The sequence below is a fragment of the Oncorhynchus mykiss genome, chromosome 15 (assembly GCF_013265735.2).
Source record: "Oncorhynchus mykiss isolate Arlee chromosome 15, USDA_OmykA_1.1, whole genome shotgun sequence".
Taxonomy (NCBI): domain Eukaryota; kingdom Metazoa; phylum Chordata; class Actinopteri; order Salmoniformes; family Salmonidae; genus Oncorhynchus; species Oncorhynchus mykiss.
The window spans coordinates 51,145,185-51,206,891 of NC_048579.1; the positions used below are offsets into that span (position 1 = coordinate 51,145,185).

Consider the following 61,707-nt stretch of genomic DNA (forward strand, 5'->3'; position numbering starts at 1 on the left):
TAATCGCTGCCAAAGGTGCTTCAACAAAGTACTGAATACAGGGTCTGAATACTTATGTAAATGTGATATTTCAGTTATGTTTTATTACTTTTTTGCAAACATTTCTAAAAACCTGTTTTTCCTTTTTCATTATGGGTTATTGTGTGTAGATTGATGAGAAGAAGATTTTTTTTTATCAACTTCAGAATAAGGCTGTAATGCAAGAAACAGGTAAAAGTGAAGGGTCTGAATACTTTCCGAATGCACTGTATGTCATTTTCTATCCCTTAAACATTGAGGGGGGGGGATCCTTCACACCTTATTCACACTGGTAATATCAGGATGTATGATGATAAACCTATCAACCTAAATGACTAATTTCTCTGAACAGGGGAAAACAACCATCAACAAATTCACTGAGAATACAATACATAGTATGAAGAAATATTACACTGAGCCGCAGCTCCATACTACTTGCCAGACATAAAGAACTGATACTATTTACTGGTTGTTTGAGAAGAATTGGTGTGGGGGGTCAGTGGGTGGTTTTAGATTTTGGGGGGAGGGGATTCATCATGTCTTACTCATTGTTAGGTAGAAGTTTGGTCCAAATCGGATGTTTGGTACTATATTTATTGAATATTATATGAATCCTTAAAATGAAAATGACCAATTTGGGTGCCAACCAATAGCTTAGCCCTTTACACTCATTCCCGTATACTGTATGGGTTGAAAATGGCAGATTTGGGCACTAATAAGCGTCTAAATTGGAACGTATACATGACGTCAGAGTTCTGGCTCTGAGCTTCACAGTGCTGTATGGGTTTTGACTGACAGACGTTCTGAACTTGAGCACCACGCGTGACAAGAAGTTGCCCCTATCCCTCCCTGCAAATGTTTCGTTGTCTGAGTGAGGGAAATGCAGTGAATTAGGAGGACGCAATGTATTTTGAAAGATGAGACGTTGAGGATTATAATAAATACCGCTTTGATGTAATACAAGCAAGCCAAATGTGGACTTCACATTTCCAAATGTCATATACAATGGCAACATTTATGATCACTATGTTGGAGGACATGTCATATCCTGGGTCGTTTATTTGCTTCTTGTGAAGAAAATTTGCCGCAGTACACATCTGAATGCACTTATGACTCCTTCCTATGCTCAACAAAATAACAATATTTTTCCCATTATCTCCAAACTGTTCCCTTCCAACAATTTAGCCCTATTCATATAGGCCAATTCCCACGAGTGTACAGGGTTAATTTCTCAGAAATGAAATTATATTTCAACAAAATAAAGCAGGAATGCTAATCTTATCTATACCTAACTACATAAGTGATTTCAAAACAATTTGAGATGCTGGGTGTAAATAGCTTTCTGAAATGACATGGAGCGACAACCCTACAGTAAAATACATTCATTCATTTAATTAATTCCAATTATGGTTGCATTTACTTTTGTTTTTACAGTATAATACAGTAAATTGTATGATATTCTACTGTCTCATTACCAAGTATATTACAGTAGGTGTACTGTTATATGAAATTCATGACAACCCCTTTACGGTGTTTACCTGTTATACCCTGATTCAGAGAGAGAGAGAAAAAAATCAGTTGTGTGTTTACCTTCCGTGGAGGGGGAGATGGGCCAGTGCTGGCGAGGAGAGGGGACGGAAGGAACGCGAGGTTCTCCTCTGAGCAGACCATTTTTCTTCCCAGATGTCTTTGCAGTGGCGTAGACCACACGAATGTGCTGCGAGCGCTCCCGGTCCCGGCCACTGAGGAACTCTGGTAGATCATTGACCTGGAAAGCAGGACCAGAACTGCTGTCTTATTTGGAGCAGAATCATTGACATAAGTGATCAGAGAAGTGATCACTCATTAACACTTTGTTTAAGCATCTTTGTTTCTGGGAGGTCCTTGGGAGCTGTGATGACATTCGAGGACAGTAGGTTACATCTGAATCTGAATCATTATGTGAATGTGAACGGTCTCTCGGGACAATATTTGAGGACACCACTTGGGAACAATATCTGGAGACAGTAGAAGGACAGTCTCCCAGCCGCACTGGCTTGCTGAAGCTTTGCTCCTCCTGGTTCTGCCACAGGAAACAGCTTGCTCTGGTTACTGACTGACTGTCACACACACACACACACACACACACACACAGACACAAAGAAACACCCACACACAAAAACACATGGGATTGCACTCGCGCACACACAAACACACATACTGTACACACTCTTTCTGGACTGGCAGACTATACTGTGAGAAAGGGGCAGGGTGAGCTAATTCAAACAGCATTAACTGTAGATGGGAAACCCTGGTAAACTGGAAACCAGTGACATAAGGTAATAATGCCCAGGTAGTAACACTAATTTACCATGCTTAAATAATTTCCAGCTTATTTTGTGCCTGCAGTCACTTATTTTGGGCCAACAGTCACTAAAAGTACAGCACCCAGAGTATTTTTCTCTGATGAATTGCTGTGGTGAGGAAAAACTCCTTGCCCTAACCCTTGACCTATAACCTAGAGGCTGTCTGTTATTGTATTCTATTCCAATTTCCATGTGCTTCTGCCCACATGTTTACACGTTAGTCACACATTTTTGTAGTAAAAAAACACCTCTCCTTGATAAAAAAAAAGAGGAACACACACACCACACATATTTTCAAGCTAAGGCCCCATGTTCCCTAGCCAGTCTGTTTGTGCTATAATGCAAATATTTGTCATGACAATGGACATGTTAATTTTGCGTCGTCCGGTGCCCCAGCTGGGTGGAGTTTGATCATTTTAAACCATTCCATTGGTCCTGAAGTGTAATCTCCACCCTCTGAGCACAGGGCAATGCAAAATGATCTCACCCAATGAGTGTCAAGGAGTTTGAATAATAACACAAAGCAGACATTGCTGTCTAATATGATCTCATCCTCACACTGTGTGGTAGTGAGGTCTCTTCGGGTCTCCTCAGCCTGTGTTCATGGTTATCATGCTTGCCTCTGTCCAGGCTATCAATAGGTCAGGCTATCAAAGCCACTGTGTCTGCCATAAGCAGTTAAATAGGGCTTAACATGACAGGATCAGCAGCACAGCGTCCTGTCACTATACTTAGCCCAGGCCCAGGGCGGTAGGGAGGGCAGACAGTACCGGACACTAATTATACAAAGGTCAAACAGAGAGATAACAAAGAATTAGAGAACGGGTCAAATGACATACAGTATGTTCAGTATATAATCAGGAATCAGGAATAACTCCTGTGTGTGTGTGTGTGTGTGTGTGTGTGTGTGTGTGTGTGTGTGTGTGTGTGTGTGTGTGTGTGTGTGTGTGTGTGTGTGTGTGTGTGTGTGTGTGTGTGTGTGTGACCAAACAAGTCAAGCCAAACAAGAATGGTTTTGTTGTTTGGCCAATAAAAATAGATATTATGCATAAAGGCAAGTCATAGAAGTCACTAAAGTTTTTGATGTTTGCATTACACAATATTCCAACATTGTATTCATGTCCCAACACATATCATAACTCTCTAGGCAGTCCTTACCAGCTCGATATCTCGGATGTGTCTGAAATCGACCGCGGTTGTGAGGGTGCGCGGCGGGTACTCAGCCAGATACACACACTCATCACTGAGAACGACATGCATGAACACCTTATTCACCCTCTCCGAGACCACCACGCACGGTTCATAGGCGCGGATCCGCTCATACACCCCGCGCTCGGTGTTCCTCTTGAGAAATGAGTCTAGTTTACTGTTGCGCCTGCACTGCAAGCCTCCCGCGCCCGTCATAGCCATGGGCATATTGGGCACAGCCGGGGCACCAACGGAGCTCACCTGCCACTTGCATCAGAGAAACACGAACGGAGAGAAGAGACTCGCATTCCTTGGTCTTTGTTCACTAGAGTTTTAGAGCTACTTCCACTCTCTGTGAGTTGCGATAGCAATGCTACACACCACGGGATAAAGTAACCTAGGTGATATTACATCCATGGCTTGATCGTTAAGAAAGTGTACGCTCTGGTCGCTTGCGGTACGCCCGTGCGCTCTTCATCCCAGCGCTCCCCAACCTGAGTTGTTCTAAACTTCATTGGTTATATATAAAGCTCTTCGCTGATTGGTTGACACCCTGCCACCTCTGCTCCTCCTGTACCTACGTTACTGTCTTTAGAGGTCAGTTTAGACGCAGCGGCCCTCGGGTGTAACGTTACCTCACAGGGAGGAGGGACATGAGGGGACTTTTCTCCTATTGACATCAGTCCATTTACAGGTACCTGAGAGCGAAAGTTAGGATTCCTTCCTTCAGTTAATTGATTATTGTGGTCATATAGCGCCACCTAATGGATGAGATGATGGTTTTCATCTAGAAGAGAAATATGGTGGGTGAGTGACAGTGTGAACAAACAGGAGGCAGAAAGAGAATTCACTAGGTATGTCATTTGAGAAAGGGTCGTTTTGAATTTATTTGCATAGTAGCGAATAGTAGTTGAAAAAACAAGCATACAACATTTACATAATGCATTTCATTCACCATCTGCTCAAACTGTGCCACACTAAGGGACCACTTACCAGTCACTTCGTCCTCTCTGCGCTCTCTGGCTTCTCTGCTCTCTCCGTCCTCTCTGCTATCTCTGTCTTCTCTGCTGACTCCGTCTGCTCACTCTGCCTTCTCTGCTCTCTCCGTCTCCTCTGCCTTCCTCCTCCCTCTTCTCCAGAAAAAAACCCACCTGCTGCTGCATTTCTCTGGCTAGGTAGAACATGAGACCAATGTAGCCGCCAGAGCTAGGGAAGCAGAGGTGAGGAGGAAGGACCAAAGACACCAACCTATGCCTGGCACGAGCAGATCACATAGGAGTCCCTCCATTGACCTACGGGTCGCAGACTTCCAGGTGTGTCCTTCCTTCCTCTGACGGACCGGAGCAGACTCAAAAACTACCACCACCACCTACCTGAACAAGAGGACAGGGATGAACCCAGGAGTGATGTGCCGCTACGACTCGGTGAGGCTGACGCTAAGGCAGAGAAGCCATTCATTGAACACAATGAATGTCTACTCTGCTCTCTCCGTCTTCTCTGCCTTCCTCTCCACTCTTCTCCAGAAACACCCCACCTGCAGCTGCCTGGCTCTGGCTAGGTAGAACATGAGACCAATGTAGCGACCAAAGCTGGGGAAGCATATCATCATCTTCATAACATTGCACAACTTTGTATCCAGCTTTGTAGACTCCATGAGGAAAACGAGCGTCTAGAGCACTAGAACACCACCGCGGTGGGCTCTAGGACAGCTAGCATATTCTTCAGGGCCCTCCTCTTCAGAGACAAAGTTGTCTTCCCCTGGCTCTGACTCTGGGCAGGGCTCGGTTTCCATAGCGTCCAGACCATGCTCCCGAGACAGCCCAGCATTAGCAGGAAGAGGACGGAGATGACAGCGGCGAGCTGAGGAGGTCATCGAGTTCCATGAAGCCCGTGAGGATGATCAGACTCGGGGTGATGGCTCACACCAGGTCGTAGACGGCCAGCTGGTACTCCCACTTACCCAGATGCAGGTAGAGGACGGGTTGGGCTGCAGCATGGTAACGCTCCACACACATGCAGGCCAAGAGGATGGGGCAGTCCACCAGGTTGAGGATGGTGATGGCCTCGCCTGGAGAAAAGAGGGGCCCTGGGTGGCTGATGAAGTTGGTGTAGATGGGTATGGGCTTCAGGAGCAGATAGAGCAGGTCCAGAAGAGCCAGGTTCAGACCCCGAATCAACTAGCACCACACAATCACAGTAGTCATCTAGAACCTGAGACTCACAGTACACCATTTAGTAATCTATAGCCTACTACAGAGCCATGAACAACAGGCATATCAATCTGGCAAAGGTAAAAGCATAGAAATATAATCTATTTAGAATCTATTTAGAATATATTTCTATGGATAAAACAAGCACATAGCATGATCGTCATAAGTAAAACCTTCAAAACCTTCAGTGCTAGAAAAAAGTTAGTACCAAACTAAGTGCCAGGTGACGCAGAGCGACTGGGACGGTAGACAGACAGACCTTAGATGCAGACAGAACCTTCCCTCCCTTCAGCTGCAGCCACAGCAGAGCAGCGTTTGGCTAGAAGACCAGTCAACATGTTGACAACCTCAACCTCCATCCTCAACCGCCATCCTCAACCCTCCATCCTCAACCATCCTCAACCATCCTCAACCTACATCCTCAACCTCCATCCTCAACCGCCATCCTCAACCCTCCATCCTCAAACCTCCATCCTCAATCTCCATCCTCAATCCTCCATCCTCAACCTCCATCCTCAATCCTCAACCATCGTCAACCCTCCATCCTCAACCGCCATCCTCAAACCTCCATCCTCAACCCTCCATCCTCAACCGCCATCCTCAAACCTTCATCCTCAACCCTCCATCCTCAACCGCCATCCTCAAGCCTCCATCCTTATGTTCTGTGAGGTCCTTCCGGATACTTTCCAGTCCACGTGGACATTCCTCTTCGGTTGTAGTTGAGACAGCTGGAGTAGCAGAAGAGCTGAGGATAGTTTGACAGGACGAGAACGCCCCTTCCCCCCCACCTATTGATGGATATAACTACTGTTCACATTTCACCCATCATTATACAGGAGGGGTCCACATTTGGTCTAACACTACACAGCTGATTCATGGAATCAATTCCTCATCAAGCTTTGATGATTTGAATCAGCTGTGCGTAGTGCTAGGGCAAAAAACTAAAGGTGCACACTTTGGGGTCCGCAGGACAGAGTGAAACGCTGGTTCAGAGCATGTCAGTGTTTTCTATGGGACTGATCTGCTGCTGAAGAGTGCAGAAATGACAGTTGATGGATAAGGCACATTGCTATGGAAATAAAGGTCACGTGGAGACACAAAATACTCCCAGACCACTACATTCAACTAAACAAAAATATCTTTAATCAGTTTTTAGGTAGAAACCATTTTTCATACAAACATATTGCGGGAATAGTCAGCGCAAAGTTCTTGCAATTGCTATTGCCAGCCCGTCAGTAAAATCCATAAAGTGCAGGTTAGTTGGTGTGACTGTTCCAAGTCTCCTACCACCGTAGAAAAACACACGACAAAGACTTCAACAACAGGTAAGGAGCTCTCCAAAGTTTCAGTCCAAAGCTTTAGAACAAATAGGGGGAAATAATGGGTGAACTTTGCTGAAAGGCCTTCTCATATCATGAAATGTCCTGAACAGTCATTCTGATTCCCATGTAAAATAGCCTTTTGAGTGACAGAAATATCCCCCATTATGTTATTTTGGGATATAAATGCTAAAAATGTTGGAAAATTACTTTTTATTTCATGGCTAACTACCAGGAAGTGATACACAAAGCAACTCAAACAACATTGAAATTGCATCAATGACATACATATTTGATTTATACATCTCCCGTTTGACATGTTTCTGGTGCTGCGGTTCACAGTAGCACTGACGGATGTGTTGACCTGACAACTGAGAGTTTTGAACGACCTGTCCCCCCTTTAGTTCCACGCTGGCTGAAGACCTAGCTAGCCAGTGACTAGCTAACACCAGTAGAGTAGCTATCTAGCTATATAAACCACGCCCCTCTGCAAACACGCTTTCTCCGATGCTGGTTACAAGGCAGTACTTATTTAAATTAGGTAAGAGAATATCATGTTACCATTGGTGTATTAAAATGAGAGAGTTAGGGTGATGTCACCTGAATCCAAGAATCCAAACTTTATCAATGTAGACGAAACAGTCATTTTTCATACTTTGGCCATCATACTTTTATCCAAATATCATCCAATTTCATGAAAAACATGAATTTGCATATTCATAACCTTTAAGAATAATATATTATACACCCATACATGGTATTGGGGATGATTTCTGTATCCACCTTCCTCAGCTAAGTCCATTTCTTCTTTGGTCGGTGGCGACTTGGGGACCACCACCAAACAACATCTCACAGTCTTCAGTCAGTGACATCAACAAGTGGATACACTAGAAACAGCAGAAAGGGCTTCCTCAGTGAGAGAAGAGGCTGGAAAAGATCCTCTGGTCTCTCTGTCAGTCCATACCATACAGTATATACAGTAACACGTGTCCCATCCAGCCATCCTTGCAGTAGTAGAAGCATCTCGCTGACAGGGGTCTGAGGGCTGTTCTCAAATGGCAAATAACACCTTATTCCTTTTCCTTATTACTTTTGACCAAAACTTGTATAAGGTTAGCTGCATGGGGCTCTGCTCAAACGTAGCGCACTTATTAGGGAATAGTGTGTTATTTGATCCTTCCTCATTGACCCTTGACCTCCATAGAGGGAGAGAGCGAGTGGACAGTGACAGTTCAATGGGGCTGCATTTGCCATGGAACTCGCTGGGGGGTGGAGTTGTGGATAGGATACTGCGGGGTAGGATATGGGGGCATGTGGTGTGGCTGTGAGGGAGCACATCCGGAGTTGGAGGGAATGTTGTGGGGGTAGACAGGGGCAGTTGGGGCAGTTGGGGCAGTGGGGGTGGGGACTCTCTGGAGCACCACGTGGGGGTAGATGATCTGACTCTCCGCCCGGAACAGACCAGGAAGCGGGGCCTTCAGTAGGCTCTCCTGACTCCTAGAGAGAGAGAAGGAGAGAGAGACCTTAGAATGAGTGGAAACAAACCAATATATTTGGTGTCTATAAAAGGTACATACTGTAGCAGGTTTCAATTGATATTTACAACACGTTTAGGTTCATACAGTAGATCTCAGGTTCTCACCGCTGGTATCCACAGTTGTCGAAGCCGGCCATGCCCCCCAGGTAGACAGGGCTTTCTGCAGCCAGCCGGAGGTCCGGCCGCTGTGACAGGTGGAAGATCTTAGGAGGGGGGAACGTGCCCCAGTCCCCCTCCTCTCTCTCCAGCCAGCACTCACTACGCCGAGAAGACCGGGTGTCTCTACGCCTGGAGAGAGGTGGTTATCATCATCTCCATCAATATCACCCTTGTCTCCTCTTTCCGGTAAAGGTTCGGAGCGTGTGTGTGTGTGTGTGTATGTGTGTGTGTGTGTGTGTGTGTGTGTGTGATATTAATGTGTTTTCTAATATACGAAATATGCCACATATTGTTGTTGTGGGGGGAAGTCAGAGGGAGGTGCTCATGGACGCCTACATGGAGCAGACATTTGCTGCCAAGTTGCTGAAATACCAGACCCTCGTGTCACGCCTGAACAGCCTTGGTTATCAGTGCAAACTTATAGTGCTGATATTTGGGAGTCTCGGCCAGGTTGATGGTACGTGCTTTCCGGTTGCAGGCCTGCATCGCACAAAGGCAAAGCGTCCTACGAGGTACTGCTCTGTGTCAGTGGTCATGGGCAGCCTTATTGTTTGGATAAGAAGGTGCTTTCTGTATCCACAAGTGTCGATATATCCATGACCTATGAAATGTTTGAATTCTTCTTGACTGTAATGTGAAATGTGATTTGTGGATTCAAATAAAGCATTTCAAATGTGTGCGTGTGTGTGCTTGCTTGCTTGCGCCTATGAATGAGTGTGGGTGTGTTTGTGTGTACCTGCTCCTGCCGTCCCTCCTGGTGGCCCTGTCCTTCCCAGTGCGTTCCTGCAGGCAGCAGATGATGAAGGAGAGAGACATTGCCAGGATGACGATGCCACTGACCACTGAGGCCAACACGGCCACGCGCAGACCCCGGTCCTCTGGCCTCGATATGGCTGAGGGGATGGCAGGTCAAAGGCAAGTCAATTCAGTCCAGTACTGAGTCTCTGACAAATTACTTTCACCTATCATGTCGCTTCGGATATATTTTTTAAGATCTGTGATCACTGCAGGGGTACATAGGAGCAAGGAGTAGGGAGCTAGGAAAAGAGGGTAAGAGAAATGTGTAGCAGCTAGGAGAAGGGAGCTAGTGAAGGAGTGTATGAGCTAGGTGAAATGGGCACAGAATAGGAGAAGAGGCTGGGAGCTAAAGGGCTAGCGAGGGATTGGACCAACTGTGTTGTCTCACCCTCACAGACTGGCAGGAAGTTACTCCACTGGGGTTTGCCTGCCCAGACGCTGCAGGAGATCTTATCACTGCCCACCAGCTGGTAGCCCTCCCTGCACCAGAAGGCCAGCACTGTACCCACCGACACCCCTGTCCCATGCTCCACATAGAATGACCCGCGCCTCGGGGGAAGCACGGACACACACAACAGACCTGGCGAGAGAGTGAGATAGAGAGTGAATATGAGAATTACAAAAGCAGAACAAGAGGAAGGGTTTAGAATATTTTGATTTTCATTTATTACTGATGTTTATATCTGGCATAAGGTATACACTCTCAAAAGTGTTCAATCTAAAACTTTAAATCAAAAAAAAATGTACACAGTTTAATTTGCTGTTTATAGAAAGAGGGCAGAGAGAGAGAAAGAGATTGAGGAAAATATATGTTTCAAGGAGAGGGGGGTTGAGGTAATTCTCTGTAAATACACAATAGAACTCAGAGAGTTTTCTTTAATGGAAGCTCCTCTAACATCAGATATGTACAGTGCGGTGTCCCTCAGGGCAGTTGCCTTGGGCCATTACTCTTCTCTATTTTTACAAATGATTTGACACTGGTCTTACACGAAGCTAGAATGACTATGTATGCGGATGATTCCACATTCTACATGTCAGCACCCAAAGCCAGTGATCTCACTGAAAATTTAAATAAGGTGTTACAGTCTGTGTCAGAATGGGTAATTAATAATAAACTGGTCTTAAATACATCTAAAACTAAAAATGTTGTATTTGGTTCAATGCATTCTCTAAGACCTAAACCTCAACAAGTTGAGGAAGCTAAACTCCTAGGTATAACTTTGGGTGGTCAATTACAGTATCATGGTCAAATCATATTGACAAAGTTGTTGTGAAGATGGGGAGAGGTATGTCTATTATTAAAAGATGCTCTGCGTTTTTGACACAAATCAACTGTAGTAGTTGTTCAGGCTCTGGTCTTGTCCCATCTTGATTACTGTCCGGTAATATGGTCAAGTGCAGCAAAGAAAGACCTAGCAAAGCTGCAGCTGGCTCAAAACAGAGCAACAAAAAACAACAGCTCATTATGGACTGTGAAATGACACACACACAAACGAACACACACACACACAGGCACACTATCACACTCCAACACAAACAATCTACACACACATTATTCTTTAGTTGTATTGTTTGTATATCAATGTATTTGACACTTGTGAGACTGTTCTTGTATATCAGTAACCAGGTTTCCATCCAGACTTTTTATGTAAGCAAAGTACGTAGGATAAGAAATGTCACGACAGGCCTGATGGAAACAGCAAACTTGTCGGTAAACTTTCCAAATGTCGACAAAAGAAAATACGCTAGACAAGGTGGGATCTTTTTGTGTCGGAACAATTAATTATGCAAGAAATGGCGGTGGAAACGCCTTTATGCACAAATACGGATATAATAACCATCATATCGAAGTAAACCTGGAGTCACGCGATGATATGTTGTGTGGTCCTCCCACTATGACTCGGGGAAGCATGCAGTTTATTAGGCTACAGATGAAATAAGTTATGATGAACTTCACAGGGTGGTGAAAGTGCACGGTGATTAGCATGATGCTCTCTTCCAATACATATTGGGGGTCTTATTCTGGAGACACGATCATAGATGTGTTGGCTGCCGTTTGACAAATACAAATAATCTCGCTCTTCCGTCCATAATAATCTCATCATGTAGCAGGCTATACCTCCACTGTATCTGCAAGCTGTTGGCTTGCCAGTCCCCTTTCCTTTTGTCTATCAAGCTGTCATATCAGCTTAGCCCACTAGGGACTTTTATATCATTGTTAGTAACCAATATCTACTGTTTGTTATGTATTTCTGTGATTATTTAGTCAGTTAGTAAATACAGTGCCTTTCGAAAGTATTCGGCCCCCTTGAACTTTGCGACCTTTTGCCACATTTCAGGCTTCAAACATAAAGATATAAAACTGTAATTTTTTTGTGAAGAATCAACAACAAGTGGGACACAATCATGAAGTGGAACGACATTTATTGGATATTTCAAACTTTTTTAACAAATCAAAAACTGAAAAATTGGGCGTGCAAAATTATTCAGCCCCCTTAAGTTAATACTTTGTAGCGCCACCTTTTGCTGCGAATACAGCTGTAAGTCGCTTGGGGTATGTCTCTATCAGTTTTGCACATCGAGAGACTGAAATTTTTTCCCATTCCTCCTTGCAAAACAGCTCGAGCTCAGTGAGGTTGGATGGAGAGCATTTGTGAACAGCAGTTTTCAGTTCTTTCCACAGATTCTCGATTGGATTCAGGTCTGGACTTTGACTTGGCCATTCTAACACCTGGATATGTTTATTATTGAACCATTCCATTGTAGATTTTGCTTTATGTTTTGGATCATTGTCTTGTTGGAAGACAAATCTCTGTCCCACTCTCAGGTCTTTTGCAGACTCCATCAGGGTTTCTTCCAGAATGGTCCTGTATTTGGCTCCATCCATCTTCCCATCAATTTTAACCATCTTCCCTGTCCCTGCTGAAGAAAAGCAGGCCCAAACCATGATGCTGCCACCACCATGTTTGACAGTGGGGATGGTGTGTTCAGCTGTGTTGCTTTTACGCCAAACATAACGTTTTGCATTGTTGCCAAAAAGTTCAATTTTGGTTTCATCTGACCAGAGCACCTTCTTCCACATGTTTGGTGTGTCTCCCAGGTGGCTTGTGGCAAACTTTAAACGACACTTTTTATGGATATCTTTAAGAAATGGCTTTCTTCTTGCCACTCTTCCATAAAGGCCAGATTTGTGCAATATACGACTGATTGTTGTCCTATGGACAGAGTCTCCCACCTCAGCTGTAGATCTCTGCAGTTCATCCAGAGTGATCATGGGCCTCTTGGCTGCATCTCTGATCAGTCTTCTCCTTGTATGAGCTGAAAGTTTAGAGGGACGGCCAGGTCTTGGTAGATTTGCAGTAGTCTGATACTCCTTCCATTTCAATATTATCGCTTGCACAGTGCTCCTTGGGATGTTTAAAGCTTGGGAAATCTTTTTGTATCCAAATCCGACTTTAAAATTCTTCACAACAGTATCTCGGACCTGCCTGGTGTGTTCCTTGTTCTTCATGATGCTCTCTGCGCTTTTAACGGACCTCTGAGACTATCACAGTGCAGGTGCATTTATACGGAGACTTGATTACACACAGGTGGATTGTATTTATCATCATTAGTCATTTAGGTCAACATTGGATCATTCAGAGATCCTCACTGAACTTCTGGAGAGAGTTTGCTGCACTGAAAGTAAAGGGGCTGAATAATTTTGCACGCCCAATTTTTCAGTTTTTGATTTGTTAAAAAAGTTTGAAATATCCAATAAATGTCGTTCCACTTCATGATTGTGTCCCACTTGTTGTTGATTCTTCACAAAAAAATACAGTTTTATATCTTTATGTTGGAAGCCTGAAATGTGGCAAAAGGTCGCAAAGTTCAAGGGGGCCGAATACTTTCGCAAGGCACTGTAAATCATTAAGCCAATGTGTATATTGCTGATTCATCATTTATGCTAGGGTTCGTGCAGATGACCAAGAATTGATTGACTGCTATTGATATAAAAGATCTTCAGATCTTTAAGAGTGGATTCGGAGGTAGCCGCTCTATATAAACTAATGCTTCCGCGGTGCCTCAGACTCCTAATGAGTTAGTTATTGCCTGATTAATTGAATCAAATAATGAAACGTTAGGTAATCGATTGGAAAATAGCAGGTCATCTCATAACCATACTAGAGACACAACATCATGTTTTATGTTTTTTTTGTGGACCCCAGGAAAAATAGTTGCTGTTTCGACAAAAGCGAATGGGGATCCGAATGAACCAATAAACCAATAAACAATCGATCCAGCAGAGAGCAGTACTGATGCTGAGTTGTAATGTTATTTCTGTGTCGTGAGGTTATTAGTGGTCTAAGACCCTGAAAGCATGCAGGCTGCTGTCTGTTGATTAGACATGACAGATGGGGGGATTTTTTGTTCTGCAGCGGTGCAGAGAGAGAGGGGGGCTAAGAGAGAGAGAGAGAGAGAGAGAGAGAGAGAGAGAGAGAGAGCTAGCTAGCCACGAGGGGATGAAGGATGTTGATACTACTGCACTAGGGCTTTACTCTCTCTCTTCTCCCAAACACACACACACACACACACACACAGACACACACACACACACACACACACACACACACACACACACACACACACACACACACACACACACACACACACACACACACTGGATAAAAGCCAAGACAGGCACACATACAAACATGTGGATAACAATATGACAGACACGCGTGCAGAGGGTGCACGGCAGTTCATTTTCCCTACTGAGTCCAGCATAGGATTGAATCTGCATCACCATGCAGCATCTGCTTTCATATATTCATGCCCTGATACACACAAATACACACACGCACGCACACACACACGCACGCACGCACGCAAGCACGCGCACACACACACACACACACATACACACACACACACACACACGCACATGCATACACACACACACACACACACACACACACACACACGCACATACACACCAGCCAAGCTAAGACCTGAGTCATCATAGAGTTTAATCAGGAATGCAGCCCCTAAGCCATATGCCTCCCCTCCCAACACACACACACACACACTCACACGTGACAGACCAGTATTGAACCCGAGTTGTCTGCACAACTCAAGATTGTGTTAGCCAACTGAGCTAAAGTCTATATTAGTGGACCTACAGATCAATGTGTATTGGGATGTTCCCTGCACAGCTCAGAAAATACCCCTTCCACTCTAATATCTTGTGGAGTGGACTTTGAACTGCCATTAGAGTACTATTTATATTGTTGTGTTCGACTGCTGGGTTTGGCTGCTGGGTGAATGTTGGGTCTGTCTCATTCTGATCAGCTTATCTCCAGTGGGCCGCCATTCACAGGGCTTAGCTGGCATGGCAAAACCGTGGGCTGCCAGCAGCCAACCTGGCAACCTGACTCTCACAACATAACAACCGCCCCTTTCTTCTCTATTCTTGATGTTCCCTATCTCCCTCTCCGCCTCAGGGTCCTGACAGATAGGCGCTCAGAATAGTGCCTGATTAAATAAAGATTAGGGCCACCATTAAAGATTCATCCACACACAAAAACACTCATGTACACACGCACGCACGCGCGCACACACACACACACACACACACACACTCACTCTTCGCTTAGAGCTGCTTCACTACTGACCATACACTCCCTGTGTTGCCCTGCAGCAAGGCAGAGAAGGCTGCTGGACCACCTGGCATATTACACATCCCAGAGGCCACAACAACCTCTGTAATCTAGATATTACCACTTCTCTAACATAGCATCATCCCTCCATCTAAATTAGGGTTGAAATCTTGAGGTAACTTTCCCCAAATTCCCAGGTTTTCCAGAAAGCCCCGTCGGAAGATTCCCTAAACAGAGGGGAATAAGCAGTAAATCCGGAATCCTTCAAACAGGATTTCTGGATTTTGGGGAAAGTTAACGGGATTTCCAGCATAAAAAAATAACTATACTATACTATGGTATAAATACTATAGTATTTATTTTAGTGTTTTTTTGCAGACTGTAGTATACTGTCGTTTTTACTGTAGTGTTTTTGCAGACATTACTGTAGTATTTTTCCATGCTGCTTCGGCAAAAGCGAATGGGGATCCCAATGAACCAATGAACCAATAAACTAGTGAACCAGCAGAGAGCAGTACTGATACTGAGTTGTAATGTTATTTCTGTGTTGTGATGTTTGTTTTTTTGATAATACTGCAGCATGTACTGTAGTATCCTACAGAATACTACAACATAGTAAGTATTGCACATGATCGAGGGATACTACAGTGTAAGTACTGTACTATTCCATAGTAAACTGTCATGTTTTTTCATGTGGGTTAGCAACCCTGAAGCTGAGTAACCCCTATTGACCTAATACATGAAGCGGTAGAGGCTAAACCACCTGATTAGCCTGGTGTTCTACTGTCTTCTGTTTCAGACAGTCAACATTTTGCTAAACAAACTGCCCTCTTATGTTTGTATTCTCTCTTTTGTATTCTCTCCTTTTCTCACCCCCTCTATCTATCCTATTTCTCTCTCTGTCTGTCAGGGATACCTCTCTGTAGTAAACCTTCCAACTCCCACACTGACCGACGTCATAGGCTGACTGTGCTCTCTCTCTCTCTCTCTCTCTCTCTCTCTCTCTCTCGCTCTCTCATCCATCTCATCCCTCTCTCCATCAGAGGGTGAGGTTGCAGCAGTCTATCCCTGCGGTCTCTCTCCGTTACTCTCTGACACGGCCAATGACCGAATCCCCTTAAACACTCCACGTAGCGTGAGAGGGGTGAGGTAGGGATAGAGGAATGACAGGGATGAGTGGAAACAAGGTGCTGCCCTCCCTCACTGTAGAACTCTCTATTTCTCTGAATCCTCGCTGAGTTCTAGATGAGCGTCCTGGATATGTGTTTCACACTGGTTCTCAATCCTGGTCCTGGGGACCCAAAGGCGTGCACATTTTTGTTTTTTTTGCATTACTAGCACTAGAAAGCTGATTCAAATGATCAACTCATCAAAAGGCTTTGATGATTTGAATCAGGTGTGTAGTGCTAGGGCAAAAAAACAACCCTTTGGGTCCCATGGGCCAGGATTGAGAGTGAATGGTGTGTCTCATTCTCACTCTCTCTCTGTTTTTAAGAACGAATGGCTGATGAGAAGAGAGTTGGTGTTCCCTCTAACCTTTCCCTCTAATAATAACCGACGATAACTTTATCTCGAGAACTATGTTTGTCTTCTCGCTCCCTTCCTCACTCCACCTATCCCCTCTCTCTCTCTCTGTTAAGGGCTGGACCTGTGCCTTGTGAGGCTGGACCTATTGGTTAAACATAGCTCGGGTCTTCTGACCATGCGGTGACTGGTAATAAGAGGACTGGTTGTGTGCCAGCAGAGGCTGCTAGACTGACTGACAGCAGCTAGACCTCCCCAATTAGAATGTCTGCATTGTTTCAGCTGTGGAACATGGATCTGAGAGTCAGTTCCATTAACTCTCGGTCCATTATCCCTCTGAGCTGAATTACACTCTAATGTACAGTATTTTTGAAACAAGATCGTTTCGAGAGCTGTAATTTGTATTTTCAAAATACTTTTCTATAAGAAACATTTAAGTGGTTTACAATTTTGTAGCCCCTTTTCACCCTATCAGTGGTGGGGAAAGTACACAATTGTCATAAAAAGTAAAGATACCTTCATAGAAATTGACTCAGGTAAAAGTGAAACGTGAAAGTGTTCTCTTGATAAGTGAGTGACCATTTTCCTGTCCTGCTAAGCATTAAAAAAATGTAACAAGTACTTTTGGGTGTCAGGGAAAATGTATGGAGTAAAAAGTACATTCTTTTTTTTAGGAATGTAGTGAAGTGAAAGTAAAAGTAATCAAAAATATAAATAGTAAAGTACAGATACCCCCAAAATCTACTTAAGTAGTACTTTAAAGTATTTGTACTTAAGTACTTTACACCACTGCACCCTGCATTGGTATCAGAAGTCTGATGGCACTATGGTGTGATAAGAGTGTCTGCAAAATAAACTAAATATAAATGTCATGTAAAAAATGAATAATTGCATAGCATGCTGAGTATTATTCTAATGAGCTCCGTCCCAAAACAAGGCCAATACTGCTTTGCAGTTCATTTTGGTATGTTCATATACTGTACATTTACATTTTGGTCATTTAGCAGATATGACTTACAGTCAGTGTATTCAACTAAGGAAGATAAACAAGAACATATCACAGTCATAGCAAGTCAAACGTTTCTGTAACTATTACTGAGAATGTTCCTGCTGTTCGGCCTGGCATTTTTGTATTTTATAATAAAATACTTTACAAAATACAAGTATTTTGTAGTTTATTTTGATACATTGATCTTTATGGTATTTCGTAATTGTATTTTGTTATTTTTGCCCATTCCTGTGCCACAACTGCACTATACACACTCTCCCCTGCTAGCAAAACAACTAATGGAATGGAAAAGGGAGATAAAGTAGGGAGATAAAACTACAAATCCATCACTACCATTGACCCCCTAATGGCTATACAAATATGCTATTTACAGAGTGTACTGGTAGGGACCAGGGCAGTCTAGTCACAGGGGAGCTGCTCACGATTCTGCCCAGAAAGAGAATTCTGAGGCATAGAGAAGAGAGGGCTGATGGGAAGTGTGCTGTTGACCAGCGTTATCTAATATTAAATATGTATTCCCACGGGGAGAGTGAAAGAGAGAGAGAGAGAGAGAGAGAGAGAGAGAAAGCTGCTGTTATGAAACCAACTGTGTGTTTTTTAAACCTTTAAGGAGATTTACATCGTTGTGGTTAGTGTGTGTCCATTTCTGTCTGTGTGTATGCACGTGTTTATGCCATGCACGTGTGGGTGGTGGGACTGTGTATTAGTGTGTGAGCACTAGTGTGTGTGTGTGTGTGTGTGTGTGTGTGTGTGTGAGAGAGAGAGAGAGAGAGAGAGAGAGAGAGAGAGAGAGAGAGAGAGGGAGAGACAGAGAGAGACATAGAGAGAGAAAGAGAGCGAGAGAGAGAGAAAGGGAGATAGAGAGAGAGAGAGAGAGAGAGAGAGAGAGAGAGAGAGAGAGAGAGAGAGAGAGAGAGAGAGAGAGAGGGAGAGACAGAGAGAGACATAGAGAGAGAAAGAGAGCGAGAGAGAGAGAAAGGCAGATAGAGAGAGAGAGAGAGAGAGAGAGAGAGAGAGAGAGAGAGAGAGAGAGAGAGAGAGAGAGAGAGAGAGAGAGAGAGAGAGGGGGCATGGGATGCCCCACTAACTGCTAACTTATGCACACAGCAGCACCATAGTGGCATCTTGCTGATTTCTCTTTAGGCAGTGCAACTGAACAGTGGACATAACGAGACATCACAACCACAGCACCTGAAGCCACGAACCCCCCCAGGCTCTGATTAGGAAGTTCTGAGTCGGAACTGCTTCACTTTGGATTCTAATAACATTTAGACAAGTCAATAACACCTGCACACTACTTAAGCTCTCATATGACGGCTGATACTGCCATTCTGTGTACAGATAGGGAAACCGTGAGACATGAACCTGCGGACAAACAAGCAACAACATAGGCCCACTTGCACCTGCAAGCATAAAGTAGTACACACCAGAAACACAACACAAGTTTGTCTGTAGTATTAGTTTGTAGCAGTATTAGACATCAGTCCAGGAGAACTCGGACTCACCTGTGTGGTTGATGGTAGCTGCCTGTGACTCTAACTCTGTTGGGGACTCAGTCTGTAGCTTAGGCTGTGTCTGTGGTTCTGTCTGTGTCTGTGCCACAGTCTGTGCCTTTGTCTGAAGCTCTGGCTGTGTCCATACTCCAGTCTGTGTCTCTGTAGCAATGGGAGGATCAGAGGTGGTCTCTTGGAGGAGGGGGCTGACCGACGAGCATGCAGCCAGGGTCAGTGCACACGCCAGGGGCCACATTGGGGCCCACCCACCCGGGGGCCTACCTCCTCTAGACATGGGGACAGGCAGGAGAGGAAGATACCAAGACGTCCTCAGTAGCAGTAGATGTCCTTTCTCCGTCACTCTCTCATGGCCAGATGACACTCACAGCTGGTCCCTTACCGCCCCGCCACTCAAGGTGCCCCAGCAAAAGCTGCAGAAACACAGTTGTTCTTCAAATCACTTCCTCTCACAGTGTCCTGTCCTCTTCCCAGTCCTAGTCTCGTCTCTTCACTCCCTGAGTGGAGACAAAGAGGTCTGTGTGTGGCCCATGTCGCTGGTGCGCTGTGGATCGTAGCCACTCTGTAATCTGCCTGTCCCTGCAATCTCTGCACAATGCCTTTTTCTCTCTACTCTCTCTCTCTTTACTCCCTGCCTCTGTCCCTTCTCTCTCTCTCTGCCTTCCTCTCTGCTTTCCTTCTCTCTCTGCTCCCTGTGATCCCCTGTTCTGACGGCAGCTCTTACGTAACCCGCTGTAGAGCGGTAATTCATGCACTCTTAAATCCTGATATTCCTGGTCGCTGCTCCCCCTCCCTCTCTCTCTCTTTCCCCCTATCCTCCCACCCTCCCTCTTCCCCCCTATCCTCCCACCCTCCCTCTCTTCATCCCAGGGCTGAGTGTGTGAGAGTGAGAGAGAGAGAGAGAGAGAGAGAGAGAGAGAGAGAGAGAGAGAGAGAGAGAGAGAGAGAGAGGGAGAGAGAGAGAGAGAGAGAGAAAGAGAGATGTTGAAAACCATGTTTCACAGGTAAGTGGATCTGTGCGGGAAAAAAATAACAGTTTGCATTATTGAGAAAACTGCATAAGCAGCCAACAGCATCGGCCAGCATCACCTCTGGGACAAAGCATAGCACAGGAGCGCAGCAGTATGCTCAGTACATCGATAATGACATAAAAATTATACTGCGCTGTTTGAAGTAAGATCACACTGTAAAGATGCAAAGCCACAATTCCCATCTCGGGACGGCAGGGTAGCCTAGTGGTTAGAGGCAGGTAGCCTAGTGGCTAGAGTGTTGGACTAGTAACCGAAAGGTTGCAAGTTAAAATCCCCGAGCTGACAAGGTACAAATCTGTCGTTCTGCCCCTGAACAGGCAGTTAACCCACTGTTCTTAGGCCGTCATTAAAAATAAGAATTTGTTCTTAACTGACTTGCCTAGTTAAATAAAGTTTCAATAAAAATCTCTAACGGAAACTAGAAGCTGTGAATGGCTCGTTTCTCCTGCAGTACTCTCTGATCACTAACGGGCTGGACTGGCACAAAAAGTATATTTTAGATCACAGCCTCTATTATTCAACAGTCATCAGCATGGCTTCCTGTCTTGTCCAGGCTGCAATCTCTGACCTGATTCACCTGGCACTTTAACAACCACAGTGAAAAACATTCACAAATATCACCGGTCAAGTGTGTATGTTAAATTCAATGGTGTTGTTGGGCTCAGTGAAACGATCATGTCTTTAGATAAACGTGCAGGGGTCTTGTCGGGGTCACAGATCGTGACTTTAAAAAAAGGTGCAGGGGTCTTGTTGGGGTCACTGATCGTGACTTTAAAAAAAGGTGCAGGGGTCTTGTTGGGGTCACTGATTGTGACTTTAAAAAAAGGTGCAGGGGTCTTGTTGGGGTCACTGATCGTGACTTTAAAAAAAGGTGCAGGGGTCTTGTTGGGGTCACTGATCGTGACTTTAAGTAAAGGTGCAGGGGTCTTGTCGGGGTCACAGATCATGACTTTAAATAAAGGTGCAGGGGTCTTGTTGGGGTCACTGAACCTATCATGACTAGATAAACATAGACTGAAGCCATCTGAAATGGCCGACAAACTCCTAGCTCGAATCGTAATGTTCTGCTTCACGTAGGATTCAAATGAAGTTGACAACATAACACAACAACAAAAACAACAACAACAAACACGAAGCAGCGTCTTCGTCACAATCCCCAGATGAATCGTCTTCATGGAGACAGAGATGATAAGATACACGGTTCAGTAACACAACAACACAGAGGCAACGCATCGTTCTTCACAGCCCCTCTGTGTCTCTGGTGGATATGTGTCACACTTCAGTGCAGGGGTACAGAGTGCATAAGAGCACAGATGAGTACAGAACTGAGGAGCACAGCAGCACGCAGCTAAAGCCACTAACAGGATGTGCTCTGCAGGAGATAACTGAGGAGCAGGTCACTCAGGGCAGATGAGCTTTGCACCTACAGGTCAAGGGCAATCACAGCCACACCGTAAATGCATTGTGAACGGCGGGAGAGAGATACACAGAGAGAGATAGAGAGAGTGATGCACACGTAGACTGTTCATATACTACCACCACATCACATTTGACCAGATCTTATCAACATGGTCGGCTGTTACAGTCGTTTCTCTGAGAGCGATAATAACCGTAGAGATGTTTTACTGCTGTACAGTTACAGTAACCTAACTAAGCTAGCAGGGCCATGTGAAAGGCTGTAAAGGTCTGTAACAGGGAGGCAGCAGGCAGCAGCTTTAGAGAGGGGGATTTAAGGCCTCCTGGGGCTGAAAGGCTACAGTAGATACAACAGTGGATCTGATTCTCAGGCTCATGCCTGCTGTGCTGTGGTTCTGCCAACCTTGGCCCTGTCCCATCCCCTCATGTGAACTTGTGGGTGTAGCAAGCGCTCCAGCAGGTATATTTCACTAGTCACCCCCAAAGTCTACTCCTCTTTAGCCACCTTTCCTTCCAGTTCTCTGCTGCCAATGACTGGAACGAATTGCAAAAATCACTGACGCTGGAGTCTTATATCTCCCTCACTAACTTTAAGCATCAGCTGTCAGAGCAGTTTACCGATCATCGCACCTATACACAGCCCATCTATAAATAGCCCACCCAACTACCTCATCCCCATATTGTTTTTTTTTTTTTGCTCCTTTGCACCCCATTATCTCTACAAATACATTCATCTTCTGCACATCTATCACTCCAGTGTTTAATTGCTAAATTGTAATTATTTTGCCACTATGGCCTATTTATCGCCATACCTCCCTAATCATACTACATTTGCACAGACTGTACATAGATTTTTCTATTGTGTTATTGACTGTACTTTTGTTTATTCCATGTGTAACTCTGTGTTGTTTGTGTCACACTGCTTTGCTTTATCTTGGTCAGGTCGCAGTTGTAAAAGAGAACTTGTTCTCAACTGGCCTACATGGTTAAATAAAGGTGAAATAAAAACCAAATAAAAAATGCTTTACCATGATGGGATACTCCCTCTATAGTACTAGCTTATGGTGTCTTTGCACTGAGAGGCTATATGGAACAATGTACTCCAGAGTACTCTGCTTGACTGGATACTGGAGAATACTGTGATATAGGCCTACTGGGCAGTGTAGCACTAGAGAGTATTTTGATGAATTGGGTGCACCATCTATAGAATTAGAAGTAATTCTATCTGGTTACTAATTCTACAGTCTTCAGTCACTGAGTCTTCACGTGTGCTAGGCGACTATAGCCTCTCACGCACATAGCTGATGAACCAGAATACCAGACACAGTGCAATTTACATATGTCGGATCTTAAATGGATCACTCTTTCGTTGATGAGAATTTTCCTGCACCGCAGGAAATGCAGATGAGCTTTGTGTTTTACATAAATTTGCTGAAAACCAAAACTAACACACGGTTATTTTAACAGTATTGCACTTTTCATGAAGCCTACTTTTGGCCAGCTAATAGCCCAACCACCGATCAAGCAACAATGTGGGCTAAACGTAAAAATCCTGTTTCTGCAGGATTATTTTGTTGAGACAATATAGGTCAAATTAAGATCCTACATCTGTACCTCACTACAGGACCATACGTATGGCTCTGTACCAGACTAACCACACACCCACCTTTGACACAGTCTCAGTGAGCTGGGAGCTCTATGGTACTAATGAGTCTGTTAACCTGACTCTTACCCCTGGGTTTTACCCCGACACAGAACCAACCAGTCCCAGGCCTAATGTGATGATCGGCCCCAAGCCAGTCAATCCAACCCACCTGTTCTTAGTGTTACTTGTCCATACTAGAAGGCAATGATCTCCTGATCCGCACCACAACAACAAGAAAAGAAAACACACACATATAAACACACACACATGTACACACAAACATTGTTCAGCAACATTGACTAAGTTGATCCCTGTTACGATGTAAAGAGGGTTAGGAGGAATTAGGCAACATTGATTGGGTTATACAACACCTGGCCTTGTGTCCTCTCTGCAGACACACACGCACGCACACACAAGCACATATACATACACACACATGCATGAAGGAACACACATTGACACACACACACACACATTAGACACACACACATTATATCAGTCAAGACAGATCAAGGGCCAGTGGATCTATACAGGCTAACGTCCATGTAATGTAATGTTGTGGTAGTCTATGAACAGTCTATGTTTGCATCTCTCTCTCTCTCTCTCTCACTCTCTCTCCCTCTCTCTCTCTCTCTCTCTCTCCCTCTCTCTCTCTCTCCCTCTCTCTCTCTCTCAATTCAAGGGGCTTTATTGGCATGGGAAACATGTGTTAACATTGCCAAAGCAAGTGAGGTAGATAATATACAAAAGTGAAATAAACAATACAAATTAACAGTAAACATTACACATACAGAAGTTTCAAATATACAGTGTTGTAACAATGTACAAATGGTTAAAGTACACAGGGGAAAATAAATAAGCATAAATATGGGTTGTATTTACAATGGTGTTTGTTCTTCACTGGTTGCCCTTTTCTTGTGGCAACAGGTCACAAATCTTGCTGCTGTGATGGCACACTGTGGAATTTCAACCAGTAGATATGGGAGTTTATCAAAATTGGATTTGTTTTCAAATTCTTTGTGGATCTGTGTAATCTGAGGGAAATATGTCTCTCTAATATGGTCATACATTGGGCAGGAGGTTAGGAAGTGCAGCTCAGTTTCCACCTAATTTTGTGGGCAGTGAGCACATAGCCTGTCTTCTCTTGAGAGCCATGTCTGCCTACGGCGGCCTTTCTCAATAGCAAGGCTATGCTCACTAAGTCTGTACATAGTCAAAGCTTTCCTTAAGTTTGGGTCAGTCACAGTGGTCAGGTATTCTGCCATTGTGTACTCTCTGTTTAGGGCCAAATAGCATTCTAGTTTGCTCTGTTTTTTTGTTAATTCTTTCCAATGTGTCAAGTAATTACCTTTTTGTTTTCTCATGATTTGGTTGGGTCTAATTGTGCTGCTGTCCTTTGGCTCTGTAGGGTGTGTTTGTGTTTGTGAACAGAGCCCCAAGACCAGCTTGCTTAGGGGACTCTTCTCCAGGTTCATCTCTCTGTAGGTGATGGCTTTGTTATGGAAGGTTTGGGAATCGCTTCCTTTTAGGAGGTGATTTAAATTTAAATTTGATTTAAATTTAACAGCTCTTTTCTGGATTTTGATAATTAGTGGGTATCGGCCTAATTCTGCTCTGCATGTATTATTTGGTGTTCTACGTTATACACAGAGGATATTTTAGCAGAATTCTGCATGCAGAGTCTCAATTTGGTGTTTGTCCCATTTTGTGAAGTCTTGGTTGGTGAGCGGACCCCAGACCTCACAACCGTAAAGGGCAACGGGCTCTATGACTGATTCAAGTATTTTTAGCCAGATCCTAATTGGTATGTTGAAATTTATGTTCCTTTTGATGGCATAGAATGCCCTTCTTGCCTTGTCTCTCAGATTGTTTACAGCTTTGTGGTAGTTACAGTGCCTTGCGAAAGTATTCGGCCCCCTTGAACTTTGCGACCTTTTGCCACATTTCAGGCTTCAAACATAAAGATATAAAACTGTATTTTTTGTGAAGAATCAACAACAAGTGGGACACAATCATGAAGTGGAACGACATTTATTGGATATTTCAAACTTTTTTAACAAATCCAAAACTGAAAAATTGAGCGTGCAAAATTATTCAGCCCCTTTACTTTCAGTGCAGCAAACTCTCTCCAGAAGTTCAGTGAGGATCTCTGAATGATCCAATGTTGACCTAAATGACTAATGATGATAAATACAATCCACCTGTGTGTAATCAAGTCTCCGTATAAATGCACCTGCACTGTGATAGTCTCAGAGGTCCGTTAAAAGCGCAGAGAGCATCATGAAGAACAAGGAACACACCAGGCAGGTCCGAGATACTGTTGTGAAGAAGTTTAAAGCCGGATTTGGATACAAAAAGATTTCCCAAGCTTTAAACATCCCAAGGAGCACTGTGCAAGCGATAATATTGAAATGGAAGGAGTATCAGACCACTGTAAATCTACCAAGACCTGGCCGTCCCTCTAAACTTTCAGCTCATACAAGGAGAAGACTGATCAGAGATGCAGCCAAGAGGCCCATGATCACTCTGGATGAACTGCAGAGATCTACAGCTGAGGTGGGAGACTCTGTCCATAGGACAACAATCAGTCGTATATTGCACAAATCTGGCCTTTATGGAAGAGTGGCAAGAAGAAAGCCATTTCTTAAAGATATCCATAAAAAGTGTTGTTTAAAGTTTGCCACAAGCCACCTGGGAGACACACCAAACATGTGGAAGAAGGTGCTCTGGTCAGATGAAACCAAAATTGAACTTTTTGGCAACAATGCAAAACGTTATGTTTGGCGTAAAAGCAACACAGCTCATCACCCTGAACACACCATACCCACTGTCAAACATGGTGGTGGCAGCATCATGGTTTGGGCCTGCTTTTCTTCAGCAGGGACAGGGAAGATGGTTAAAATTGATGGGAAGATGGATGGAGCCAAATACAGGACCATTCTGGAAGAAAACCTGATGGAGTCTGCAAGAGACTGGGACGGAGATTTGTCTTCCAACAAGACAATGATCCAAAACATAAAGCAAAATCTACAATGGAATGGTTCAAAAATAAACATATCCAGGTGTTAGAATGGCCAAGTCAAAGTCCAGACCTGAATCCAATCGAGAATCTGTGGAAAGAACTGAAAACTGCTGTTCACAAATGCTCTCCATCCAACCTCACTGAGCTCGAGCTGTTTTGCAAGGAGGAATGGGAAAAAATTTCAGTCTCTCGATGTGCAAAACTGATAGAGACATACCCCAAGCGACTTACAGCTGTAATCGCAGCAAAAGGTGGCGCTACAAAGTATTAACTTAAGGGGGCTGAATAATTTTGCACGCCCAATTTTTCCGTTTTTGATTTGTTAAAAAAGTTTTAAATATCCAATAAATGTCGTTCCACTTCATGATTGCGTCCCACTTGTTGTTGATTCTTCACAAAAAAATACAGTTGTTTGAAGCCTGAAATGTGGCAAAAGGTCGCAAAGTTCAAGGGGGCCGAATACTTTCGCAAGGCACTGTACCTGTGGCGCTGATGTTTAGGCCAAGGTATGTATAGTTTTTTGTGTGCTCTAGGGCAACAGTGTCTAGATGGAATTTGTATTTGTGGTCCTGGTGACTGGACCTTTTTTGGAACACCATTATTTTGGTCTTACTGAGATTTACTGTCAGGGCCCAGGTCTGACAGAATCTGTGCATAAGGTCTAGGTGCTGTTGTAGGCCCTCCTTGGTTGGTGACAGAAGCACCAGATCATCAGCAAACAGCAGACATTTGACTTCGGATGCTAGTAGGGTGAGGCCGGGTGCTGCAGACTTTTCTAGTGCCCGCGCCAATTCGTTGATATATATGTTGAAGAGGGTGGGGCTTAAGCTGCATCCCTGTCTCACCCCACGACCCTGTGTGAAGAAATGTGTGTTTTTTTGCCAATTTTAACCGCACACTTGTTGTTTGTGTACATGGATTTTATAATGTTGTATGTTTTACCCCCAACACCACTTTCCATCAGTTTGTATAGCAGACCCTCATGCCAAAATGAGTCGAAGGCTTTTTTGAAATCAACAAAGCATGAAAAGACTTTGCCTTTGTTTTGGTTTGTTTGGTTGTCAATTCGGGTGTGCAGGGTGAATACATGGTCTGTTGTACGGTAATTTGGTAAAAAGCCAATTTGACATTTGCTCAGTACATTGTTTTCATTGAGGAAATGTACGAGTCTGCTGTTAATGATAATGCAGAGGATTTTCCCAAGGTTACTGTTGACGCATATTCCACGGTAGTTATTGGGGTCAAATTTGTCTCCACTTTTGTGGATTGGGGTGATCAGTCCTTGGTTCCAAATATTGGGGAAGATGCCAGAGCTAAGGATGATGTTAAAGAGTTTTAGTATAGCCAATTGGAATTTGTTGTCTGTATATTTTATCATTTCATTGAGGATACCATCAACACCACAGGCCTTTTTGGGTTGGAGGGTTTTTATTTTGTCCTGTAACTCATTCAATGTAATTGGAGAATCCAGTGGGTTCTGGTAGTCTTTAATAGTTGATTCTAAGATCTGTATTTGATCATGTATATGTTTTTGCTCTTTATTCTTTGTTATAGAGCCAAAAAGATTGGAGAAGTGGTTTACCCATACATCTCAATTTTGGATAGATAATTCTTTGTGTTGTTGTTTGTTTAGTGTTTTCCAATTTTCCCAGAAGTGGTTTGAGTCTATGGATTCTTCAATTACATTGAGCTGATTTCTGACATGCTGTTCCTTCTTTTTCCGTAGTGTATTTCTGTATTGTTTTAGTGATTCACCATAGTGAAGGCGTAGACCCAGGTTTTCCGGATCTCTATGTTTTTGGTTGGACAGGTTTCTCAATTTCTTTCTTAGATTTTTGCATTCTTCATCAAACCATTTGTCATTATTGTTCATTTTCTTCGGTTTTCTATTTGAGATTTTTAGATTTGATAGGGAAGCTGAGAGGTCAAATATATTGTTAAGATTTTCTACTGCCAAGTTTACACCTTCACTATTACAGTGGAACGTTTTACCCTGGAAATTGTCTAAAAGGGATTGAATTTGTTGTTGCCTAATTGTTTTTTGGTAGGTTTCCAAACTGCATTCCTTCCATGTATAGCATTTCTTAATGTTACTCAGTTCCTTTGGCTTTGATGCCTCATGATTGAGTATTGCACTGTTTAAGTAGACTGTGATTTTGCTGTGGTCTGATAGGGGTGTCAGTGGGCTGGCTGTGAACGCTCTGAGAGACTCTGGGTTGAGGTCAGTGATAAAGTAGTCTACAGTACTACTGCCAAGAGATGAGCTATAGGTGTACCTATCATAGGAGTCCCCTCGAAGCCTACCATTGACCATGTACATACCCAGTGTGCGACAGAGCTGCAGGAGTTGTGACCCGTTTTTGTTGGTTATGTTGTCATAGTTGTGCCTAGGGGGGAATATGTGGGAGGGAATGCTGTCACCTCCAGGCAGGTGTTTGTCCCCCTGTGTGCTGAGGGTGTCAGGTTCTTGTCCGGTTCTGGCATTTAGGTCGCCACAGACTAGTACATGTCCCTGGGCCTGGAAATGATTGATTTCCCCCTCCAGGATGGAGAAGCTGTCTTCATTCAAATATGGGGAGATATAGGTAGCACACAGGAGGACATTTTTCTCTGTTAGGATAATTTCCTTTTGAATTTCTAGCCAAATGTAGAATGCTCCTGTTTTGATTAATTTAATGGAGTGAGTTAGGTCTGCTCTATACCAAATTAGCATACCCCCTGAGTCCCTTCCCTGTTTCACACCTGGTAGTTTGGTGGATGGGACTACCAGCTCTCTGTAACCTAGAGGTCAACCAGTGGGTCCGTCTCCTCTCTCTCTCTCTCTCTCTCTCACTCTCTCTCTCTCACTCACTCCTTCAATCTCTCTCTTTCAATCTCCCACTCTCAACATGCAATGTACAGGTATATACAGCCAAAGCAAAATACTTTCAGATTCAAGTCATCAGGAATCCTCTCTCTGTCACACAAAGGTGTTTCTGTTTGCTGTTTGGTCGGATTATGCTGATTATGAGTTAGAAGTGTGTCATGTGACTAGTTAGCCGGTCAGTAAAGTTTAAAATATACTTATTTATGTAGCTTTCATGTTAAACCCTTAAATGACCATGACATTATTTAGCCTATAATTAGCTATTTTATAGCTTTTTAAACAGCCAGGCCACGCCCTGACCGTGGTTCCTTTTTATGCCTCTATTTTGGTTCGGTCGGGGCGTGAGTTGTGGTGGGCATTCTATGTTGTTTTTCTATGTTTTCTTTGTGTTTGGCCTGGTATGGTTCCCAATCAGAGGCAGCTGTCTTTCGTTGTCTCTGATTGAGAACCACACTTAGGTAGCCTGTTCCCACCTGGTGTTTGTGGGTAGTTGTTTCCTGTTTTGTGTTGTGTCACCTTTCAGGACTGTTTCGATTTTCGTTGTTTCACTTTGTTATTTTGTATTTCGTGTTCAGTTATATTAAATTAACACGGACACTTACCACGCTGCGTTTTGGTCCGATCTTTCCTGTTCCTCAGATGAAGAAGATCGTGACACAGGCTATATTCAGTTGTATAATGACGAAACATGTGACAACTAACATTGACATATTCACACATTCACAGAACCGAGGAAAGCTTTGTCTGAATAAATAAGGCAAGATAGATGTGTAAAGAGAGTGGATCTCTTCAATTCCACAGCCCTCCACTCAAATAGGGGATTTAGCACTTACTGTACAGACAAATACCACCTGAGGGCAGGCTCGGGCTGCACTTCACTCTGACTGGTGAGGTATCCGTCCTTGGTACCAAGGACGCGCTGTGTATGGCTCAAAACTGGCATGGAACAAAACCGGTGCACATGGAACAACAAGCTATTACATTCAATAATCTGTTAATACCAGCACTTTCATTTATAAAGCACTCAAAACGATTATTTTTTCTTTACAAATCAAATCAAATCGAATTGAATACAGACTGTACATGTGGGTAGGGGTAAAAGTGACTAGGCAATCAGGACAGATAATAAACAGAGTATCAGCAGTGTATGGGAACGTGTTTATGTGTTAGCATTGGTGGCGTCAATATGCATGTGTGTGTGTGTGTGTGTGTGTTTTGTGTGTATGAGCGTGTGTAGTGTGTGTGCGTGTGCGTGCGTTGGAGTGTCAATGTAGTATGTGTGAGTATGTGGGTAGAGTCTAGTGAGTGTGCATAGAGCCAGGGCAAGAGAGTCCGTGCAAAACAACCAAGATAAATGAATAATAAAGGGAGTCAGTGTAAATTGTCCGTGTAGCAAATGTTAGGGTTACCAATGGTACATGACTGTAATATTATTACACATTGGACGCACTAAAACATCATCATCATCATCTTCTGCACACCATGCTGCAAACTCATGACAAGTCATTACTAAAAACTGATTGGCTTAGAGACCAGTGAGGCGGGGTGAAGGATGAGGTTGAGGAAATTAGCATACTGGAGGGTCATAAATGTGACATGTTATGAAAAGTCTTGGTGCTGAGAACCTCTTTATATAGACATTTGTTTTGCACTCACGGTAGCCGCCTGGTCTATCTCAAACATCAGCATTTTACAACATTTTATTTAGCCTTTATTTGAGCAGGGAGTCCCACTGAGATCAAGGTCTCTTTTGCAAGGGGGCTCTGCCTTATCTGGTATTCAGATAAGAATAGGTAGACAGTATTGAAAAAGAAGTCAGGAACCTATTTGTTGCACTTTTGGATCTCCTAGCTGAACTCAGAGGTGGGGGTTGCCTGCAGGTCAAGTACTGAGGTGAGGTTGTACAAAGAGCAGTTATTTCAGACGGAGGACTGTGCCCTGCAGACTGCAGTACATCGCCACCAGAACCAAACAAGCAGAGCCTGCCAGTTTTCACTCCAGAAGGAGACATTTAAAGGGATTTTTCTTTAACTTTCATTAAGACTTCATGTCACGCCAAAAAAAACGTTAAAAGGGACAAACAAGCCAGCTTCTCTGCGCTAAGACCGAACCCAGGCGAGCAGTCCCCGATGAGGCTGGAGGCCGCGGCAAGGATGGACCTTATCAAGAAGCTATGGAGAGCACGCAAGCTGATCCTGGTGGTGCTGATCCCGCTGTCGCTGCTGCCGTTGCCCCTCATCCACCCCACCAGCGTGAGTACCCGACTTCATCATATCATATCACTAGCATGACTAATATTGCGCATGGGTAGGCTATCGGCATTGTTCTTCCGAGTTAGCGTACAGTACATGAAGCAGAATCAAATTGGGGGTGAGAACAGCTGTAAGTGTCTTTATGATTATATTTAACCATAATACATACCCACAGTGCAAATATTTCGATGTACCTCATATTCTATTAATGCTTTGCTGATGGAGACTTGTTTTACGCATTATTTAAGCTATCGGCGTCTGTGCGTAAAGTGCACCATTTCGCGTGTTTACACTTCACAGTAGGGTGCATTGTTGTACAGCGGTTGGCACCACAGGCGGCTGGGAGAAGGGGAATCTGTGCCAAGCTATTAGGTTATATAACTCAGCTCAGCTATGTGGGGACGGGTCTGGTCGTTCTGTTTGCCTAGAACCACCTGCGGTTCCAGAATGCCCTCTCACCAATTACAGAATTTGTCAAGTTCAGAGAGGGACAGAACAATGGAGCATGTGGCCAGCTGCAGCTACAGAACCCCTCATGCTCTGTTTTCCTGTGTCAGCCTGAGAGAATTGTACTAATGTGCCTCTCTGGGTTCAAACCCAGGTTTTTTTTACACCGGGACTGTGTTAGCCCACTGAACTAAATCCTAGTCTTCAGGGTCCTTATTCATTATGATCTAAATCGCTAAACTGATCCTGAATCAGCACTCCTAGTCTGAGACGCTTTATGAGTACTGGCCCCTGGTCTCAGGGGCCAGTAGGGATCGTCCTTATCTCTGACAGCAGGATGAACTCAGCTCCTTGGGGTTTGAGTCAGGAGAAAATAATGTCTGTCTAATGAGCAGATTAACTGACTGAACTGTGTTCAGAGATTATCAGTAGAGATCATCATATGAAGGAATGCAAAACAGTGTTTCTTTTTAATCATCGTTGTTTCTCCAGAGGAAGATAAGGGTTGAATTGGCCTAATGAGTGAATCCATTCTTTCTGTAGTCATCTGGAAAAAAAATCTCACAGTCAACACTGATGAACGGTTATCCAGATTAATCATCTTTATAAAAGCATTTGGCCTTGAAGAAGAGATAACATGAATGCCTGAAAAGCCATCTTCTTTCGTTGATCTCGTCACTCACTTAAGGGTCATGTTGAGGCATGGTCTGAAAGGTGAAGTGACAATGCAACCTCCAGATGTGGACAGAAACTGTCTGCTGAGTCACCTTTGACCTCTTGAGAAGTGCTTGCTCATTGCAGTGAAATATCACACAGTCCATCCATACACATGCCAGATTGGAGAAACAAATTGAGCAATTGACCATTTAGAAACATATTTCCCTACTATCTAACCAAACGAAACCTGTCGGTAAATACGAGATACCCCATGATCGCCTCAATAACCCAGTTCTCTGATGAAACTGGAAAAAGGATGAGATTTTGAGTGAGTTTATTGATTCATTGAAAGTCCATTCATTGCATGGCAGTTCTCTACTGTGTGACAACCTCTGATCAATGATCTCTTGGGATCACTGATTGTCTCTGTCCCCAGTCTCCTGAATGACCGAGATCAGACATCACATCCCGTATCTGACAAACACTAACTACTGGGAGATAGTCAGGATCACCTCAGTTTCCTGGGGCAAAAGCTGGGGGCGCTTTCCCTGTGGCCAAAGTACATTATTACTGGACATGCCCAGTAGATCACAGAAAGGGGGTGTTGTGTTCCCACCTGGGGCAGTGTGGTCAGGACTGGGCATGTCCAGTAGGGCACATGTGGAGAACATGCCCAGGCAGGTGCTAGTGGCCAGGGTTGGTGGCTGCTGCCTCAAAGGCACCATAGAGGGGCCAAATAGTCTCTGTGTGATACACAGCAATATTCAACATTGTTTTCAATGAGCGGTTACACTACCAGTGTGTGTATGTGTGTGTGTGCATAGCTGGACAGTCCGATGGCGTGTGTGTGTATGTATAGCTGATATATTGCCAGACCCCTTCACCTCGCTGGCTAGACATCCTCTACTCGACCGGGAGTTACACGTTTACACTAGTCAGACAAGAGCCTGACACATCACCTGTATGCCACATATTATGGAAAGGGGAGATTTCTAAGGCTTCCTCACTTACGCATGATAAGTTACCGCTGGTTTACTGTACAATGTGACCACCACTGGTCCTACGGGACGTAGGAGTACTGTACGCTACCCCGTCTATGGTAACCAAGGATCATTCAGTGTGAGGATCATTCAATGTGGTCAAAGATATTCATCTATTTTAGATGAAAAGCTGCCTCAAGTTTCCAGAAAGCAAAAATGTTAAACAGGTACGTTTGAATGAAGGACATAACAAATCCCATTTTGATTAGACTGTTAGATTGGAATTCGGATGGGCTCTTTCACAAACTGAGCACATTCTCCATTGTTTCCATGGCAAATAAATGGTGCTGAAAGGTGAATAAGGAACACAGAGGTTCGGTCTCACGGTAACTTAGGAACTTGATAGATGCACACACACACGCGCTACTATTTGAATGTTTTTAAATGTGTGTAAATTGTAAAGTCTTTTGTCTGTGATGTATTTTGCGTTATGTGTCGGACCCCAGTAGGACTAGCTGTCTCCATTGGTGTCAGGTCATGGGGATCCTAATCAATCAAATCCAATCAAACCCTAACCCTAACCCTAATCACTTTCTTTCAGGCAGCAGTGTTATTGCACTCCGATAAACTCAGACATATGAACCCTGACAATATGTGGGACCTAGAAATGAGTTTGTTTGACCAGCATTTCACATCAAGTTTAACATTGACATATATGAAATAATTGACCGTGCTTTTATGATGAGAAACGTTAGGATACAATACAGGCATAAATGTATGAGGTATGGCCCTTGGCAAACTGCATTGTTGCATAAAAGCCCAATCCCTTGTCTCTTCCCTATGTCTCACCCCCTGTGTCTCTGTCCCCGGTGTCTCTGTCCCATGTAGGAGGCCTGCTGTGCGTACGTGTTGATAGTGACAGCGGTGTACTGGGTGTCAGAGGCTGTACCCCTGGGAGCTGCTGCCCTCGTACCAGCCTTCCTATACCCGCTGTTCGGAGTGCTCAAGTCCAGCGAGGTCAGTAAACTATCACTCACTCTAATCTCTCTTTTTCTCGCTCTCTGCTAAGGGCACTGAGGAACAGGGGCGCACACACACATATACACTGAAAAAAAACATAAACAGAACATGCAACCATTTAAAATATTTTACTGAGTTACAGTTCATATAAGGAAGTCAGGCATTCAAAATATATTCATTAGGCCCTAATCGATGGATTTCACATGACTTGGTCACAGATACCTTTAAAAAAAAAAAGTAGGGGCGTGGATCAGAAAACCAGTCAGTATCTGGTGTTACCACCATTTGCCTCACGCTGCGCGACACATCTCCTTTGCATAGTTGATCAGGCTGTTGATTGTGGCCTGTGGAATGTTGTCCCACTCCTCTTCAATGGCTGTGTGAAGTTGCTGGATATTGGCGGGAACTAGATCCCTGTCATACACGTCGATCCAGTGCATCGCAAACATGTTCAATGGGTGACATCTCTGGTGAGTTTGCAGGCCATGGAAGAACTGGGACATTTTTAGCTTCCAGGAATTATGCACAGATCCTTGCGACATGGGGCGGCGGATGAATGGCATGACAATGGGCCTCGGGATCCCATCAGAATATCCCTCTGCATTCAAATTGCCATCGATAAAATGCAGTTGTGTTCACTGCCCTAGCATATGCCTGCCCATAGCATATCCTCACCGCCACGATGGTGCACTTTGTTGACAACATTGACATCAGCAATCCGCTCGCCCACACAACATCATACACATGGTCTGTGTTTGTGAGGCCGCTTGCACGTACTGACAAATTCTCTCGGTTTATGGTAGAGACATTTACATTAAATTATCTGGCAACAGCTCTGGTGGACATTCCTGCAGTGAGCACGACAATTGCACGCTCCCTCAAAACTTGAGACATCTGTGGCATTGTTCTGTGTGACAAAACTGCACAGCCTTTTATTGTCCCCAGCACAAAGTGCACCTGTGTAATGATCATGCTGTTTAATCAGCTTCTTAATATGCAACACCTGTCAAGTAGATTGATTATCTTGGCAAAGGAGAAATGTTCACTAACAGGGATGTAAACAAATTTGTGCACAAAATATTAGAGAAATAAGCATTTTGTGCATATGGAACATTTCTGGGATCTTTTATTTCAGCTCATGAAACATGGGACCAATACTTTACATCTTGCATTTGTCTTATTTTTGTTCAGTGTACAAACACACAAATGTACATTCAAACCAAAAATATGTATTTTCTAATAATTCTTGTTCAACTGTAGATACGGTAATCTGAGCACCTGACTCCCACCAAGGCCGAATGAACTTGTATGTATTTAACTAGGCAATTCAGTTAAGAACTAATTCTTATTTACAATGACGGCCTACCAAAGGCAAAAGGCCTCCTACAGGGATGGGATTAGAAATGAAAATGTATTAAATGAAAATCTAGGACAAACACACACAGCTACATGTGTGGACCAGATGGATGTGAAGCGTATGGATGGATGCTTTATAGGAAGAACCTGAGAAGTCCTGTCCCATTGCTTTGTAATGCCTCTGTGATGACTGAAAGGGAAGTAGGTTGACACCTGGTTTACACCCGCTAACTCGCTAGATGTAGCCTCACGCGTGAACTAACAACCACAGACGATGTACTTGTACAGCACCGTCTAAGGTGTTTCTAAAGGCTTCATGAAGTCTTAAACGTTATCCTTCATTCATTATCCTTATCCTTATCCTTCATTCATTCATTATCCTTTCACCTATACTCTAAATTCTCCATCCTCCTCTCTTGTTATGTGAAGAGATGGTCATGATGTCACAGACCCATGTAAACATGTGAGTAACGTCATCAGATCATCAGTTATCACGAGGTGTCTGTATGCTAACGTCTAATATAATACAGGAAGCATGGTCGTCAGAACCTCTCTGTCCGTCTCCAGTGAAACACTTATCACTGAGATGATGGCCTAATGTACTGATCAAAGTAACCTATTAACCCCTGCTGGACAGGAAATGGTCTGTCATTAAACCAACCCAAAGTGGTCCCAATGACCACCATTAATGGTTCCCTCTCCTCACTATGTCAGTGTTACATAAAAAAAATAACCACTGAGTTGCTCATGTGATCTGATCGCATGGACAAAACCTGCCAAAGAAGGCTATTAGTGTTATTATAAGCTCTTGTAATCGTGTTTGGTAAATATCCACGTTTTTCTGCAACTCTTTGCTCTGATGACTAGACTTGTGTACTGTACTTAGTGCAGCTCTCTCACACCTCACCTTGCCTCGCCAATGGGATTGCTTTACCTCAGTTTTAACCTGGCACAAACAAGAAGGTGTTACGTGGAAAACCTTCCCCCTGCTCACTCTCGTGCCGTGCTTTGAGTTTTGGGTCACATTTTTGGTTCGTATGCCTCCAATTGCAAATGTTTGGAAAGGAGCAAAGCTCAGACGTGTTGATCCAACTGATCCATCTGAGCCCATCCTGGAGTACAGTATGTTCTTCTCAGAACTCAACCGGTTCTGATTAAAAATGAGAACTAGACAGAGACTGGAGAGAAGTCATGGTGGTTAGGAATATCTAGTCTAGTTCCAATAATCACAAAAGGTCAGTTCTCTGTAGTTAGAGGTCATGACCTGTGGTGGTATACAACAATATACTGACTAGTGACCATGTCAATACAGGATTTTTTGGGGACAAACATGAACATAGAAGAGGTCAAAGTAAACATTTTTTTAAATGAATCCAGGTGTGTGTTCGTGCGAGCCACATGTAAGGGTTGAGTGTATATGTACGTATAGAGTGCTATAAATACTGTGTGGTTGTCTTTGGTACAGGTAGCTGCAGAGTACTGTAAGGACACCACTCTGCTGCTGATGGGGGTGATCTGTCTGGCGGCCTCCATAGAGAAATGGAACCTCCACAAACGCATCGCTTTACGCATGGTCATGATTGCCGGAGCCAAGCCTGGCATGTAAGTACGCAGCTACCATGACACACACGTGCGTGCACACACGCAAGCATATATAAATCAATTACACACACCCTCAACTTCTCCTCTCTCCTGTGTGTATCCTCAGGTTGGTGCTGGGTTTCATGTGCTGTACGGTCTTCCTGTCCATGTGGCTCAGTAACACCTCCACTACTGCCATGGTGATGCCCATCGCTGAGGCCGTCCTGCAGCAGCTCATCAGCACCGGCGTGGCCGACACCCAGGAAGACTCCGAAACCGTCGAGGCCACCGAGGACGACTGCCTCGGCGGTATGGCTGCCCTTTCACAGCCTGCAGTAAACATCTCAGAGACATGATAAATTGTGCATCACTATAATCGTTAAACGGTTTTATTTTGCTCCTTTGCAGACAAGGAAGAGAATCTAGAAAAGAACCAACTAGAGCGTCTGTATCGCAGAGACAGGTAAGACCTGGGGAGCTTTTGAGACAGTCACTGAAGAATCACATACGATACGGTCTTGCAGTCCACATCATGAAAACAACTCCAGTGTTATGGTTTTGAACGTGTTGTGTTTTATCCACAGCTGCGTGAAGCAGGAGCTCTGCACTCTGACTGAGGTGAGAACATAAACCTTTGAAAATCTGTGTAAAAATATCTGTTGTTCCATTTTCTTACTTCAACGTTAATTCTCCATTGTGTGTTTTGTTCTCTCAGTTGCCGACTGTGGAGACTAACGGGGCTGGTAGGAAGGCCAGTAAGACCAGTCTGGGCCAATTGTCCCTAAAGCAGACCAACGGACAACTGCCATCGGTCAGTAGACAAACTCACTACACTCAGAGGCATAACCAGGGTTTGAGTTTTGGTGAAGCTCGGAAAGGCAGACCTTAGCGGTTAGAGCGTTGGGCCAGTAACTGAACGGTTGCTAGATCGAATCCCCAAGCTGACAAGGTAAAACTCTGTCGTTCTGCCCCTGAACAAGGCAGTTAACCCACTGTTCCTAGGCCATCATTGTAAATAAGAATTTGTTCTTAACTGACTTGCCTAGTTAAATAAAGGTCAAATAAAATACATTAAAATCAATACCCAATATATATTTTTTTAAAGTTGAAGCTAATTTATTGCTATTTGGAAAACAGCAAAAACGAGCAAAAATGACCCCAGACATTATCACCTTGGCTGCTGTAGGTTAATTCACCTCAATCAATCTACAAACACATCTGTAATGTTATACCCCTGAAAGGAAAGAAATTATCAACAGCCACATCACTGGCTGTTTTAGTAGCCTACTCTCTGTAAAGCAACATTTTTATGAGAACTTAGTATCCTTGGGACGTCCCTACCCCATTGAGTTGACATTTAAAATGGTTAAGGTTAGGGTTAGGTAGGGGTTTTGGCACCTTAATTGGGGAGGACGGGCTCGTGGTAATGGCTGGAGCGGAATTAGTGTAATGCTATCAAATAAAACAACTCCACTATCACATGGTTTCCATGTGTTTGATTCCATTCCATTTGCTCTGTTCCAGCCATCATTATGAGCCGTCCTCCCCTCAGCAGCCTCCACTGATCTACATACACTGCTCAAAAAAAATAAAAAATAACACATCCTAGATCTGAATGAATGAAAGATTCTTAAATACTTTTTTCTTTACATAGTTGAATTTGCTGACAACAAAATCACACAAAAAATATCAATGGAAATCAAATTTACCAACCCATGGAGGTCTGGATTTGGAGTCACACTCAAAATTAAAGTGGAAAGCCACACTACAGGCTGATCCAACTTTGATGTAATGTCCTTAAAACAAGTCAAAATGAGGCTCAGTAGTGTGTGTGGCCTCCACGTGCCTGTATGACCTCCCTACAACACCTGGGCATGCTCCTGATGAGGTGGCGGATGGTCTCCTGAGGGAAGTCCTTCCAGACCTGGACTAAAGCATCCGCCAACTCATGGACAGTCTGTGGTGCAACGTGGCCTTGGTGGATGGAGCGAGACATGATGTCCCAGATGTGCACATTTGGATTCAGGTCTGGGGAACGGGCGGGCCCGTCCATAGCATCAATGCCTTCTTCTTGCAGGAACTGCTGACACACTCCAGCCACATGAGGTCTAGCATTGTCTTGCATTAGGAGGAACCCAGGGCCAACCGCACCAGCATATGGTCTCACAAGGGGTCTGAGGATCTCATCTCGGTACCTCTGGCGAGCACATGGAGGGCTGTGCGGCCCCCCAAAGAAATGCCACCCCACCCCACACCATGGCTGACCTACCGCCAAACCGGTCATGCTGGAGGATGTTGCAGGCAGCAGAACGTTCCCACTGGAGTCTCCAGACTCTGTCACGTCTGTCACGTGTTCAGTGTGAACCTGCTTTCATCTGTGAAGAGCACAGGGCGCCAGTGGCGAATTTGCCAATCTTGGTGTTCTCTGGCAAATGCCAAACGTCCTGCACGGTGTTGGGCTGTAAGCACAACCCCCACCTGTGGACGTCGGGCCCTCATACCACCCTCATGGAGTCTGTTTCTGACCGTTTGAGCAGACTTGCACATTTGTGGCCTGCTGGAGGTCATTTTGCAGGGCTCTGGCAGTGCTCCTCCTGCTCCTCCTTGCACAAAGGCGGAGATAGCGGTCCTGCTGCTGGGTTGTTGCCCTCCTCCACGTCTCCTGATGTACTGGCCTGTCGCCTGGTAGCGCCTCCATGCTCTGGACACTACGCTGACAGACACAGCAAACCTTCTTGCCACAGCTCGCATTGATGTGCCATCCTGGATGAGCTGCACTACCTGAGCCACTTGTGTGGGTTGTACACTCCGTCTCATGCTACCACTAGAGTGAAAGCACCGCCAGCATTCAAAAGTGACCAAAACATCAGCCAGGAAGCATAGGAACTGAGAAGTGGTCTGTGGTCACCACCTGCAGAACCACTCTTTATTGGGGGTGTCTTGCTAATTGCCTATAATTTCCACCTGTTGTCTATTCCATTTGCACAACAGCATGTGACATTAATTGTCAATCAGTGTTGCTTACTAAGTGAACAATTTGATTTCACACAAGTGTGATTGACTTGGAGTTACATTGTGTTGTTTAAGTGTTCCCTTTATTTTTGTGAGCAGTGTATACATATCTATACGTGACTACCAGTTGTGCACTCATTCTCAGAAAGTAGTTTTTTGTTTCTTAGGGGATGCCTGTAGACACGGCAGGAGTCGCAGGACAATTTTAAAATTGCCTTTTGACCAGCATCTCGCAAACACACTATCAGCAGCGTCTACAGCTTTGCCAACGTCTCTAGTAAGCCAACTTCGAGCTGGGGTAGTGCGTTTCACGTCTCAGGCCCTCAGTCTGTGCCGCGAGAGGGAAGAGTTAGCCGTTTGAGAGAGTGGTCAATGTACTGCTAAAAAAATGCTAATCCAGGAAGCAAATCCAGAGGACGCATGCGACCATAACTAACAAACCACTGTTCATGATTCCACTCATTCGCAAAGAAGCAGGCTCAATAAAAACTTGGTCAGATCAAGAATATAAGCGTTCTGAGCTTTGACCAATGCTGGGAGAAATATTTAGATTTTGACCCATCATTTATTTTCTTTATTGTGTACGAAATACAAATGTATATACATGTACATACAGTGGGGAGAACAAGTATTTGATTCATTGCCGATTTTGCAGGTTTTCCTACTTACAAAGCATGTAGAGGTCTGTAATTTTGATCATAGGTGCACTTCAACTGTGAGAGACAGAATTTAAAACAAAAATCCAGAAAATCACATTGTATGATTTTAAGTAATTCATTTGCATGACATAAGTATTTGATCACATACCAACCAGTAAGAATTCCGGATCTCACAGGATCTCACAGACCTGTTAGTTTTTCTTTAAGAAGCCCTCCTGTTCTACACTCATTACCTGTATTAACATTACCTGTATTTTTCCAGAAAATCACATTGTATGATTTTTAAGTAATTCATTTGCCTTTTATTGCATGACATAAGTATTTGATACATCAGAAAAGCAGAACTTAATATTTGGTACAGAAACCTTTGTTTGCAATTACAGATTTCATACGTTTCCTGTAGTTCTTGACCAGGTTTGCACACACTGCAGCAAGGATTTTGGCCCACTCCTCCATACAGACCTTCTCCAGATCCTTCAGGTTTCGGGGCTGTTGCTGGGCAATACAGACTTTCAGCTCCCTCCAAAGATGTTCTATTGGGTTCAGGTCTGGAGACTGGCTAGGCCACTCCAGGACCTTGAGATGCTTCTTATGGAGGCACTCCTTAGTTGCCCTGGCTGTGTGTTTCGGGTCTTTGTCATGCTGGAAGACCCAGCCACGACCCATCTTCAATGCTCTTACTGAGGGAAGGAGGTTGTTGGCCAAGATCTCGCGACACATGGCCCCATCCATCATCCCCTCAATACGGTACAGTCGTCCTGTCCCCTTTGCAGAAAAGCATCCCCAAAGAATAATGTTTCCACCTCCATGCTTCACGGTTGGGATGGTGTTCTTGGGGTTGTACTTATCCTTCTTCTTCCTCCAAACACGGCGAGTGGAGTTTAGACCAAAAAGCTCTATTTTTGTCTCATCAGACCACATGACCTTCTCCCATTCTTCCTCTGGATCATCCAGATGGTCATTGGCAAACTTCAGACGGGCCTGGACATGCAGGATTTTAATCCATGACGGCGTAGTGTGTTACTAATTTTCTTTGAGACTGTGGTCCCAGCTCTCTTCAGGTCATTGACCAGGTCCTGCCATGTAGTTCTGGGCTGATCCCTCACCTTCCTCATGATCATTGGTGCCCCACAAGGTGAGATCTTGCATGGAGCTCCAGACCGAGGGTGATTGACCGTCATCTTGAACTTCTTCCATTTTCTAATAATTGCGTCAACAGTTGTTGCCTTCTCACCAAGCTGCTTGCCTATTGTTCTGTAGCCCATCCCAGCCTTGTGCAGGTCTACAATTTTATCCCTGATGTCCTTACACAGCTCTCTGGTCTTGGCCATTGTGGAGCGGTTGGAGTTTGTTTGATTGAGCGCGTGGACAGGTGTCTTTTATACAGGTAACGAGTTCAAACAGGTGCAGTTAATACAGGTAATGAGTGTAGAACAGGAGGGCTTCTTAAAGAAAAACTAACAGGTCTGTGAGATCCGGAATTCTTACTGGTTGGTATGTGATCAAATACTTATGTCATGCAATAAAATGCAAATGAATTACTTAAAATCATACAATGTGATTTTCTGGATTTTTGTTTTAGATTCCGTCTCTCACAGTTGAAGTGTACCTATGATAAAAATTACAGACCTCTACATGCTTTGTAAGTAGGAAAGCCGGCAAAATCTGCAGTGTATCAAATACTTGTTCTCTCCACTGCACATGTTTTTTCCTCCCCCACAAACAGTGACTCACTATACTTGCTCCTCTCTCCGTTCCAGACAGCAATCAGCATCCCAGAGCCTAAGAAGGAGAAGGAGAGCAAGAACTCTCGCTATCCCACCAAGAGAGATCATATGATCTGTAAATGTCTCTCTCTCAGCATCACATACGCAGCCACCATTGGAGGCCTCATCACCATCACGGGCACCTCCACCAACCTTATCTTCGCTGAACAGTTCAACAAGTAAGCTACATTACCATACACTGCATTGAATGCAGTTCAATAAGTACAATACCTGGTAAATACCCCATGGCCTATCAATACACTATCAGACAAATATCCCATGTGTAACAGTATTTCCAACCTGGGCTCGAACCAGAGACCCTCTGAACATATCGAAAACAGGCACCCACGAAGCATCGTCACCTATCGCGCCACAAAAGCCACGGCCCTCACAGAGCAAGGGGGAAAAAACGTTCAAAGTCTCCGAGCATATGACGTCACCAATTGAAACGCTACCAGTGTGCACCGCTAAATAGCTAGCTAGCTCACACTGGTCACACATAGTCTATTAATATCAAATCAAATTGATTTATTTTGCCCTTCTTACATCAGCTGATATATCAAAGTGCTGTACAGAAACCCAGCCTAAAACCTCAAACAGCAAGCAATGCAGGTGTAGAAGCACGGTGGCTAGGAAAAACTCCCTAGAAAGGCCAAAACCTAGGAAGAAACCTAGAGGAACCAGGCTATGAGGGGTGGCCAGTCCTCTTCTGGCTGTGCCGGGTGGAGATTATAACAGAACATGGCCAAGATGTTCAAATGTTCATAGATGACCAGCATGGTCAAATAGTAAGGACTGTGAACAGGTCAGGGTTCCATAGCCGCAGGCAGAACAGTTGAAACTGTAGCAGCAGCACGGCCAGGTGGACTGGGGACACCAAGGAGTCATCATGCTAGGTAGTCCTGTTGCATGGTCCTAGGGCTCAGGTCCTCCGAGAGAGAGAGAGAGAGAGAGAGAGAGAGAGAGAGAAAGAAAGCAATGTTACGTAACTGAAAAAAAGCTGGAAAGAAACAATCTTGATATGTTCGTCAAAAGAGAGATCAGGGTCCAGAGTAACACCGAGGTCCTTCACAGTTTTATTTGAGACGACTGTACAAAAACAATAGTGGTCCTAAAACAGAACCTTGAGGAACACCGACATTTACAGTTGATTTGTCAGAGGACAAACCATTCACAGAGACAAACTGATATCTTTCCGACAGATTAGATCTAAACCAGGCCAGAACTTGTCCGTGTAGACCAATTTGGGTTCCCAATCTCTCCAAAAGAATGTGGTGATCTATGGTATCAAAAGCAGCACTAAGGTCTAGGAGCATGAGGACAGATGGAGAGCCTGGGTCTGACGCCATTAAAAAGTAATTTACCACCTTCACATGTGCAGTCTCAGTGCTATGATGGGGTCTAAAACCAGACTGAAGCATTTCGTATACATTGTTTGTCTTCAGGAAGGCAGTGAGTTGCAGTGCAACAGCTTTTTCAAAAAACATTTAGAGGAATGGGAGATTCGATATAGGCAGATGGTTTTTTATATTTTCTGGGTCAAGGTTTGGCTTTTTCAAGAGAGGCTTTATTACTGCCACTTTTAGTGAGTTTGGTACACACTCAGTGGATGAAGAGCCGTTTATTTTGTTCAACATAGGAGGGCCAAGCTCTTTCAGTCGTTTAGTTGGAATAGGGTCCAGTATGCAGCTTGAAGGTTTATAGAGGCCATGATTATTTTCATCATTGTGTCAAGAGATATAGTACTAAAACACTTGAGTGTCTCCCTTGATCCTAGGTCCTGGCAGAGTTGTGCAGACTCAGGACAACTGAGCTTTGGAGGAATACGCAGATTTAAAGAGGAGTCCGTAATTTGCTTTCTAATGATCATGATCTTTTCTTCAAAGATGTTCATGAATTTATTACTGCTGAAGTGAAAGCCATCCTCTCTTGGGGAATGCTGCTTTTTAGTTAGCTTTGCGACAGTATCAAAAATACATTTAGGATTGTTCTTATTTTCCTCAATTAAGTTGGAAAAATAGGATGATCGAGCAGCAGTTCGGTGTGGCGCCATTTCCGTTCCAATTTTCTGGAAGCTTGCTTCAGAGCTCGGGTATTTTCTGTATACCATGGAGCTAGTTTTTTATAAGAAATGTTTTTAGTTTTTAGGGGTGCAACTGCATCTAGGGTATTGCGTAAGGTTAAATTGAGTTCCTCAGTTAGGTGGTTAACTGATTTTTGTTCTCTGACATCCTTGGGTAGGCAAAGGGAGTCTGGAAGGGCATCAAGGAATCTTTGGGTTGTCTGAGAATGTATGTAGCATGACATTTGATGCTCCTTGGTTGGGGTCTGAGTAGATTATTTGTTGCGTTTGCAAACATAATAAAATGGTGGTCCGATAGTCCAGGATTATGAGGAAAAACATTAAGATCCACAACATTTATTCCATGGGACAAAACTACATCCAGAGTATGACTGTGGCAGTGAGTAGGTCCGGAGACATGTTGGACAAAACCCACTGAGTCGATGATGGCTCCGAAAGCCTTTTGGAGTGGATCTGTGGACTTTTCCATGTGAATATTAAAGTCACCAAAAATGTGAATATTATCTGCTATGACTACAAGGTCCGATAGGAATTCAGGGAACTCAGTGAGGAACGCTGTATATGGCCCAGGAGGCCTGTAAACAGTAGCTATAAAAAGTGATTGAGTAGGCTGCATAGATTTCATGACTAGAAGCTCAAAAGACGGAAACGTCGGGTTTTTTTTTGTAAATTGAAATTTACTATTGGAAATGTTAGCAACACCTCCGCCTTTGCGGGATGCACGGAGGATATAGTCACTAGTGTAACCTGGAGGTGAGGCCTCATTTAACACAGTAAATTCATCAGGCTTAAGCCATGTTTCAGTCAGGCCAATCACATCAAGATTATGATCAGTGATTAGTTCATTGACTATAACTGCCTTGGAAGTGAGGGATCTAACATTAAGTAGCCCTATTTTGAGATGTGAGGTATCACGATCTCTTTCAATAATTTCAGGAATGGAGGAGGTCTTTATTCTAGTGAAATTGCTAAGGCGAACACCGCCATGTTTAGTTTTGCCCAACCTAGGTCGAAGCACATACACGGTATCAATGTGGATAGCTGAGCTGACTACACTGACTGTGCTAGTGGCAGACTCCACTAAGCTGGCAGGCTGGCTAACAGCCTACTGCCTGGCCTGCACCCTATTTCATTATGGAGCTAGGGGAGTTAGAGCCCTGTCTATGTTGGTAGATAAGATGTGAGCACCCCTCCAGCTAGGATGGAGTCCGTCACTCCTCAACAGGCCAGGTTGGTCCTGTTGGTCCAACAGGCCAGGTTGGTCTTGTTGGTCCAACAGGCCAGGTTGGTCTTGTTGGTCCAACAGGCCAGGTTGGTCTATCTTATGGGAGGGGCAGAAAACAGTTTACAACCAGCGATTGAGTTGTGAGACTGCTGTAGAGCTCATCACTCCCCCTAACTGGGAGGGGGCCAGAGACAATTACTCGATGCCGACACATCTTTCTAGCTGATTTACACGCTGAAGCTACAGTGCCTTGCGAAAGTATTCGGCCCCCTTGAACTTTGCGACCTTTTGCCACATTTCAGGCTTCAAACATAAAGATATAAAACTGTATTTTTTTGTGAAGAATCAACAACAAGTGGGACACAATCATGAAGTGGAACGACATTTATTGGATATTTCAAACTTTTTTAACAAATCAAAAACTGAAAAATTGGGCGTGCAAAATTATTCAGCCCCTTTACTTTCAGTGCAGCAAACTCTCTCCAGAAGTTCAGTGAGGATCTCTGAATGATCCAATGTTGACCTAAATGACTAATGATGATAAATACAGTCCACCTGTGTGTAATCACCAGATAATTAGACAATGTCGGCTACCCATCTGCCTATTGGCTTATTTACATATTCAAGCCTTTCTCAAAATGAAACACTGCCCCTTTAATTTTGACAAAAGCTTTTCACGGCAATGGCTTTTTAAAAACCGCTTGAAATGTAGCTTACACATTTTGTGTTGTTGTAGGAAGCAGTAACTCCCCATTGCTGACCTATACTTATCTATAACTGGCATAATAACTCGCTAACTAGCAAAGAATATCAACAAATGTGCACACCAGCCAATAGAATTCTACTCCGTTTCGCTCTGGCTCTGCCTACAACAAAATCACACACTCAATCTTGCAAAGTGAGATTTGTTTTGGTTTGTTGCATTGAAACGGGCCTAATTATAATGTTGATTCGGTCATAGAAAAAAACGATCTATATAGCTCAAACTAATCATGCAAATTCAGCGAATTTCAAGTGTCCCTACTCCGCATGGCATTTCTTCTGGGCTGCAGGCCTGGAGGAAGTGCGCGGCACCAGCGCAGTTTAGAGGGAACATAGAATTATACATGTCATGTTTAACTCAGTGACAGAGGGTGTCAGGGTCCATAGGAAACAAAAGGACAAAGAAGCCTGGGATTGATGGATTGAAGGATTGGTGTAAACCCTCTCAACAATCCAACAAAGCCGATTTCCTGGGCACTTTAATAAACCAGCTAGGCTAAGCCAGGGAAAACGGACTCTTTTCATGTAAAAGTAACTCGGACTGTAAATATCAGACTTCCTTCTCTCCCAGTCTATCCCCCTCCTTTCCTCCCTTCCCAGTGCAAGTAAAATATGTGAGACCCTGCTTAGCAACTCCTTCACGTCTAGCCCGGTCAAACTGGGGCCCAGATTGGTAAAGGACAGCTCTGTGAGCCAGGGGGTTTGCTGGTGATCCCCCAAAAGATGATTTATTGTCTTGAGTAGCTATAACAGGTCCACACTGGTGAAACCTAACCCTGTAGGCATTTGTATCCTGCTATTGCGGGAACAGAGACTTCCAACAGAGCAATGTTCACAACAACACCAGACCAGACCCATCCTCTTCAACACCAGTATGCAGATTTTGTCAAAGCAGTCAATCATCTGCAAAATTATTTAGAATTATTAGTATTAAATTATATTGATAGTCAAATGTGGTAATAGAAATAACTAATGATACTCAATATATTCTGCCTTGCACCTAATATGCAATGAGACCAGACTCCAAAAGATTCCCTCAACATCAATAGTCATTACTTCAGGATTTTGGGATACTTCAGGATTTTGGCAATTAAGCCCTTTATCGACCTCCCCAGAGTCCGATGTACTCATGAATAGCATTTTTATATCTGCACACAGAGGCATAAAATTGATATCTGTACAAGTCCATCTGACTGTGTGTGTGTAAACAGGACCTTGGCCGGTACTTCCACATGGAAAAAGGAATGAAACCCCTCAATAACCCTTGACCGCAGACAGTGTGTGTGTGTGTGGGGGGGGGGGGGGGGGGGCAAGATATCGAACAGCAGAGCAAGTATACGAAGAAGAAGCAGCGAGTCAGCTTGTCTTTCAGCAAACAGAGATATTACCATATCTCTTCCCAGTATTGACAACTACTAGATATCCTTCCACATAGGCCAGAGGCAGAAAATAGACCTGAACGTATTCTTTGTGTGGTCAATTTTTGTATTTTTTATTTCACCTTTATTTAACCAGATGGGCTAGTTGAGAACAAGTTCTCATTTACAACTGCGACCTGGCCAAGATAAAGCATAGCAGTGTGAACAGACAACAACAAAGTTACACATGGAGTAAACAATAAACAAGTCAATAACACAGTAGAAAAAATAAAAAAAGAGTCTATATACATTGTGTGCAAAAGGCATGAGGATGTAGGCGAATAATTACAATTTAGCAGATTAACACTGGAGTGATAAATGATCAGATGGTCATGTACAGGTAGAGATACTTGTGTGCAAAAGAGCAGAAAAGTAAATAAATATAAACAGTATGGGGATGAGGTAGGTAAATTGGGTGGGCTATTTACCGATAGACTATGTACAGCTGCAGCGATCGGTTAGCTGCTCAGATAGCAGATGTTTAAAGTTGGTGAGGGAGATAAAAGTCTCCAACTTCAGCGATTTTTGGGTCTTCAAACCCAGAACTACAATCTCCCGTAATTCCATCAGATGCTCCATTGGGTTCTGGGGGAGATGTATGAGATAAGATACTAACGAGACTAGTGAAGTCTCCACCCCTCTTAAAGGAAACTCTAAACCAAAGCCCCTCCACTTCCCAAAAATATTCTGCTTCAAATCTGTGCTTCAAATCCAAGCCCACATTTGAAGCACAACCTTCACCCAACCCTGAAACATCTAAATAACCAGTGCCAGAAAACATCGGAGCAACTGTTTCTCTTTTGTTGTCGCATCCATTTGGTCTGTCCACGAGAGATTACCCTGCAACTAGCAGTCCCTCACCATAGACATGACACCAAAAAGGTCAGATTCTGAACCTCTTGGCTAGATTGCTGGTGTTATACTATGAGGACAATACCCTTACCGATTGTGAGGTGCATTGGTTTAACGTTAACCGTGCTCTCTGTATCTCCTCCCATCACTAACTATTCTCTCTCTCTCTCTCCCCCCTTGCAGTCGCTACCCGGATGCGAAGGTGATCAACTTTGGGACCTGGTTCATCTTCAGTTTCCCCATCGCGATCATCATGCTGCTGCTGACCTGGGTCTGGCTGCACTTCCTCTTCCTCGGCTGCAAGTAAGCACCTCGCATGCATGCATGCGAAATGGAGGAAGACACGCACACAGGAACACGCACGCACACACACACACACACACACGTTGTGCAGGTATCTCAGTGATATTAACCTTATCTTGTTGTTGTGTGTCCAGTTTCAGGGAGACATGCTCGTTGAGTAAAAAGCGTAAGACGAGGAGAGAGATGCTGTCAGAGAGGAAGATCCACGACGAGTACATAAAGCTCGGGCCCATCAGGTGATTTTTAGACTCTTTTTCCAGTTATAGCTGGGACAAGAGACTAGCTGTACAGCCATATTTGAGGACTAATTGACTAAAAGCTGAATGAAAACAATAACACTGACCTGTGCATTGCCTCTCCTGTGCTGTAGCTATCCAGAGGTGGTGACAGGAGTGTTCTTCATCCTGATGACTCTGCTGTGGTTCACCAGAGAACCGGGCTTCGTACCCGGGTGGACGTCGCTGTTCGAGAAGTGCGTAGCCACCCTTTTGTAGTGTACTATCAAAGGGGGGGAAAATGGCGCACTATTAACGGAATAGGGTACCATTCCAAATGCAGTCTCTCTCATTGAGACTAACCTCGAATAAGGAACGTTCATTTTTTTTTTTAAAACAGCCTTGTTAAATGTCGTGTTCTGTTTCCGCAGGAAAGGCTACAGGACCGACGCCACTGTCTCTGTGCTGCTGGGCTTCCTGCTCTTCCTCATCCCGGCCCGCCGGCCCTTCTCTCGGGCCCCCAGAACCACAGCAGGGGGCGGCTCCACAGAAAAAGACCCAGACCCCCTGGCCCCCATGATCACCTGGAAGGACTTCCAGAATCTCATGCCCTGGGAGATCGTCATCCTTGTGGGAGGGGGCTACGCCTTGGCTGCTGGCTGCAAGGTACCAGGTTATATAGTATACTGTACAAACATGTAGCTACTCACCACAGGGCGGATAGCTTAGGATGACAACCATCTCAAACGGCCTAGTTCATGCTGCAAGGTAACATACAGGAGCTTTAATATGGATACTAGGCTATATACACTATACCAGGGCTTCTTCAACTAGAGTTCGGAACCCAAAGTGGGCCCTGGGCATGCGAGAGGTGGGTCGCAAGTTATGAGAGTACATCTATAATCACACACTATTTCATCCTAATTTGGGTCAATAGAGGACAATTTGGGTCACGGGAGGACGGTCAATGTCTCATTTGGGTCCCGATTTGAAAAGGTTTTACAACCAAATCTCTATGTAAATAGATGTTATAGAAGGTGCCAGACACTTTTTTTGGTTATTTCACTTTTGAGAAACTTACCCCAAACAGCAAATCACTTCCTAATTATTGTTGTGTAGTATGGGGGCCTTGAAAAAACATAAACAAAGGCTCCAGAAACACCCAAATACATCCTTTTAGAAATGACAAAGTTCTCAGTATAGTGACGCAGGTCTTTAGATGTTGTACACATGAAACGTTAGTTTCAGTTAATAAGAACAAATTCTTATTTAGAGTGGCGGCCTAGGAACAGTGGGTTAACTGCCTTGTTCAGGGGCAGAACCGATTTTTACCTTCTCAGCTCGGGGATTCGATCTAGCAACCTTTCGTTTACTGACCCAACGCTCTAACCACTAGGCTACCTGCCGCCCCATTGCGGGTTACAGTATATACTGTATACACGTTACTGTGTGAGCTATGAAGTTGCGTCACAATCTATAGTACAGACATTCGGCATGGTGTGTGTCTGATCATGTGGTGTGTGTGTGTGTCTGGTCATTGTGTGTGTGTTCAGGTGTCAGGGCTTAGTGTGTGGATTGGCAGACAGCTGGAGCCGATGAGTGGTCTCCCCCCGTGGATGGTCACGCTGCTGGCCTGCCTGCTCGTCTCTGCGGTTACAGAGTTCGCCAGCAACCCTGCTACTCTCACCGTGTTCCTACCTATCCTCTCTGCTCTGGTAAGAATAACAGTCATTCTCTGTCAGTCTTCTCTACCTTTCCTCTCAATTGTCTCTGGTAAGAAGCACACTCTGCTCTAGAGAGAACCACAGTCATGGTCTATTCTCTCTTCCCTAACTATCCCCTCTATCGCTGAGAGCCCGTGAAGAAAAACCTAAACCCCATCCATCAATTTCTCAGCTCGATTCCGAGTGTCCTCAAATAGCCTACACACTTCTACTCTCTTCTCTCAACATCAACACAACCATCTGCTCGCCTCCTCTCTCTGTCAATGTTATTGAAAACACTCCGAGACACCCTGTTCCTTTGCCTGACACTCAGTTATGTGACCTCTCTCCTCTCGCTCCCTCTCAGTCCGAGACCCTGAAGATCAACCCTCTCCACACACTCATCCCTGCCACCATGTGTGTGTCATTTGGGGTCATGCTGCCCGTCGGGAACCCCCCTAACGCCATAGTGTTCAGTTACGGACACGTGCAGATCAGCGACATGGTGAGACACAAACACATAAGCACCAACCCCACTGGGACGGGACTGCACAGTGCCAAGCAGAATCAAAGGCCGTTGTTGCAATAACACGCAATTCTGCACGTTTTTACGTAACACTCCTATTATACAAGATTATAACAGATTTATTTAATAGTCATAATACCTTTTAGTGACCAGCAATCAGTCACTATAACTAGAGCCCTGTGTTCTGCGCAATCATGTGACATGCCTGGATCTGAACCTTTTCATTTACAGCTTTTTCATCAGACTGTCCGCGTTTTCCTTTTTCCATCAGATGGTCCAGCACCATCCTCAGACAATTTCCTTCATTTTTGGTGTAATTCTCATATCTGGATAAATGCACGTTTTGTCGTCACATGCTCAAGTACATTGAAATGCTTCATTTGCAAGCTCCACCCAACAGTGCCGTAATCAACATCAAAATAGTATACCTAACAAAAATATATAGAGTAAAGAAGACATGAGAAATAAGAGGACTTGCTAAGTCACATAATTGCACAAAAACACAGGGCCTTAAATAGAACATAGAGGCTCAGGCACATACTGTAGCTCTTCAATGATAAGTGAGAGAACAAGCACATCTTTCTTACCCAGTGTTGTTGTCTGTCTCAGGTGAAGGCAGGCTTTGGGGTGAATCTGATTGGTGTTCTAGTGGTGATGCTGGCCATAACGACCTGGGGCGTGCCCCTCTTCAACCTGACTGAGTTCCCAGACTGGGCCGTCGACAGGAACATCACTGGCAGCTTATAACCACGTGGGGGTGCAGACAGTCGCACAGAGAGAGAGAGAGGCAGAGAGCGGAAGAATGCAGAAGACGTCTCTAAACAGAGACACTCGCCGTCTCTTTTACTGTAAATGCCAAATTGAAAGGGACTGAGGCTTATACCTTCAGCCGGGCTGGTAACGTCTGAGAATCGTGCAGGTTGGGGAAGACTGAGTGGAAGAAGCACCACAAAGGAAGAGTCGCAGGGGCTGCCTTTTCATAGGCGGCCCAATTCAGAATAGTTTTTTTTGTTTGTTTTTTTACCACTAATTGGTATTTTGACCAATCAAGATCAGATATTTTGCCAATAATTGCACAAAATATCTGAATTGGGTTGCCTGTGTAAACACAGCCAAAAGTAGCATGGAATAGACTCCGACTCTAGTCAATGGATCATATTGCCTTTTACTCCATATTACTGTATGTTGCTGCAAGTGTTACGTTTTATGGCGGTTCTAATCTCTCCAACATATAGCCCACCAAAAGAAAAAACATTGATTCACACATGACACAGCATCACTGCATGTCACATAATATTCCTATACGTTCCGCTAGCACAATAACCACAAAAACAGCATTCTATGCCTATGACACCGCTAACTCGGAGTATACTCTATATTTACAGTAGTATACAATCTTCACGGTGTTACATACCGGATCCCTACTGTTAGTGTGCTGAAACACCCTACATAGTACACTACTATTGACCAGAGCCATGGAGAATAAGGTGTCAAGGCAGATAAAAGAAACCAGAGAGAAAACTGCAGAGTAAAAGTGCCTCTCCAATCAATAGCCAAATCATGAGCTGTCTGTCGCTATGACGACAGGGCAAAGTGTACATAATTGTAGACCATATGACTTGTATAAAATGCTTTATATTTTGTTGTTGTTGAACCAATTGAAATGTAACCGTGTGCCTTTTTTTTGTACTTTATTCAGTCGCCATGAGAACGTAGGCGCGTTAAGCAATCTAAATCCCACATCTCGGTCTAGAACTTATCCAAAGTTGCACAAGTTCATACGTTGTGGTTTTAGAAGAAGGATCTAGAACCTTTGTAAATACATGCCAACTTGTGATATAAAAGATGTGCCGTGTGTCAAACCAATCCGACGAAGTGTAACGTTCATGAATAACATTTAACGTTGTGGTTCCACTCGTAGTCAACTCACTCAGAATAGGCCCAGATTCATGGGAAATGAAACCAATGTTATAAAATAATAATGAACCATTGACTCATCTTTATTTAACACAACAAATCACACACACACAGTCACTGTCTATTCATAAATAAAGCATCTCTGCATCCATCTTTGACAATAGCATGAATAAGAAATGAGTCGGTGGTTAAGACTATCCGTTACGGAGCTGTTGATGTGTTCAGTTGATATTTGGTCAAATAAAAGCATTGTCAACACCACATACAACCACTTGATGTTGTATTGAGAGAGCAGAGAGACACGGAGAAAGCCTGGAGAACCATTGTCAGTGACTTTTGAGGGGTGCACTTTCCACAGCACTCGCCGTGGTTACGTCACCACACACCTGTCCCCCGTGTGACGCCGGTATGGTCACTAGTCGGAGGCAAGGTGTGACCAAGTTAAGTGCACACTCGGGGAGAGGCTTGAGAATCTGACCGCGGCCCGTAGGTGACATCTACCCCGGCGTGTTCAGGTCTAGGTGTGAGGTCACTGACCTCCAGCGGCTGTCGTCGCTGGGAGGCATAGCAGGATTGTGCTCTTAGTGTCCAGTGACAGTCCACTGCTGTCCATCCTCAACCAGGAGGCCCCTGGAAGCCCTCCTCTCAGTCTTCTGACCAGTGGCTACCGGCTAGGACTGTGACTCTTTAGGCCCGGCAGCAGGCTCAAAGCCCTCCGTCTGCATCTTCTCCTTGTACTTCAAGAAGTCTCTCCTCTTGGTGAAGTATTTCACCTGTCGGTATCAATGTGAGATAGGATGTATTTGAGCAGGACCAGGCTTGGTGACCACAGTGAGTTTACTAATGTAGCTACATCAAAGCCAGTAATAACGGAATTTAGACCACCATGAATAGAAGCAGGGCTTTATATACATACATTCGAGATCTAGCCCTCCCTCTCTGGCTACCTCTGAGACAGTCTGTCATATTCCACAGAGTAACAGGTAGGTTATCGCTAGACCGACACCAGACAGGGAGACTCACCCACTGAGCAGGACAGCTCGCCTCAAACTCTTTCTGGAACTTCTCACAGGAGGCGGCATTGTCCTGGTTATAATCAAGGCACTTCCACAGCTCGTCCCTAGTGCCCCAGCATGCTTTTCTCTGTTTCGAGTCAGGGGCAGACATCGCTGGGCTCGGTGAAATTTACTAAAACAACAAGAGGAAAAAACAGGTTAAGTCAACCACATGGCACAATCTGCAATTTTAACAGCCTGACCTTGCCACTATGTTTGGTAAGGTCAGAGATGGGGGCTGGGGAAATATAATCACTCCTCCACAGTGCATTCGGAAAGTATTCAGACCCCTGGACTTTTACCACATCTTGTTACGTTACAGCCTTATTCCAAAATGGATTAAATAATGTATTTTCCTCATCAATCAATACACAATACCAAAGCACAAACAAGCTTAGAAATGTTTGCAAATGTATAAAAAAAAATTTAAACTCAAATATTACATTTACATAAGTATTCAGACCCTTTACTCAGTACTTTGTTGAAGCACCTTTGCCAGAGATAACAGCTTCGAGTCTTCATAGGGTATGACGGTACAAGCTTGGCACACCTGTATTTGGGGAGTTTCTGCCATTCTTCTCTGCAGATCCTCAAGCTCTGTCAGGTTAGATGGGGGAACGCTGAACAGCTGTTGTCAGGTCTCAGGTTCGATTGGAATCAAGTCCAGGCTCTGGATGGGCCACTCAAGGACGGACTTGTCCCAAAGCCACTCCTGCGTTCTTGGATGTGTGCTTAGGGTCGTTGTCCTGTTGGAAGGTGAACCTTCACCCCAGTCTGAGGTCATGAGCACGCTGTAGCAGGTTTTTATCAAGAAACTCTGTATTTTGCTCCGTTCATTTTTCCCTTGATCCTGACTAGTCTCACAGTCCCTGCCGCTGAAAAACATCCCACAGCATAATGCTGCCACCACCATGCTTCACAGTAGGGATAGTGCCAGGTTTCCTCCAGACGAGACTCTTGGCATTCAGGCTAAAGAGTCCAAACTTGGTTTCATCAGACCAGCCAAATCTTGTTTCTCATGGTCGGTGTCCTTTAGCAGGCCTTTTACTGAGGAGTGGCTAACCCAGACGACACTGGGCCAATTGTGTGCCGCCATACTGGACTCCCGATCACGGCCGGTTGAGATACAGCCAGGGATCAAACCAGGGTCTGACACCTCTTGCACTGAGATGCAGTGTCTTAGACCACTGAGCCACTTGGGAGGCTTCTGTCTGGCCACTCTTCTGTAAAGGCTTGATTGGTGGAGTGCTGCAGAGATGGTTGTCCTTCTGGAAGGTTCGCCCATCTCCACAGAGGAACTTTAGAGCTCTGTCAGAGTGACCATTGGGTTCTTGGTCACCTCCCTGACCAAGGCCCTTCTCCCCTGATTGCTCAGTTTGGCCTTGCAGCCAGCTCTAGGAAGGGTCTTGGTGGTTCCAAACTTCTTCCGTTGAACAATGATGGAGGCCACTGTGTTCTTGGGGATCTTCAATGCTGCAGAAATGTTTTGGTACCCCTCCCCAGATCTGTGCCTCGACACAATCCTGTCTCGGAGCTCTACCGACAATTACTTCGATCTCATGGCTTGGTTTTTGCTCTGACAACATTGGGACCTTATATAGACAGGTGTGTGCTTTTCCAAATCATGTCCAATCAATTGAATTTCCCCACAGGTGGACTCCAAACAAGTTGTAGAAACATCATGGATGATCAATGGAAACAGGATGCACCTGAGCTCAATTGAGTCTCATAGCAAAGGGTCTGAATACTTATGTAAATAAGTATTTGTCATTATGTAATTTTGCTTTGTCACTCAGTGCTGCCCACTCTCATTGAGAAACTCAAATTGAAGGCCATCCTGGGAACTGCAGGCTTCCATTAGCAACTAGATAATCCTCATAACTACTTGTGTGTGTGATTTGAAAATAATCGGTTCAAGGAGATACAGTGCCCTCCATAATTATTTGGACACGGAATAATTTTCCTTCTTTTGGCTCCGTACTCCAAAAGTTTGGATTTGAAATAAAACAATGACTGAGGTTAAAGTGCAGTATGTCAGCTTTAATTTCAGAGCCTTTCCATACATATCAATTACCGCACTTTTTGTACATCGTCCCCTCCATTTAGGAAAAATTCACTTATGTATATTGAAGTAGTCAATATATTCATGGCACACAATGACTACATCAAGATTGTGACTCTACAAATGTATTGGATAAACATGCTGTTTGTTTTGGCTGTATTTCAGATTTTGTACCCAATAGAAATGAATGGTAAATAATGTGTCATTTTGTTTTCACTTTTATTGTAAATAAGAATATAATATGTCTCTAAACACTTTCACACTAATATGGATGTCACCATCACAGATAATCCTGAATGAATTGTGAATAAGGATGAGTGAGAAAATTACAGACACACAAGTATCATACACCCCAGAAATGCTAACATCCCATTATTGAAACGGTGAGAGGTTAGCGTGTCGTGGGGGTATGATATTTGTGCGTCTAACTTTGTCACTCATCTGGTTTAATACATCCAATTATTGGTACCACGATTGTCTTCAAATTGTGTGACAAATGCAAATGATTTGGTCCTATGTCAAGTGTACGCAGACGGGAGGGGTATCATGTGCCAGCTGACCCTAAATGCTGCAATTGTGGTGGTGAACATGCACCCGAATTTCTGTAGTGTCCTGTTCGGCTCAAAGAGACGGACGGCGTCTAGAATAAAGGCTATCCAGCATGTCACCTCTCCAGGGGCATTGAGAAGAGTGGAAGAAAATAATGATGTTGAAGAACTAATGTTAGTAGGAGGAGACACCAGGAAATCAGAGGGGGAAAAAAGTCATTGTTGTGAGTGCGGATGAGTGTTTCTTTGCGACTTTTTTACAGCAGAGGCATCCTGTCGATGAATGCGCCGTCCTCACTGCCACAAGAGACTAATTAGGGATGTGATTTTTATATAAAGGGTTCAACCCCGCCCTGTGCAACTGGGTACTGGACTTCCTGACGGGCCGCCCCCAGGTGGTGAGGGTAGGCAACAACATCTCCTCCCCGCTGATCCTCAACACTGGGGCCCCACAAGGGTGCGTTCTGAGCCCTCTCCTGTACTCCCTGTTCACCCACGACTGCGTGGCCACGCACGCCTCCAACTCAATCATTAAGTTTGCGGACGACACAACAGTGGTAGGCTTGATTACCAACAACGACGAGACGGCCTACAGGGAGGAGTGTGGTGTCAGGAAAATAACCTCACACTCAACGTCAACAAAACTAAGGAGATGATTGTGGACTTCAGGAAACAGCAGAGGGAACACCCCCCTATCCACATCGATGGAACAGTAGTGGAGAGGGTAGCAAGTTTTAAGTTCCTCGGCATACACATCACAAACAAACTGAATTGGTCCACTCACACAGACAGCATTGTGAAGAAGGCGCAGCAGCGCCTCTTCAACCTCAGGAGGCTGAAGAAATTCGGCTTGACACCAAAAGCACTCACAAACTTCTACAGATGCACAATCGAGAGCATCCTGGCGGGCTGTATCACCGCCTGGTACGGCAACTGCTCCGCCCTCAACCGTAAGGCTCTCCAGAGGGTAGTGAGGTCTGCACAACGCATCACCGGGGGCAAACTACCTGCCCTCCAGGACACCTATACCACCCGATGTCACAGGAAGGCCATAAAGATCATCAAGGACATCAACCACCCGAGCCACTGCCTGTTCACCCCGCTATCATCCAGAAGGCGAGGTCAGTACAGGTGCATCAAAGCTGGGACCGAGAGACTGAAAAACAGCTTCTATCTCAAGGCCATCAGACTGTTAAACAGCCACCACTAACATTGAGTGGCTGCTGCCAACACACTGACACTGACTCAACTCCAGCCACTTTAATAATGGGAATTGATGGGAAATGATGTAAATATATCACTAGCCACTTTAAACAATGCTACCTTATATAATGTTACTTACCCTACATTATTCATCTCATATGCATACGTATATACTGTACTCTATATCATCGACTGTATCCTTATGTAATACATGTATCACTAGCCACTTTAACTATGCCACTTTGTTTACATACTCATCTCATATGTATATACTGTACTCGATACCATCTACTGTATCTTGCCTATGCTGCTCTGTACCATCACTCATTCATATATCCTTATGTACATATTCTTTATCCCCTTACACTGTGTACAAGACAGTAGTTTTGGAATTGTTAGTTAGATTACTTGTTATTACTGCATTGTCGGAACTAGAAGCACAAGCATTTCGCTACACTCGCATTAACATCTGCTAACCATGTGTATGTGACAAATAAAATTTGATTTGATTTGATCCACGTGACAGGTGTGGGATATCAAAAATCGAATTAAACAGCACGATCATTACACACATGCACCTTGTGCTGGGGAGAATAAAAGGCCACCAAAATGTGCAGTTTTGTCACACAACACAATGCCACAAGTTGAGGGAGCTTGCAATTGGCGTACTGACTGCAGGAATGTCCACCAGAGCTTTTGCCAGAGAATTGGATGTTCAATTCTCTACCATAAGCTGCCTCCAACATAATTTTAGAGAATTTGGCTGCATGTCCAAGCGGGTCTCACAACCACAGCCCACGTGTATGGCGTTGTGTGGGCGAGCAGTTTGCCCCATGATGATGGTGGGGTTGTGGTATGGGCAGGTATAAGCTACGGACAACAAACACAATTGCATTTTAAATGGCAATTTGAATGCACAGAGATACCGTGACGAGATCCTGAGGCCCATTGTCGTGCCATTCATCTGCTACCATCGCCTCATGTTTCAGCATGATAATGCACGGCCCCATGACGCAAGGATCTGTACACAATTCCTGGAAGCTGAAAATGTCCCAGTTCTTCCATGGCCTGCATACTCACCAGACATGTCACCCATTGAGTGTGTTTGGGATTCTCTGGATCGACGTGTAGGACAGCAGGTTCCAGTTCCTGCCAATATCCAGCAACTTCGCACAGACATTGAAGAGGAATGGGACAACATTCCCCAGATCATAATCAACAGCCTGATCAACTCTATGTGAAAGAGACGTTTCACGCTGCATGAGGCAAATCAAATGGTTGTCACCTCAGATACGGACTGGTTTTCTGATCCACGCCCCTACCTTTTTTCAACTGATGCGTATCTGTATTCCCAGTCACGTGAAATCATTAGATTGCGGCCTTTTTGAATTCATTTCAATTGACTGATTCCCTTATATGAACTGTAAATCAGTAAAATATTTGTCATTGTTGCGTTTATATTTGTTCAGACTACAAGCTGGCGAGCTCTATTATAAATCAACCAACGCACACATATCCTTTTTTTCCTGAAGCCCTCATATTCCACAGCCCCGACAGAGGTAAGGAGAGACTATAGAGGCTTTTAGCTAGCTGATTTACAAGTTTTATTCCTCGAGAATCAAGCTCCAACCTTACAGATTGTGCCTTACTAGCTTACTCTGTTCCCAAGCCAAACTATTATCAAATAAGCTAGCTAGCTAATGCGCACACGTTATAATCTTGACAACTCACCATGAATGTTTATATCACTACTCCGGTATGAATAGTTTGTTCAATAATGCCAAAAAGAGCATTTAGTTGTGTAACATGTTTCCCCAGTGCATTCAAGGACAGCTGCTTGTGGAGTAAGGACTTCCGTCGCATCTCAGTGACGCAAAAGTTTGGGGTTTTTCACCATAGAGAATGACAGAGGCCTCTGGTAGCCAAAAGGCTATTTATCACAGAGTTTCGAAACCCAGAGACACAACATCGAGAGACTTCCGGGAACGTCACGAAACAGACAAAATAGGGGGTTTGGGGTTTGGGGTTTGAGAAGTCATTGAGAGAAATTAACAATTATTCCTTAGTTGTTAATTGTCTCGAAATCTAAAGGCACAACCTAGATTCCAGCGAATGTCTTAAGCAGTTTAAAATTGTATTACTCCGACCTCATGATCCCTAATAAATACAAATACAAAGCGACAAAAGGAGTGCCTTTGAATTGACAGCCTAAACATGCACAGTTCGGCAACAGAAGACCGTCAGACCCTATGACGTGTTTCTACGCATGAGCTTAGCTAGCCAACGTTGCCATGACATCGCCTACAAGTGTGATCATTGGATATTGTAGAAGCAGTTTTAGCCTATCTTCGTATTGTACTGTCTTTGATATTAGCATGGGCAGCACCGTTGAGGGCTTCCACCATTTTAATGTAGTCAACTGGGTGGGATAGCAAAACTTAAATGGCTGATCCTTCCTGGGGACCCAGTTGTAGTCATGTCCAACCAGGTCATCAGGAGCGATCAGCCAATCCTGAAGAGGAAAATGTATTACTTCAAAATGGAGATAGCCTCAATGGCGCTGCCCATGCTGGCACAGACAATATAGAGAGCAATAGTAATGGCGTCTTTTTGTAGGCACTAACTCCGCCATGGTTAACTGTTAACTGACTAATGTTATCTCATAGAACAAAAGGTATAAGATCTCTTAAGCCTGTGTTAACCACAGACCTTATTTTCTGCATTTATCCCAAAACCCTATTCTTTCCCCATTCATTTCCCCCATAGGAATGGCTGAACGAACCAGAGGTAACTAATTTCCATTTTTTAGGAAATGTTTTTTAGGACTACGTTTCCCAGACTCGGTTCTCAGGACCCCAAGCGGTTCAC

General features: G+C 44.2%; 4 protein-coding genes across 4 annotated transcripts in view; 1 reads left to right on the forward strand and 3 right to left on the reverse strand.

Moving 5' to 3' along the window:
- Window positions 1–4,059, reverse strand: part of c15h12orf56 (chromosome 15 C12orf56 homolog) — a 22,509-nt gene extending 18,450 nt beyond the window's left edge. The window contains exons 1-2 of the mRNA XM_021563546.2: window positions 3,522–4,059; window positions 1,609–1,786 (exon numbers count right to left, since the gene is read on the reverse strand). Of these exons, the coding sequence (XP_021419221.2) occupies window positions 1,609–1,786; window positions 3,522–3,779 (436 nt within the window). The 5' untranslated portion in view covers window positions 3,780–4,059. The remainder of the gene's footprint in view (window positions 1–1,608; window positions 1,787–3,521) is intronic.
- Window positions 4,060–6,881: 2,822 nt separating this feature from the next.
- Window positions 6,882–20,012, reverse strand: LOC110490262. The gene is made up of 5 exons (XM_021563553.2): window positions 19,252–20,012; window positions 9,963–10,154; window positions 9,513–9,669; window positions 8,723–8,905; window positions 6,882–8,577 (listed from the first exon to the last, which is right to left on the reverse strand). Exons 1-5 carry the CDS (start codon window positions 19,532–19,534, stop codon window positions 8,313–8,315), a joined length of 1,080 nt encoding a protein of 359 aa, XP_021419228.2. The 5' UTR covers window positions 19,535–20,012; the 3' UTR covers window positions 6,882–8,312.
- Window positions 20,013–30,863: 10,851 nt separating this feature from the next.
- On the forward strand, window positions 30,864–54,041 carry LOC110490263 (solute carrier family 13 member 4). The gene is made up of 15 exons (XM_021563554.2): window positions 30,864–31,489; window positions 34,462–34,590; window positions 37,415–37,551; window positions 37,658–37,839; window positions 37,939–37,993; window positions 38,115–38,148; window positions 38,246–38,341; window positions 42,962–43,146; window positions 49,491–49,610; window positions 49,745–49,846; window positions 49,981–50,082; window positions 50,257–50,491; window positions 51,379–51,540; window positions 51,896–52,033; window positions 52,664–54,041. The coding sequence occupies exons 1-15, from the start codon at window positions 31,367–31,369 to the stop codon at window positions 52,799–52,801; spliced, it is 1,938 nt and encodes a 645-aa protein (XP_021419229.1). The 5' UTR covers window positions 30,864–31,366; the 3' UTR covers window positions 52,802–54,041.
- On the reverse strand, window positions 54,039–60,743 carry LOC110490264 (cytochrome c oxidase assembly factor 6 homolog). The gene is made up of 3 exons (XM_021563555.2): window positions 60,571–60,743; window positions 54,995–55,159; window positions 54,039–54,744 (listed from the first exon to the last, which is right to left on the reverse strand). Exons 2-3 carry the CDS (start codon window positions 55,136–55,138, stop codon window positions 54,643–54,645), a joined length of 246 nt encoding a protein of 81 aa, XP_021419230.1. The 5' UTR covers window positions 55,139–55,159; window positions 60,571–60,743; the 3' UTR covers window positions 54,039–54,642.
- Between the last annotated feature and the right edge of the window lie 964 nt (window positions 60,744–61,707).

Bases quoted from the DNA above. Each gene is read 5' to 3' on its own strand.
- LOC110490262 (XM_021563553.2), bottom strand. From the start codon at position 19,534: ATGTCTAGAGGAGGTAGGCCCCCGGGTGGGTGGGCCCCAATGTGGCCC. The intron at 9,670-9,962 runs GTGAGACAACAC...CCATCCCCTCAG, and splicing joins CTTCCTGCCAGTCTGTGAGG to CCATATCGAGGCCAGAGGAC. The intron at 8,578-8,722 runs GTGAGAACCTGA...CTCTCTCTCTAG, and splicing joins GACAACTGTGGATACCAGCG to GAGTCAGGAGAGCCTACTGA.
- LOC110490263 (XM_021563554.2), top strand. From the start codon at position 31,367: ATGAGGCTGGAGGCCGCGGCAAGGATGGACCTTATCAAGAAGCTATGG. The intron at 37,840-37,938 runs GTATGGCTGCCC...GCTCCTTTGCAG, and splicing joins CGAGGACGACTGCCTCGGCG to ACAAGGAAGAGAATCTAGAA. The intron at 49,847-49,980 runs GTGATTTTTAGA...CCTGTGCTGTAG, and splicing joins ATAAAGCTCGGGCCCATCAG to CTATCCAGAGGTGGTGACAG.
- LOC110490264 (XM_021563555.2), bottom strand. From the start codon at position 55,138: ATGTCTGCCCCTGACTCGAAACAGAGAAAAGCATGCTGGGGCACTAGG. The intron at 54,745-54,994 runs GTGAGTCTCCCT...TGATACCGACAG, and splicing joins CGAGCTGTCCTGCTCAGTGG to GTGAAATACTTCACCAAGAG.